At 40.1% G+C, this 72089-nt stretch overlaps 4 protein-coding genes across 4 annotated transcripts; all 4 read left to right on the top strand.

Annotated features, from left to right (window-relative positions):
• The first annotated feature begins 9999 nt into the window (after positions 1 to 9999).
• Positions 10000 to 16108, top strand: LOC311062465 (histo-blood group ABO system transferase 2-like). Its single transcript, XM_084081521.1, has one exon. The coding sequence runs from the start codon at positions 10158 to 10160 to the stop codon at positions 11280 to 11282; it is 1125 nt and encodes a 374-aa protein (XP_083937647.1). The 5' UTR covers positions 10000 to 10157; the 3' UTR covers positions 11283 to 16108.
• Positions 16109 to 19375: 3267 nt separating this feature from the next.
• Positions 19376 to 23356, top strand: LOC311061105 (histo-blood group ABO system transferase 2-like; the record flags this gene model as incomplete). Its single annotated transcript, XM_084079632.1, has 2 exons — positions 19376 to 21175; positions 21239 to 23356. The coding sequence occupies one exon, from the start codon at positions 19376 to 19378 to the stop codon at positions 20498 to 20500; it is 1125 nt and encodes a 374-aa protein (XP_083935758.1). The 3' UTR covers positions 20501 to 21175; positions 21239 to 23356.
• Positions 23357 to 28687: 5331 nt separating this feature from the next.
• Positions 28688 to 34061, top strand: LOC311062199 (histo-blood group ABO system transferase 2-like). Its single transcript, XM_084081067.1, has one exon. It carries the CDS (start codon positions 28821 to 28823, stop codon positions 29943 to 29945), a length of 1125 nt encoding a protein of 374 aa, XP_083937193.1. The 5' UTR covers positions 28688 to 28820; the 3' UTR covers positions 29946 to 34061.
• Positions 34062 to 40158: 6097 nt separating this feature from the next.
• LOC311062467 (histo-blood group ABO system transferase 2-like) lies at positions 40159 to 43996 on the top strand. The gene has a single exon (XM_084081523.1). The coding sequence runs from the start codon at positions 40279 to 40281 to the stop codon at positions 41404 to 41406; it is 1128 nt and encodes a 375-aa protein (XP_083937649.1). The 5' UTR covers positions 40159 to 40278; the 3' UTR covers positions 41407 to 43996.
• The last annotated feature ends 28093 nt before the right edge of the window (positions 43997 to 72089 follow it).

A 72089-nucleotide genomic window follows, 5' to 3' on the forward strand; every position in this document is an offset into this window, starting at 1 on the left:
ATGTATTTCAATAGCCATGTGCTGTATGATGCAGATGTTTATAATATTCAGCAGGTTGGTTTCTGGTAAATTATTTTAACAATTTAAATAAGCAACAACAGAACAAACAAAGATTGCGGTGCCACATTGTGCATGCTTTAGTGTCTATAAAATAAATAACTGACTAAATAATGACTTGAGTGAGCATTGATTGATTGGCTGAATACTTTATTAAAGGTAGGGTAAGTGATTTTCTTTGGTTAAAATAAATGTTAAATAGCTCTATATTCTGATAGTACTCATTGCTATATAGTGTTTGTTCAGTAACAGGAGTCTCCTTGTCTCTCCACCTCTATTAAACAGAAAATGCATATCCGTTTCAGTTTAATTTCCAATTTTATCCAATCAGGATAGAGAACTCAATCAGGATATAGATTAAACAAGTGGAATTGTAAGTGATGACACTAAGAAATGAGCAGGTAAAATTGGAACTGGAACACTATAAAAATGAAGCTTAAAAATTGGTACTTTCTCCTGATTGGCTGAGATTTTGACACCTACCGGAAAATGTATTTTCTGTTTATTAAAGAGCTGGAGAGACGGGGAAACTCCTGTTACTGAACAAACACTCTATAGCAATAATTATTATCAGAATATAGTTAACAAAATACTTTTTGTTTTAACCAAAAAATATCACTTACCCACCTTTAACAAGTGACTTTTAAGACCTTTTTAGTACCTCAGAAATAAATAAAATGAAATGAAAAAATCACACCCTGTGTGAAGGAAGCGGTGCCTTTGGGGCGGGGCGTAACTCATTTCAGTTCGTCCCTATTGGTGGTCTGAGTCCACTTACCAAATTTGTACTTGGTAGCATGCTGCAAACTGGAATAATGGCTGTTTAAAGCCCAGCCAATGGGCAGACAGAGGGGGCGGGGCTTAAGTAATTACAGTTTGTCCCTATTGGTGGTTTTAGTCCATGCACAAAATTTGTACTCCGTAGCATGCTGCGAACGTGAGTTATGGCTGTTTAAAGGCCAGCCAATGGGAAGACAGAGGGGGCGGGGCTTCAGCAATTCATGCTGGTCCCTATTGGTGGTCTAAGTCCACATACCAAATTTGGACTTGGTGGCATGCTGCAAACTGGAGTTATAGCTGTTTTAAATCCCGTGCCCTAAACGGGCGGACGGACATAACATACGCGGGGGGTCCCTGGACCCCGCTTTGATAACTTCAGCAATTCATGCTCGTCCCTATTGGTGGTGTAAGTCCACATACCAAATGTGGACTTGGTGGCATGCTGCAAACTGGAGTTATAGCTGTTTTAAATCCTGTGCCCTAAACAGGCGGACGGACAGAACATACGCGGGGGGTCCCTGGACCCCGCTGTGATAACTTCAGAAATTCATGCTCGTCCCTATTGGTGGTGTAAGTCCACATACCAAATTAGGACTTGGTGGCAGGCTTCAACCTGGAGTTATAGCTGTTTTAAATCCCGTGCCCTAAACGGGCGGACGGACAGAACATACGCGGGGGGTCCCTGGACCCCGCTGTGATAACTTCAGCAATTCATGCTCGTCCCTATTGGTGGTCTAAGTCCACATACCATATTTGGACTTGGTGGCATTCTGCAAACTGGAGTTATAGCTGTGTAAAATCCCGTGCTCATCATCCCGTGCTGATACGGACGGACGGACATACGGACAAAGTCAAGTGTAGAGCGGTTGGCACTGCTCTACAATGATTGATTGCGTGACAAATGCAGCATTTCAGAAGGATGGATTGTTACTGCAGGGCTTTTCCCCCCACACTACTGTACTGTACTCCCCAAGTATAGGCTGTCTGTCTACCTTTTGTTTCTGTTGCAGTCCACAGCTAGGCCTCCCTCCACATCCAGCTCCAAGAGGGCATTTGAAGAATACTATGAACCCCTTTCACCAAATTTAATTATTGGGGACGGAAATGTTCAAAAAATAACTACCCCGAGAGATTTTGGAAACGTACAAATCCAAGAGTTTATTGGAATTACCAGTGGCGTCAGTTCAGCAAAAGCTACCCCCGCGCGCGCGCAAAATTTTTGTGCGGTTCTGGGCGGGTTGGGTTCGTTTTTTTTTAGTTTTTGGTTACTTTATTTCGGTTTTAGGGTTAGGATTCGGGTTAGGTTAGGGTTATGTTATTTCATTCTTATTTTTGCCTGATTTTCCCGATTTATTATCAAAAAAGTATTTTTTCTCCCCTGGAGCCAGGGTATGGCAGCTGCAATAGCCTGCCATACCCAATTGACGCCCCTGGGAATTACGTTCCTAAAACTCGTAAAACTGTTAAAAAACACTAGAATAGATCCTCACGCAGAAACGGTCGAGCTATCAGTAGGAATTCATGATTGTAACGAATCAGCTACACTCATTTGGGCACATATAGACGCTGCTCACCGCCAGGCGAGAAACGTCTATATTAATGCTGTAATATATATCCCAGTAATTCATTACAGTAACACATTGTCACCAAAGGTTAAACACACACTGGATCAGATCAATTTCCATATATAAAGCCATTACCGACATCTTACTCCACTGGCAACAAGGGAAGTGTTAACAAAACCAGATCACATTACGTGGACCCATTTGACTGCAATACAAAATAGTAAAGTATTTCCGGGAACCTTGCCACATAACAACTGAACAGGTCCAGGGACATTAACACTTAAGTGGTATTCTACGGGAACACAGCCAAAAGAAATACGAGACTAGAGATATATATATATACATACGCATGAATAGACGTAGAATTGTTAGATGCATTGATGTATTTGACTGAAAACTGTTAATATTAACTGAAAATGTTATAAAATAATGCTAGTAACACTCTCTCTCTGTCCTCTAGAAAATCTGGGTCAGAGGGACGGTACAAAGAGACAAAGTGAAATTATTAATGTCCAAGACAACATTTTGAGATATATGTAAAAAAAGAATAAAGAGTAACGTAAAATGTTTCTGATTTGTTTAGGAAATCATCATATGGGAGAGAAGTTGTAAAACCACCAGGCAGACAGGAAAGACAAGATTGACAAGGAATAAGTAATACCCAATTAAACAAACCAAATACAGAAGGTGTATTAAAAAATAGAATAATGGATCTCTCTTTCTCTCTCTCTCCCTCTCGTTTTTTGTTTCTCTCTCCTAGACTGTGTCGAATAGAACAAATGTGCCAAGTATCGTCAGACAGCCCCAGAATGCAAAGACTTCCACAAAAGTAGGATACGTTTGAAATAAATATGTACACCCAATATTGGAAGCTTTCGGTGCACACAGAATAGCGTAATATTTCAGAAATATATATATACATTTAATAAACAAAATGGTTATAAAATAACATCTAAATTAATGAATTTGGAAAGGTTGTAAGTCAAACGCAACAGATCATCTGACGGGCAATAGTCATAATATCATATGATGTTTATTAAGGTAGAGGACAAACGTCTCAGCTGTCAATGATGTAACAAATACTTTAACCTGTATAAATAAGACCACGGTACAAAAGACAGATTCAGCTCATCTCGCAAGCGACTGGATGCATCCTCTCCACTGCTGTTAACCTAGCCTGCTATGCGCGGTGTGACTGCAACCAATAAAAGAGTTCATCTATACTACTTGGTCTGAGGGTGTGTCTATACTTCGACGCAAATATCATTACACTTACTACAATGTGACACATCGAGACACGTTGTGAGCTTGAATACCTGGACTTTTTGCGTTGCGAGGTGTTGTGAGCTTGTAAATCTGCTATTTTCAACAATATTAATCTGTGGAACCGAGTGTTTGTTAGGATGGGGGGTCCCCAGTTCAAATGATCATTTTGGAGGGTCGCTACTACTCCTATTTGTTTTTACTTAAAGCTGCACTATGTAACTTTCCTCTTCTACCCCCGATTTGTAGGCCGTTTCTCGCGCAAGTGCTGACATTTTTTACCATTGAGCTAATAGAGCCTGCCTGCCTTGCTCAGGGGATACATTTTATCTTACCATCAGGTCAAAAAAGTCTTCAAATATATCGTCTCTGTCCGGTGGAAACCTCATATGTCCAAAACTGTTACTTTTCAGGATTCAAATTCAAAAACAGCAAAGGTAGCAGATCTACAAGCTCGAAACACGTCGCATCATGCAACGTTTTGAGCTTGTAGATCTTCTACTTTTGATACTTTTGTGTGACAGCACACAAACACAAAAAGTTAGAATATGGAGACAGGAGGTTTCTGCCCGACAGCAACGTTATGCTGTTAGTATACCGGAGCGTGTCACACACTTTATTTTAGAAGCAACACCGTCTGTCCAGGGAGCTTATCGTTATTTTGGTTCTGACCAATCAGGAGCCAAATTGCCAGTGGTTGTCGGTACCCATCCTTATTCCTTTGTGGGGTGTATTCATCTCTATCATACACTGGCCACCATTTGGCAGCTACCAACTGTATAGGTACACACATGCACACGCACACTTTCCCCTGGCACTCTGGTCCTTGTTTATCGACTTTCAGCCCTGGAACCCCTGCCAGGAGAGAAGCCAATTTGTCACTCACTACAAGAGAACATACACATGCATGGACACGCGTGTGCACGCACGCACGCACGCACGCACGCACGCACGCACGCACGCACGCACGCACGCACGCACACACACACACACACACACACACACACACACACACACACACACACACACACACACACACACACACACACACACACAATTCAGCAAGCCTCCTGTTGAGATGCTCCCTGTTGTGAAAGGAGACAGAAAGTAGAAATGAGAGAGAGAGAGAATGTACTGTGTGTGTGTGTGTGTGTGTGTGTGTGTGTGTGTGTGTGTGTGTGTGTGTGTGTGTGTGTGTGTGTGTGTGTGTGTGTGTGTGTGTGTGTGTGTGTGTGTGTGTGTGTGTGTGTGTGTGTGTGTGTGTGTGTGTGTGTGTGTGTGTGTGTGTGCGTGCGTGTGTGTGCATAAAAGCAAGCACAAGTGAGGTCTAGAGCTAGTCTAGAACATTCTTTTTCACTGGTCACACTCACCATTTTACATGCTGCTAATGCACTTTGAGGTATACACACACACACACACACACAGACACGCACGCACGCACGCACGCACGTGAGGAATATTTTGTGTAACACACCGTGGATAAAATAACGTGGAATAAACGCAAGCCTTTAGTGGGTTTGCAGAACAAAGAGAGACTGATCCGTGGTGATAAGGTTTCTCCTAAGTCTTTATTTGTCGACCAGGAGCAGCAAAGGTAACTGCAGAGAGTCCAGAAGTAGCAGCACCCCGCCGCACACACAGTCACAGGTTTTTATACCAAAGATTTGAAAGACGCTCTCTACCTTCAGAGCTCCTCCTCAGCCCTAATTTCAACCAATCACAGGCTGATCCGTCGTGGCCGAGCGGACAGCCAACTGCGCATATAGAATAGAGTCACACAGTACATGGGAATCAATTCAACAATAATCTGCTTTCAGTACAGAACCACATTTCACAATTAAGTTTCATTATGAGATTAATACTTTGCACATTATACACTTTAAAATGATACCAAGAATCATGTCCCCATTCATCTGTAAACAATAGTTACTCAATGAGGCTTCAATAACAGGAATCAATTCAGAGTGGATACTTTTTACTTCTCCTGGCTTTTACTTTAGTTAAAATCACACAGGCCATAGTTAAAGACTTTGTTCATTTTACTTCAGTATATGTTTTCACCTAGAATAAATAACCTTTAGGAGTAACTTTGTGCTTTGAACCAGTTGCTAAAAACCTGTACGATTATTCACACAGGTATGCAAAATGAATCCGAGCAAGAGGTGATTTCCCAGCAGTTTCCCAGTTGCCTTGTGGCCAGCCGCCTTATCACAGGGGAACAATGGTTATTGAAATTCATTCAAATTAAGACAAAAGAATGGCTTGGTCCCTTGTTTTGGGTTTACACTTACGACTGGTAACTTCTGTTCCAGAACAAAAAGGCAGGAACTTCAAGGTGTGACTGATTAAATCAGACTGTCTTCAAATCTCCTCCTGCTAGCTCTCTGACTTAAATAAACATGTGAAGGCTAGACAGACTGGCACCCATTTTGTTACTGGGGCCGTCTCTCCCAGCAGATGGTCAGCCTTTTGCTCATTTTACCCTTTTAAATAAGTCAAGTTCTGGCCTATTTTATCTATGATTTATGGCTGGAATATACAGCACACGCACGCACGCACGCACGCACGCACGCACGCACGCACGCGCGCGCGCACACACACACACACACACACACACACACACACACACACACACACACACACACACACACACACACACACACACACACACACACACACACACACACACACACACAATGATACACATTTACTGTACTATCTACACATTACAGTATGTGCACTTATCAGATAGACAGACACCTGTGCACAATGATACAAGCTGCATCTGTTGTGTTCCTACTCATTCTGGCCAGGGAGGGCCAACCCGAACCAGTTTAGATTGTTTCCAAGGAAAATGAATCAGTTCGACACACAGCCAGGAGGAACCTAATGATCCCAAGACGGTCACTATACATCCTGAGCCCCCCCTTCTTTTTAAACAAAAATCAACCACTTCTCTTGTGAGCAGCGGGAAATTGTCTATTTCTCAAATTCTGCTATACTGTACTTGACATCTGGCCCTCACATGTAGGGCCAAATGCACAATGAATGTAATTTTAATCGATTTTCACTTACCACAATTAAATCAACATGATCGTCCGATTATTGATATTCAATGCAGTGACAGTGACGCATTGGGAGCTTGTAGATCGGCTATTTTCAGCACGCAAAACTGTCGTACGACAAAGTATCAGTTAAAATGTGTGTCAGCTAGTGAGGTTCAGCAGTTTTATTCACATCCATCATGCAGGTACAATGAATGGAAAAGTGAAAGACTCACTGGAGTGAATACAAACAGTATTTCATTCTGCGAAGACGTGTTTATTAGCAGGAATATGTAAAAGTGAAAGCATTGCTCTGTTGATTTAATTTAGTGTTAGGTTTTCGTATTTATTATGACCCGTTTTATTTTGATTCAAACCTACATTAGTAGGGATGTACAGCACAACATGAATGTGAAAGCAGGGATATATGCTTGAATAGTGAATAATTCAGTGAGTTTGGGCATAATCGTGCAGCCCTAAGTAAAAACACACACGTGGAACCGTGTCTGATGAAACATCCCCCCCTCCCCCATCGCTGCTGCACCCACTGAACCCTCATAGCACCAATAGGATGAGGGGGCAACACATAGCTATATAGGGAGAGAGAAAGACAGTGGTTCTGAAACCGTTTTGTGTCAAGGACCCCCAAAGTCATACGCATTTGACCCGCGGAGTCCCCCATCTGAAAATGTTTTGTGCCAGGGAAGAGAAGATTTATGTAAAAAGATAAAATCTTTCAAGGCTTGAATGGAGTGTGTTTTATAGACATTTTCAAAACATTGAGTGAACTACTCTTTTAAGTGGTTAATTCATAATGTGTTTTTTGTAAGTTTGGGTCCCAAGAGTCCTTTCCAAGAAATGTAGTCAAGAGTGTATTTGAAATGTATACTATAGGGAGTGAAAGTCATGAGCAAAAAAAAAAGTAAATGTAGGCTACCTAGTTATTGTCCACCACTGAGAGAGAGAGAGACAAATGCAGGCAGAGGCAGAGAGAGAGTCAATGGGGAAGAGAAGAATGGGGAGAGGATGGGACACTTATAGTAGTTAAAGTCAGTCTGAGCACTGATGGCCTAGTAGTGGTCAAGGCACATGTCACATTGGCTTTAAAACAGCCTGACAGCGAGTCGCAGGTCCGATTCCTGAGCCTGATGGCATTTGTTGCGTTTCACTCCCTGTCTCTGCTTCCTGTCACTCTTCACTGTACTATCCAAATTAAGGCAGAAAATCCCAAAACATATCAAAACAAAGAGTTTAAAGTCAGTCTGTGCTGTGCTGAAAGGAATAAAAGCCTGTTATAATTTCTTCCTCTCACAGCTATATCCTATGAAAAGTGGGGGTGAGCTTTACCCTGCTTTGTGCCACCTCTCGTCTTAATTGACTGAAATCCCGTCAGCTCCTCAGTCATCAACACTGCAAGCTTAAACAACTGTTCCTGTGATCATATATAATAGGTGGGAAGTGCCACGCGGGAAAGAAATACAAAACAAGGGAGAACAAGAGCTCAGATTTTTGGCAGAAAATAACAACTGAGAAGAAGAATATAACCATCCACACTCATTATGTGCATGCACACTCCAATACAATTTATTCTGACACTGTTTCGAGCCGGGGTTCTTCGTCGGGTCAAACTTAAGAAGTATGTACCCCAGCCACATCGTTGCTGTTGTGCAGAAAGCTCTTATATCCATATTTTAACTTTTTGTGTTTTTTCATAAATTAACGCCCATGCTGGATCATAATACAATGTCACACAAAAGTAGCAAAAGTAAAGGATCCACAAGCTCAAAACGTGGAGCGAAGCGACGCAATTTGAGCTTGTAGATCTGCTACTTTTGTTACTTTTGAATTTGAATCCTGAAAAGTATACAGTTTTGGACATATGAGGTTTCCACCCAAAAGAGACGACATGCCCCAATCCAATTTATTCCGACGACGTCGCGGCTCTTCGTCAGGTCAAACTCAAGAAGTACCTCAGCCACATGTAGACATCCACAGGCCACATAATTGATTAGTGTAGTAGTATTAAATTTAAATATATTATATTTAAATTTAATTTCATGTTTTTCTTTTCACTTTTGCACTATATGTATATGCAAATTTATAGCATTGTTTTTTTTGATTATCTGACTACTGACTATGATTACATATCGTGTACCACACTACATCTCTTGCTGCCCATGATAGAAGCTACCTGATTATGTAAATATTATTTACATAATCAGGTAGCTTCAATCATGGGCAGCAAGAGATACACAGTTACAAAAAGTGATTGGGAAGTCCTCATGCATGCCTATCTATAGCACTGTATTATTTTACTATAATTACTCTATAATTATGTGACCTGTGGGTGTCTATATACCGTATGTTGGTGTAGTTTACACTTCTTGAGTTTGACCTGACGAAGAGTGAAAACAAAGGCATGTTTTATCTGGACACAGAGAGTATATACTCCTTTTTAAACAGAGAAGAACAAGAGCTATTTCATTGTTTAAGGTTTATTCTTAGATATAATAATATCTCAAATTTATATAGCATTTTTCTAAGTACCCAAAGACGCTTTACATGGGGGGCATGAGAAAACAACAAAGAAAAACTACTTTATTGGGGGGGGGGGCACACACTAAAAAAAGGCTAATGTGATACACACAATGTAATGGCCTCCTCCCATGCCCACCAGGGGAAGCTCCGCCCCGGGTAGTGGAGCCGCGGGAACCACTTTGTGCATGTCAAAAGTTATATTCCGAATGAATGCTTTGGGTCATGTAAACGAGGAATACTTTTATTCAGGTTGGAGCAGATTATGAATCTCTATTCGGAATGAGTTCATTCTGAATGAATACATGATGTCCATGTAACCGCAGCCATTGTAGATCAGCGCAAGTGAGTTCCTCACACGATTAAACATTTATAAAGTATAGCCAACTCTCACGTGTAATGAAGAGAATAAGAAGTTTGTTTACAGTTTATAACCTCACAACCAAAGGCTAATAAAACTTGGAATGGATATTATATTGTTACGTACTGTCTAGGGCCTCCATAAGATGAATCTGAGGGTGGAACACACACGCGTTGCATGATGAACTATGTAAAAACGTCAGAGGTGTGGCGCGTGTGCATGTGATGACACTAAAGTCTCACTCCTAGATTTTCCAGAAACTTGGCAGCCCAAGTGGGCATGGGCGTGAACTTGGCAAGCCCATGCCGTATTGTTAGAAGAGGAAGAGCCCTAGGCATGTGCAGAAACTGGTTTATTCATTTGCATGGTAGGGCACAGTGAGCTGTCACAAGCATCCAGCCAAGCACTATATAAATGGTGAACACAATATGAGCCGTGTCGGAGAAGCAGAATTATTCAACTATAAAAATTGAGTAAGTAATTCACTCTTCAACTATCTCTAATAGGACTTCTCAAGACCATTCGCCCTCAAGCTTTGACTAGAGATCCAGGATGGTCATGGCTCAAACTAGCTGGTTCCGGCCACCTAACAAAATAAGGGTCTTTTGTCTAATAGTCACCGGAATGTTGGCCGCCACGGTTATCCTAATCCACCTGTCTTTGAATTGGAGGAGTGAGGACCTAATCCACCTAATCCAACTGTCTTCGAATTGGAAGAATGAGGACCCGTCTCCGGCTCCGACAGTCCCGTTGGCCCGGCCGTGTCCGAGAGGAGTGATTGTACCGGAATTCGCTACGACAAATCTTCGCTACGACAAACCCAGCGCCCTGACTGGACGCACCGACATTGTTGCAATGACGCCCTGGTTAGCTCCCATAGTATGGCAATCCACATTCGAACCCGCGCTGTTGGACGCCATCTACAAACCCTGCAACATCACCGTAGCAGTCACCGTTTTTGCCATTGGTAAATACATCCAATTCCTCAAGGATTTCCTGGAAACCGCAGAGAGCCACTTCTTCGTGGGATTTAAAGTCCATTATTACGTCTTTACGGATGGGCCAGAGCAAGTCCCCTCCGTTAAGATGGCTGCAGGACGGGAGTTGTTTGTCAGGCCGGCGCCAAACGGAAAACGCTGGCAGGAAATCGGAGCCGGAAGGTTCAAAATCATTGCAAATTTTATCGAAACGGATCTGCGCGATGGTGCCGACTACATCTTCTGTTTTGACGTCGATTCGAAGTTCCATGACCGCTGGGGAACTGAAACTCTAGGTACGCTGGTCGTCGTGTTGCACTTTAATTTCTTCGACCAAGAGCGCAGTGGGTTCATCTACGAACGCAGGCCGGAGTCTAAAGCGTTCATGTCCGCCGACGAGGGCGACTTCTACTACCCCGCGGGCGCGTACGGAGGGGAGCCGGAGTCCGTCCGTCACATGCTGTCGACATGCAGCGACAACTTTGAGCTGGACGCCCAGCGGGGCATCGAGGCAGCGTGGCAGGAAGAGAGTCATATGAACCTCTACCTTTGGCTCCACAAACCCACCAAGATTCTGTCTCCAGAGTATCAGTGGCATGACATCTACCCCAAAAGGGGATCGGTCAAAATAATCAGATTCTCTGCAATCATTAAGGACTACCGTAAGGTACGGCCAGGATGGAGCGGCGGCGCGATATAAGCTCTATCAAATTATTCACAAGAAACATATTAATGCATTTAAATGCCTCAATTTTAATGCAGGTCCAAGTTCTCTACAAAAACTATTAAATGGACCAAATTTAACCGGTTATGCTTACCTTGATAAAATGTGTTAATGTAGTCCCATGATTTTATTTACATGATGTTGGTTATCTTTCTGGATATTTTAAATAGGTTGCAGTGTAACACTAATGTCTATTCTTTATTGTACCACTGGAAAAAAAAACGTTTTTCTTAATCATTGATCTAATATGAACATAACTATCCTTCAACTGTAATTTCAATCACAATACATATTTAAACAAAAAACATACCAAACCTTGTACAATCGTTTTTAATTACTGCACCTCTTAATTGCTTTAAGCCATTACAACCCGTCATGTTAGATTTTAACACATCTTATACTTTTGCTATTCAAAAATAGCAGATCTACAAGCTCATAGTAGGCAAATGTAATGTGCCACGCTACCAGCTTGTCGATCTGCTATATTTTTGTTTAAAAAATCTTGAATCTTAATTAACATTTTTAACTCAAATCTTTGCTTTTGGGGTATTCTACTAATGTCTAAATCCTAACAGTAAAAAAAAGTATATAATATAATAATATTAATATATAATATATATAATATCAGTGGTTCTCAAACTTTGTTCATGTCAAGGACCACCCAAAATGATATGCATTTGTCCCCCCCCCATATCTCAAAATATTTTGTTACAGGGACCCCCAGACACATTAACATTTTTTTCCTTCCAAAAATAGCAGATCTACAAGCTCTTAGCACAGCACCGAGTTCCGCGCTATGAGCTTGTATATCTGCTATTTGTTGAATAGCCAAAGAAATCTTAAGTGACACAGATGCGTTCCCTGTCTTAATGGTTTAACAAAAAAAGACAAGTCTTAACAAAATGTTTTGACCAAATAATAACTTTGGATTTGCTTCAAGGCGTTGCCCTCTTCTTCTTGTAACCCCCTCCGCCACTTCTACCAGGCGCCTGCTTGAAGTGGTCAGAGATGGCAGCGCTGACCAGGTCCTCCATTGTTTCTAAAATTTCTGAACGGCTTCTGCAGTCAAAACAATGACAAATAACTCTCAGAGACATTGTAGACAGAGTAGACATTACAGAGATTATCTAGTATATGTCAGTCACACGTGTACAATGTGAATAAGCAATCAACAAATAACTAGCACTGACAAAGTTATTTTTAACATTGAAAGGACTCATCTGGCCATTGGTGAAAAGTCTGAAACAAAAAGAAAACGTGAAGCTAAATTGCAACAAAAAAAAAACGGCCAGAGGTGGACAGTAACGGAGTAAATTTACTTGAGTACTGTACTTAAGTACATATTCTGAGGACCTGTACTTTACTTGAGTAAAATATTTTACTCTGTTCAGTTCAGTTTTCAGTTTATTTTCAGCTTTTTGGACAATACATAAAGAAATGCTTTAGTGCAATATGCGCACAGTACAGGCAGTTTACAAGTGTCCTTGATGCTGGAAAAGGGGAAGGGAGAAGCATAGTGCTTATCGAGCCCTACCCCTGGCTCAGTTTACATATAGAAAAATAGACAATCATAGTGATGATAGTAGTAGATAATATAATAGATAATATAATAATACAAAATAAAAAAGTCAATGTTTTGACACTCCTAGATAGGAAATGTAAACATTTCAGTGTTTAACACTCATCAGAATCATCATCAATAAATCACGATAGATAACAGAATAGATCAAGTAGAAAGGTCTGTTTATTCTTTTTTTGTTGTTGTTTTTTTTTACATCCGTAACAGTAAATAGTGGAGAAAATAAATAAATAAATAATAATAATATATGTTTTGACACAAGATACATGGTTACTCCCACACATGACCTTTCTCTCATGTGGGAGTCAGGACGGCAAAGAGCTCTGTGTCACTGTGGAGCGGGTGGCAAAGGTAAGTTATAATAATAATAGTGTCATAAGTCATGTATAATAATATTATATCGTATACCATCATCATAACAATATTATTACAGTAATAGACAATAAATATATATACAATAATAATATATATATGTGTTATATACATATCCATGTATATATAAATACATATTCACACATACATATATACACACACATGTAATACATGTAATACATGTATTACTATGTGTAGTTAAATGATTTGTCGTTATAACAAATAGGTAATAATAGAACATGGTGTTGATAAGAAATAACATTACAGATAACGGTATAATAGTACAGAGTATGGTAAATGAAATATGGTCTAATTGTTATCAGTAGATTGGGTTTCTTCCTGTAAGTTGCTGTCAAAGTAGCTATTTTTCAGTTTCCTTTTGAATTGAATGATGTTTAGGCTTTTTTTAATGTCATCAGCTAGCCCACTCCACAGTGACATTCCACAGGATGAAACAGACATGGACTTGAGGGTAGTACGTGCAAGTGGTTGTTCAAAGTCTGATGGGTTTCTGAGGTCATGGTGACTACTATCTTTATCTGGAAATCTGTTTTGTATGTTGATTGGAAGTGATTTATTTTTGCTCTGTACATGACTTGTTTGATTGATTGAAAATTTTATTAGGCAAAAGAATGTAAAACAACACAGTTACATTTATAATGCTTTTGTCTAAAAGGTCCGGCCAAAAAAGTCCTTGTCTCCGTTGGGGTCCTTGAATTAATTTCATAGACATATATAGTAGCAACCAAACAGTTCAAAAATCAACATAAGAATACAGAGGGGAAAAAAATATACCATTATGTACAAAAAAGGCATGAGAAAATAATAAAATATATACAAAAAAAAAAACATTAGAGAATAAAATAAAAAGTATGTACAAAAAAAAAAAGGGGGAGGGTCGTCTGTCTACAGGGAAACTGGTACTAGCTCCTCTTTAGGCCTCCAGAAAGATGAGTTTTTAGGGCTGTTTTGAATGAGCCCAGCGAACTGCCTTTTTTGAGGGATGGGGTTAGACTATTCCATTCCTTGGTGGCAGTGCTATAGAAGGAGAATTTGCCCATGTTTGTTTTATGGGTGGGTTTTACCAGATTGTTGTTTACACTCCCTCTAGTTTTGTGACTGTGGGTGTCACTAACTTGTGCTGTTTTGAATTTGACTAGATCGGGAAACTTTAGAATGTGTGAATTGTGAAAAAGAATATTTGTGTGGTCACGGTACCCAGTGTTATTTATGACTCTTACGGCTCTTTTTTGCAGTATGGAAAGTGAGTGAATTGCTGTTTTGTAGGTATTTCCCCATACTTCTACACAGTACTCTACTCGAGTAAATCTCTACAAAGTGTAAAAAGTAGACCTACTCGTTACTTTGGGCTCGCTGAAGAAAAAAAAAGAACAGTCGGGTCTTTAATCTGCCATGAGCGCGAGGCTGCGCTGGCCTGCGCTGTTGCCCTATATCTGCAGTCTGCAGCCAGCAAAATGAATAGAGGATATGCGTGTGACATCATCATCAAACCCGGAAGTTATGCAGGAATGCCTACTGAGTGTCAAAAAAATACTTTCTGGCCTTGACAGCGCATGCATCCAAACAGAAAAGTCATATCTGATTGCATTAAATATAAAATAAATAGCAGATCTACAAGCTCACAACGTGTGAGCTTGTAGACGTACGGACGCCAGGGGCGTCAATTGGGTATGGCAGGCTATTGCAGCTGCCATACCCTGGCTCCAAGGGAGAAAAAAAAAAGTACTTTTTTGATAATAAATCGGGAAAATCAGGCAAAAATAAGAATTAAATAACATTACCCTAACCTAACCCGAATCCTAACCCTAAAACCGAAATAAAGTAACCAAAAACTGGAAAAAAACGAACCCAACCCGCCCAGAACCGCGGGTTGACCTCATGCACGCGCGCTGCGCGCGCGTGCATGAGGTCGCGTGCATGCTGCCATACCCTAGCTTTTGCTGAACTGACGCCACTGACGGACGCGCAGCTTGTCAGTCACAACCCCCCCCCAGTTCGCCCTGAAATGTCACCAGTAAAGCCCGTATTTCTCCAAACATGTACAAATGCAAAATATAAGGTGCTTACCCGCTTGCCTTAAATGTTAACTAGGTATCCGGAGTATTTATGCAATATATTAGTCCATATTTTTCAATTAAGAAGTGTTTAAGTCGGAAGTTCCCAATGGGCGGTAGTGACGGTGCGCATCCGGTGAAAGCCGGAATTACACTCATGTAAACAGGAATTAAACGAGGGGGGGAAATGGCGTTCGTCCACAGACGGGATTAAAACACTTCTTTATTGAAAAATATGGACTAATACATTACACAAATACTCCGGACACCTAGTTAACATTTGAGGCAAGCGGGTAAGCACCTTATATTTTGCATTTGTACATGTTTGGAGAAAAACAAATTTAAAAAACGGCCGATTACTTCGAATCTTCGAATATTCGAGTTATTTGGGTCAGCCCTACTGTGGAGTGGTTTCAACCGTTGAGTTCTTGAAAGCAGAGATGTAGTTTGTTTAGGAATTTCTTCACTGCTCCTCTCAGTGGGAGATAGAAAATGCCCTGCCTAATGTCTGTGCGCCACTCAAAGCCTACTGTAGCAGGTGCAAATGATGGCTTTACAATGCCCATTTACTGTATGTGTGGACACTGTTATAAAAATGTTTTAAAAGTTGTTTTCATTTCAACTGTAAAGGGACCACCTGCAGATACACAGCTCATTCTACTATCGCACTCACTGTTTGTGATGAGTCCTATTTCCTCCAATATAAATGTGTTCCTCTACTCCAGCTGTTACCTGATATTCTTGAACATGTGTTCTAAAAATGAGTGTAGCCTACTGTGCGGGGGGTGTTTAATAAAACATGAAAATGACAATGACAACCTCTTCGATCCCATTAATTTCAATTCTATGTTTTATAGGCATTTCTGCAGGCTTTGTATAACGTAGTGGTTCTACAAGCAAGCACATCAGTGCAGGTGGTTTCAGAGTTACTTCTCTGAAACAAGAGTTACAAGGTCTTATACATTTATTGTGAAAAATTACAGCAATTCATTGATGTGAAAAATAAGAAATTTACTTTTACTTTTACTTAAGTATTTTACTATACTATTTTTAAAAGCATGTACTCTTGATTACTTAAGTACATTTAAAAGCAAGTACTTTTTTACTCTTACTCGAGTAACATTTTGACTGAGCTACTTTTACTTGTAGTGGAGTAAATTTAACCAGGGAGTATCTGTACTCTTACTCAAGTACTGGGGTCGAGTACTCTGTCCACCTCTGAAAACGGCACACCCTGCAATGAAGACAATTATGTTGATATGAAACAGAATAATACACTAACACATTACTTGTTTTACACGTTCAACATCATTATCTCTCCCCAATTAAATCTTTGCCATAGTAAGATGACTTCCAAACTTTATCGAAATGTACCTTTTGGAATCCTGTGACTTTCTCCTGGGAGTTCTGATAAGATTTCCTGTTGGTGAAAGACAAGGTAATTAGGCCACATGTCATACTTGCAACATCACCATTGAAGATTACTGTTATAGTCAATTGAAAGGTGGAGTAGAGTCTAGACATTTTCTTGGCCCAGATTACGGCTTCACTGTTGGGGGACAGAAAACCCCCATTGCAACCCATTTTTCTCACTGCTACAGTCAATTGAAAGTTACCTTGTGTAGTTCTGGATCCGATTTGGACCGGTGTGTGGCTTCAATATTCTGCTGGGTGCGAAAACACATTGAAATTACACCTTCTTACACCATCAAGTCATGTATGATATATGCTGTGCTTTATCCAAATTTTAATTTTGGAGTCTATTTTTTTCTGATCAGGAGTAAGGCCCCCACAGTAGATGTACTGTTGTTGAAATACATAATATATTTTAATACAATTTTATTTTAATCTTCCGGCTAAACGTTCTGTTGTACTCATTTCTTCTAGAGGACCTAAACTTTAGGTCCTAAAGCATAGTACTAGTAGTCCCAACGATAATGCAGGCAGGTAAACAAACAAACGAAAACTGTCAAAATTGAATTCCTGATATTTAAAATGTTAATCATTCATGTAGGTACCTTGTGCAGTTCTTCCTCTTTTACGGCTGACCGGAGTTTTGTCAAGATCTACCGCAGAAAACGAAATGAAGGAATTAGAAAACTCTTAATATATATATATGTGTGTGTGTGTGTGTGTGTGTGTGTGTGTGTGTGTGTGTGTGTGTGTGTGTGTGTGCGTGTGTGTGTGTGTGTGTGTGTGTGTGTGTGTGTGTGTGTGTGTGTGTGTATATATATATATATACAACCCCACACAACACGTTGCATGTCGTGTGGGCTTATAGATCAAGGCACCCTTCTTCGTCAGGTCAAACTTAAGAAGTATGTACCCCAACCACATCGTTGCTGTTGTGCAGAAAGCTCTTATATCCATAAAATAACTTTTTGTGTTTTTTCATAAATTAACGCCCATGCTGGATCATAATACAATGTCACACAAAAGTAGCAAAAGTACAGGATCCACAAGCTCAAAACGTGGAGCGAAGCGACGCAATTTGAGCTTGTAGATCTGCTACTTTTGTTACTTTTGAATTTGAATCCTGAAAAGTATACAGTTTTGGACATTGAGGTTTCCACCCGAAAGAGACGACATGCTCCAATACAATGTATTCCGACGACGTTGCGGCTCTTCGTCAGGTCAAACTCAAGAAGTACCTCAGCCACATGTAGACATCCACAGGTCACATAATTGATTAGTGTAGTGTGGTTGTGGTACACGATATGTAATCATAGTCAGTAGTCAGATAATCAAAAAAACAATGCTATAAATTTGCATATACATATAGTGCAAAAGTGAAAAGAAAAACATGAAATTAAATTTAAATATATTTACATAATCAGGTAGCTTCAATCATGGGCAGCAAGAGATACACAGTTACAAAAAGTGATTGGGAAGTCCTCATGCATGCCTATCTATAGCACTGTATTATTTTACTACAATTACTCTATAATTATGTGACCTGTGGGTGTCTATATACCGTATGTTGGTGTAGTTTACAGTTTACAGTTTGACCTGACGAAGAGTGAAAACAAAGGCATATTTTATCTGGACACAGAGAGTATATACTCCTTTTTAAATAGAGAAGAACAAGAGCTCTTTCATTGTTTAAGGTTTATTCTTAGATATAATAATATCTCAAATTTATATAGCATTTTTCTAAGTACCCAAAGACGCTTTACATGGGGGGCATGAGAAAACAACAAAGAAAAACAACTTTATTTAGGGTGGGGGGTGGGGGGGGGGGCACACACTAAAAAAAGGCTAATGTGATACACACAATGTAATGGCCTCCTCCCATGCCCACCAGGGGAAGCTCCGCCCCGGGTAGTGGAGCCGGGCGGCCCCTGGTCCATGCCCGGGCGTAGGCGGGAACCACTTTGTGTATGTCAAAAGTTATATTCCGAATGAATGCTTTGGGTCATGTAAACGAGGAATACTTTTATTCAGTTTCCATGTAAACAGGTGAGTGGAGCAGATTATGAATCTCTATTTGGAATGAGTTCATTCTGAATGAATACATGATGTCCATGTAACCGCAGCCATTGTAGATCAGCGCAAGTGAGTCCCTCACACGATTAAACATTTATAAAGTAAATAGCCAACTCTCATGTGTAATGAAGAGAATAAGAAGTTTGTTTACAGTTTAACCTCAGAACCAAAGGCTAATAAAACTTGGAATGGATATTATATTGTTACGTCCCCGTCTAGGGCCTCCATAAGATGAATCTGAGGGCGGAACACACACGCGTTGCCTGATGAACTATATGTAAAAACGTCAGAGGTGTGCCGTATTGTTAGAAGATTATCAAGCGTTGCATTCATCCCTAGGTATGTGCAGAAACCGGTTTATTAATTTGCATGATAGGGCACAGTGAGATGTCACGAGCATCCAGCCAAGCATTATATAAATGGTGAACACAATATGAGCCGTGTCGGAGAAGCAGAATTATTCAACTCTAATAATTTAGTAAGTAATTCACTCTTCGACTATCTCTAATAGGACTTCTCAAGACTATTCGCCCTCAAGCTTTGACTAGAGATCCAGGATGGTCATGGCTCAAACTAGCTGGTTCCGGCCACCTAACAAAATAAGGGCCTTTTGTCTAATAGTCACGGGAATGTTGGCCGCCACGGTTATCCTAATCCACCTGTCTTCGAATTGGAGGAATGAGGACCTAATCCACCTAATCCAACTGTCTTCGAATTGGAAGAATGAGGACCCGCCTCCGGCTCCGACAGTCCCGTTGGCCCGGCCGTGTCCGAGAGGAGTGATTGTACCGGAATTCGCTACGACAAATCTTCGCTACGACAAACCCAGCGCCCTGACTGGACGCACCGACATTGTCGCAATGACGCCCTGGTTAGCTCCCATAGTATGGCAATCCACATTCGAACCCGCGCTGTTGGACGCCATCTACAAACCCTGCAACATCACCGTAGCAGTCACCGTTTTTGCCGTTGGTGAATACATCCAATTCCTCAAGGATTTCCTGGAAACCGCAGAGAGCCACTTCTTCGTTGGATTTAAAGTCCATTATTACGTCTTTACGGATAGGCCAGAGCAAGTCCCATCCGTTAAGATGGCTGCAGGACGGGAGTTGTTTGTCAGGCCGGCGCCAAACGGAAAACGCTGGCAGGAAATCGGAGCCGGAAGGTTCAAAATCATTGCAAATTTTATCGAAACGGATCTGCGCGATGGCGCCGACTACATCTTCTGTTTTGACGTCGATTCGAAGTTCTATGACCGCTGGGGAACTGAAACTCTAGGTAAGCTGGTCGCCGTGTTGCACTTTAATCACTTCGACCAAGAGCGCAGTGGGTTCATCTACGAACGCAAGCCGGAGTCTAAAGCGTTCATGTCCGCCGACGAGGGCGACTTCTACTACCCCGCGGGCGCGTACGGAGGGGAGCCGGAGTCCGTCCATCACATGCTGTCGACGTGCAGCGACAACTTTGAGCTGGACGCCGAGCGGGGCATCGAGGCAGCGTGGCAGGAAGAGAGTCATATGAACGTCTACCTTTGGCTCCACAAACCCACCAAGATTCTGTCTCCTGAGTATCAGTGGCATGACTACCACCCCCTAAGGCCACCGGTCAAAATAATCAGATTCTCTGCAATCATTAAGGACTACCGTAAGGTACGGCCAGGATGGAGCGGCGGCGCGATATAAGCTCTATAAAATTATTCACAAGAAACATATTAATGCATTTAAATGCCTCAATTTTAATGCAGGTCCAAGTTCTCTACAAAAACTATTAAATGGACCAAATTTAACCGGTTATGCTTACCTTGATAAAATGTGTTAATGTAGTCCCATGATTTTATTTACATGATGTTGGTTATCTTTCTGGATCTTTTAAATAGGTTGTAACACTAATGTCATGCTACTCTTTATTGTACCACTGGAAAAAACAAACGTTTTTCTTAATCATTGATCTAATATGAACATAACTATCCTTCAACTGTAATTTCAATCACAATACATATTTAAACAAAAAACATACCAAACCTTGTACAATCATTTTTAATTATACTGCACCTCTTAATTGCTTTAAGCCATTACAACCCGTCATGTTAGATTTTAACACATCTTATACTTTTGCTATTCAAAAATAGCAGATCTACGAGCTCATAGTAGGCAAATATAATATGCCACGCTACGAGCTTCTCGATCTGCTATATTTTTGTTTAAAAAATCTTGAATCTTAATTAACATTTTTAATTCAAATCTTTGCTTCTGGGGTATTCTACTAATGTCTAAATCCTAACAGTAAAAAAAAGTATATAATATAATAATATTAATATATAATATATATAATATCAGTGGTTCTCAAACTTTGTTCATGTCAAGGACCACCCAAAATGATATGCCTTTGTCCCCCCCATATCTCAAAATATTTTGTTACAGGGACCCCCAGACACATTTCCATTTTTTTCCTTCCAAAAATAGCAGATCTACAAGCTCTTAGCGCGGCACAGAGTTCCGCGCTATGAGCTTGTATATCTGCTATTTGTTGAATAGCCAAAGAAAATCTTAAGTGACACAGATGCGTTCCCTGTCTTAATGGTTTAACAAAAAAAGACAAGTCTTAACAAAATGTTTTGACCAAATAATAACTTTGGATTTGCTTCAAGGCGTTGCCCTCTTCTTCTTGTAACCCCCTCCGCCACTTCTACCAGGCGCTTGCTTGAAGTGGTCAGAGATGGCAGCGCTGACCAGGTCCTCCATTGTCTCTAAATGTCTTCTGAACGGCTTCTGCAGTCAAAACAATGACAAATAACTCTTAGACTGACAGTAGACATTACAGAGATTATCTAGTATATGTCAGTCACACGTGTACAATGTGAATAAGCAATCAACAAATAACTAGCACTGACAAAGTTATTTTTAACATGGAAAGGACTCATCTGGCCATTGGTGAAAAGTCTGAAACAAAAAGAAAACGTGAAGATAAATTGCAAAAAAAAAAACGGCCAGAGGTGGACAGTAACGGAGTAAATTTACTTGAGTACTGTACTTAAGTACATATTCTGAGGATCTGTACTTTACTTGAGAAAAATATTTTACTCTGTTCAGTTCAGTTTTCAGTTTATTTTCAGCTTTTTGGACAATACATAAAGAAATGCTTTAGTGCAATATGCGCACAGTACAGGCAGTTTACAAGTGTCCTTGATGCTGGAAAAGGGGAAGGGAGAAGCATAGTGCTTATCGAGCCCTACCCCTGGCTCAGTTTACATATAGAACAATAGACAATCATAGTGATGATAGTAGTAGATAATATAATAGATAATATAATAATACAAAATAAAAAAGTCAATGTTTTGACACTCCTAGATAGGAAATGTAAACATTTCAGTGTTTAACACTCATCAGAATCATCATCAATAAATCACGATAGATAACAGAATAGATCAAGTAGAAAGGTCTGTTTATTCTTTTATTTGTTGTTGTTTTTTTTACATCCGTAACAGTAATTAGTGGAGAAAATAAATAAATAAATGATAATAATATATGTTTTGACACAAGATACATGGTTACTCCCACACATGACCTTTCTCTCATGTGGGAGTCAGGACGGCAAAGAGCTCTGTGTCACTGTGGAGCGGGTGGCAAAGGTAAGTTATAATAGTAGTGTCATAAGTCATGTATAATAATATTATATCGTATACCATCATCATAACAATATTATTACAGTAATAGACAATAAATATATATATAATAATAATATATATGTGTTATATACATATCCATGTATATATAAATACATATTCACACATACATATATACACACACATGTAATACATGTATTACTATGTGTAGTTAAATGATTTGTCGTTATAACAAATAGGTAATAATAGACCATGGTGTTGATAAGAAATAACATTACAGATAACGGTATAATAGTACAGAGTATGGTAAATGAAATATGGTCTAATTGTTATCAGTAGATTGGGTTTCTTCCTGTAAGTAGCTGTCAAAGTAGCTATTTTTCAGTTTCCTTTTGAATTGAATGATGTTTAGGCTTTTTTTAATGTCATCAGCTAGCCCACTCCACAGTGACATTCCACAGGATGAAACAGACATGGACTTGAGGGTAGTACGTGCAAGTGGTTGTTCAAAGTCTGATATGGGTTTCTGAGGTCATGGTGACTACTATCTTTATCTGGAAATCTGTTTTGTATGTTGATTGGAAGTGATTTATTTTTGCTCTGTACATGACTTGTTTGATTGATTGAATTTTTTATTAGGCAAAAGAATGTAAAACAACACAGTTACATTTATAATGCTTTTGTCTAAAAGGTCCGGCCAAAAAAGTCCTTGCGGGCTTGTTTCCGTTGGGGTCCTTGAATTAATTTCATAGACATATATAGTAGCAACCAAACAGTTCAAAAATCAACATAAGAATACAGAGGGAAAAAAAAAATACCATTATGTACAAAAAAGGCATGAGAAAATAATAAAATATATACAAAAAAAAAAAAAACATTAGAGAATAAAATAAAAAGTATGTACAAAAAAAAAAGGGAGGGGGGGGTCGTCTGTCTACAGGGAAACTGGTACTAGCTCCTCTTTAGGCCTCCAGAAAGATGAGTTTTTAGGGCTGTTTTGAATGAGCCCAGCGAACTGCATTTTTGAGGGATGGGGTTAGACTATTCCATTCCTTGGTGGCAGTGCTATAGAAGGAGAATTTGCCCATGTTTGTTTTATGGGTGGGTGTTACCAGATTGTTGTTTACGCTCCCTCTAGTTTTGTGACTGTGGGTGTCACTAACTTGAGCTGTTTTGAATTTGACTAGATCGGGAAACTTTAGAATGTGTGAATTGTGAAAAAGAATATTTGTGTGGTCACGGTACCCAGTGTTATTTATGACTCTTACGGCTCTTTTTTGCAGTATGGAAAGTGAGTGAATTGCTGTTTTGTAGGTATTTCCCCATACTTCTACACAGTACTCTACTCGAGTAAATCTCTACAAAGTGTAAAAAGTAGGCCTACTCGTTACTTTGGGCTCGCTGAAGAAAAAAAAAGAACAGTCGGGTCGCTAATCTGCCATGAGCGCGAGGTTGCGCTGGCCTGCGCTGTTGCCCTATATCTGCAGTCTGCAGCCAGCAAAATGAATAGAGGATATGCGTGTGACATCATCATCAAACCCGGAAGTTATGCAGGAATGCCTACTGAGTGTCAAAAAAATACTTTCTGGCCGTGACAGCGCATGCATCCAAACAGAAAAGTCATATCTGATTGCATTAAACAACATTAAACAATGTTAAACTCACTTTGCATGTTGCTTTGCCACTCGATGTGCCACTCGATGTGCCATTCACTTTAAGCATGCGCATATCCTCTATACATTTTACATGCATTGCTAGGTTGGATTGGATATGCTACTTGTCTTATTTGGATTAAACCCAAACAAGTGGCTCAATATTAGCCACATATTCTTGCTTGTCAAAATGATCTCCAAACTACAAAGCATCCATCCATAGTGATCTATAAAGATCAGCTGTAGAATGCGGCTCCACGACCCGCTGAATGTAACCCGACACCCGAGTGTTGGCCTCATCTATACTAGTTGTGTGTCGGTGTCGTGCGCAATAAATAGCAGATCTACAAGCTCACAACGCGTGAGCTTGTAGATCTGCTATTTATGGCATGCAACAGTATGTATGTGCTCCGTTCCCCCTCTGATTAATGTATGACTTAAAGTAGCACGGATTTACCACTGTGAAGTTATGGAAGGTGGAGGGTGTTATGCAAGCATGTAGGAGCTCGGCTAATTAGAGGCAGTAACGTACGGACGCGCAGCTTGTCTGTCACAACCCCCCCCAGTTCTGAAATGTCACCAGTAAAGCCTGTATTTCTCCAAACATGTACAAATGCAAAATATAAGGTGCTTACCCGCTTGCCTTAAATGTTAACTAGGTGTCCGGAGTATTTATGCAATATATTAGTCCATATTTTTCAATTAAGAAGTGTTTAAGTCGGAAGTTCCCAATGGGCGGTAGTGACGGTGCGCATCCGGTGAAAGCCGGAATTACACTCAATGTAAACAGGAATTAAACGAGGGGGGGAAATGGCGTTCGTCCACAGACGGGATTAAAACACTTCTTTATTGAAAAATATGGACTAATACATTACACAAATACTCCGGACACCTAGTTAACATTTGAGGCAAGCGGGTAAGCACCTTATATTTTGCATTTGTACATGTTTGGAGAAAAACAAATTAAAAAAACGGCCGATTACTTGATTTAAAAAAAAAAGTTCGAATCTTGTGCCATCGAACGAAGCTTCGAATATTCAAGTTATTTGGGTCAGCCCTACTGTGGAGTGGTTTCAACCGTTGAGTTCTTGAAAGCAGAGATGTAGTTTGTTTAGGAATTTCTTCACTGCTCCTCTCAGTGGGAGATAGAAAATGCCCTGCCTAATGTCTGTGCGCCACTCAAAGCCTACTGTAGCAGGTGCAAATGATGGCTTTACAATGCCCATTTACTGTATGTGTGGACACTGTTATAAAAATGTTTTTAAAGTTGTTTTCATTTCAACTGTAAAGGGACCACCTGCAGATACACAGCTCATTCTACTATCGCACTCACTGTTTGTGATGAGTCCTATTTCCTCCAATATAAATGTGTTCCTCTACTCCAGCTGTTACCTGATATTCTTGAACATGTGTTCTAAAAGTGAGTGTAGCCTACTGTGCGGGGGGTGTTTAATAAAACATGAAAATGACAATGACAACCTCTTCGATCCCATTAATTTCAATTCTATGTTTTATAGGCATTTCTGCAGGCTTTGTATAACGTAGTGGTTCTACAAGCAAGCACATCAGTGCAGGTGGTTTCAGAGTTACTTCTCTGAAACAAGAGTTACAAGGTCTTATACATTTATTGTGAAAAATGACAGCAATTCATTGATGTGAAAAATAAGAAATTTACTTTTACTTTTACTTAAGTATTTTACTATACTATTTTTAAAAGCATGTACTCTTGATTACTTAAGTACATTTAAAAGCAAGTATTTTTTTACTCTTACTCGAGTAACATTTTGACTGAGCTACTTTTACTTGTAGTGGAGTAAATTTAACCAGGGAGTATCTGTACTCTTACTCAAGTACTGGGGTTGAGTACTCTGTCCACCTCTGAAAACGGCACACCCTGCAATGAAGACAATTATGTTTATATGAAACAGAATAATACACTAACACATTACTTGTTTTACACGTTCAACATCATTATCTCTCCCCAATTAAATCTTTGCCAGACTAAGATGACTTCCAAACTTTATCAAAATGCACCTTTTGGAATCCTGTGACTTTCTCCTGGGAGTTCTGATAAGATTTCCTGTTGGTGAAAGACAAGGTAATTAGGCTACATGTCATACTTGCAACATCACCATTGAAGATTACTGTTATAGTCAATTGAAAGGTGGAGTAGAGTCTAGACATTTTCTTGGCCCAGATTACGGCTTCACTGTTGGGGGAGAGAAAACCCCCATTGCAACCCATTTTGCTCACTGCTACAGTCAATTGAAAGTTACCTTGTGTAGTTCTGGATCCGATTTGGACCGGTGTGTGGCTTCAATATTCTGCTGGGTGCGAAAACACATTGAAATTACACCTTCTTACACCATCAAGTCATGTATGATATATGCTGTGCTTTATCCAAATTTTCATTCTGGAGTCTATTTTTTTCTGATCAGGAGTAAGGCCCCCACAGTAGATGTACTGTTGTTGAAATACATAATATATTTTAATACAATTTTATTTTAATCTTCCGGCTAAACGTTCTGTTGTACTCATTTCTTCTAGAGGACCTAAACTTTAGGTCCTAAAGCATAGTACTAGTAGTCCCAACGATAATGCAGGCAGGTAAACAAACAAACGAAAACTGTCAAAATTGAATTCCTGATATTTAAAATGTTAATCATTCATGTAGGTACCTTGTGCAGTTTTTCCTCTTTTACGGCTGACCGGAGTTTTGTCAAGATCTACCGCAGAAAACGAAATGAAGGAATTAGAAAACTCTTAATATATATATATGTGTGTGTGTGTGTGTGTGTGTGTGTGTGTGTGTGTGTGTGTGTGTGTGTGTGTGTGTGTGTGTGTGTGTGTGTGTGTGTGTGTGTGTGTGTGTGTGTGTGTGTGTGTGTGTGTGTGTGTGTGTGTGTGTGTGTGTATATATATATATACAACCCCACACAACACGTTGCATGTCGTGTGGGCTTATAGATCAAGGCACCCTTCTTCGTCAGGTCAAACTTAAGAAGTATGTACCCCAACCACATCGTTGCTGTTGTGCAGAAAGCTCTTATATCCATAAAATAACTTTTTGTGTTTTTTCATAAATTAACGCCCATGCTGGATCATAATACAATGTCACACAAAAGTAGCAAAAGTACAGGATCCACAAGCTCAAAACGTGGAGCGAAGCGACGCAATTTGAGCTTGTAGATCTGCTACTTTTGTTACTTTTGAATTTGAATCCTGAAAAGTATACAGTTTTGGACATTGAGGTTTCCACCCGAAAGAGACGACATGCTCCAATACAATGTATTCCGACGACGTTGCGGCTCTTCGTCAGGTCAAACTCAAGAAGTACCTCAGCCACATGTAGACATCCACAGGTCACATAATTGATTAGTGTAGTGTGGTTGTGGTACACGATATGTAATCATAGTCAGTAGTCAGATAATCAAAAAAACAATGCTATAAATTTGCATATACATATAGTGCAAAAGTGAAAAGAAAAACATGAACTTAAATTTAAATATATTTACATAATCAGGTAGCTTCAATCATGGGCAGCAAGAGATACACAGTTACAAAAAGTGATTGGGAAGTCCTCATGCATGCCTATCTATAGCACTGTATTATTTTAGTATAATTACTCTATAATTATGTGACCTGTGGGTGTCTATATACCGTATGTTGGTGCAGTTTACAGTTTACAGTTTGACCTGACGAAGAGTGAAAACAAAGGCATGTTTTATCTGGACACAGAGAGTATATACTCCTTTTTAAATAGAGAAGAACAAGAGCTCTTTCATTGTTTAAGGTTTATTCTTAGATATAATAATATCTCAAATTTATATAGCATTTTTCTAAGTACCCAAAGACGCTTTACATGGGGGGCATGAGAAAACAACAAAGAAAAACAACTTTATTTAGGGTGGGGGGTGGGGGGGGGGCACACACTAAAAAAAGGCTAATGTGATACACACAATGTAATGGCCTCCTCCCATGCCCACCAGGGGAAGCTCCGCCCCGGGTAGTGGAGCCGGGCGGCCCCTGGTCCATGCCCGGGCGTAGGCGGGAACCACTTTGTGTATGTCAAAAGTTATATTCCGAATGAATGCTTTGGGTCATGTAAACGAGGAATACTTTTATTCAGGTTCCATGTAAACAGGTGAGTGGAGCAGATTATGAATCTCTATTTGGAATGAGTTCATTCTGAATGAATACATGATGTCCATGTAACCGCAGCCATTGTAGATCAGCGCAAGTGAGTCCCTCACACGATTAAACATTTATAAAGTAAATAGCCAACTCTCATGTGTAATGAAGAGAATAAGAAGTTTGTTTACAGTTTAACCTCAGAACCAAAGGCTAATAAAACTTGGAATGGATATTATATTGTTACGTCCCCGTCTAGGGCCTCCATAAGATGAATCTGAGGGCGGAACACACACGCGTTGCCTGATGAACTATATGTAAAAACGTCAGAGGTGTGCCGTATTGTTAGAAGATTATCAAGCGTTGCATTCATCCCTAGGTATGTGCAGAAACCGGTTTATTAATTTGCATGATAGGGCACAGTGAGATGTCACGAGCATCCAGCCAAGCATTATATAAATGGTGAACACAATATGAGCCGTGTCGGAGAAGCAGAATTATTCAACTCTAATAATTTAGTAAGTAATTCACTCTTCGACTATCTCTAATAGGACTTCTCAAGACTATTCGCCCTCAAGCTTTGACTAGAGATCCAGGATGGTCATGGCTCAAACTAGCTGGTTCCGGCCACCTAACAAAATAAGGGCCTTTTGTCTAATAGTCACGGGAATGTTGGCTGCCACGGTTATCCTAATCCACCTGTCTTCGAATTGGAGGAATGAGGACCTAATCCACCTAATCCAACTGTCTTCGAATTGGAAGAATGAGGACCCGCCTCCGGCTCCGACAGTCCCGTTGGCCCGGCCGTGTCCGAGAGGAGTGATTGTACCGGAATTCGCTACGACAAATCTTCGCTACGACAAACCCAGCGCCCTGACTGGACGCACCGACATTGTCGCAATGACGCCCTGGTTAGCTCCCATAGTATGGCAATCCACATTCGAACCCGCGCTGTTGGACGCCATCTACAAACCCTGCAACATCACCGTAGCAGTCACCGTTTTTGCCGTTGGTGAATACATCCAATTCCTCAAGGATTTCCTGGAAACCGCAGAGAGCCACTTCTTCGTGGGATTTAAAGTCCATTATTACGTCTTTACTGATAGGCCAGAGCAAGTCCCATCCGTTAAGATGGCTGCAGGACGGGAGTTGTTTGTCAGGCCGGCGCCAAACGGAAAACGCTGGCAGGAAATTGGAGCCGGAAGGTTCAAAATCATTGCAAATTTTATCGAAACGGATCTGCGCGATGGCGCCGACTACATCTTCTGTTTTGACGTCGATTCGAAGTTCTATGACCGCTGGGGAACTGAAACTCTAGGTAAGCTGGTCGCCGTGTTGCACTTTAATCACTTCGACCAAGAGCGCAGTGGGTTCATCTACGAACGCAGGCCGGAGTCTAAAGCGTTCATGTCCGCCGACGAGGGCGACTTCTACTACCCCGCGGGCGCGTACGGAGGGGAGCCGGAGTCCGTCCATCACATGCTGTCGACGTGCAGCGACAACTTTGAGCTGGACGCCGAGCGGGGCATCGAGTTAGCGTGGCAGGAAGAGAGTCATATGAACTTCTACCTTTGGCTCCACAAACCCACCAAGATTCTGTCTCCTGAGTATCAGTGGCATGACTTCCACCCCCTAAGGCCACCGGTCAAAATAATCAGATTCTCTGCAATCATTAAGGACTACCGTAAGGTACGGCCAGGATGGAGCGGCGGCGCGATATAAGCTCTATAAAATTATTCACAAGAAACATATTAATGCATTTAAATGCCTCAATTTTAATGCAGGTCCAAGTTCTCTACAAAAACTATTAAATGGACTTTTTTTTTGGATTTTTTTTTTTTTTTTTTTTTTTTAGATTTTTTTTTTTTTTTTTGACCCAAAGACCAAGGAGATATGATTTTTCGAAGATATAGACTCCCATCCACTTCCTTGTTAACTTAAAACTTAAAAATTCTGTATCTCGGCTCCTGAGTACTTTTTTTTTTCAATGAAAAATCTTGGCGGTGTTCAAACAGGCCAGAAATAATTCTGGCAGTGAATGAGTTAATGTAGTCCCATGATTTTATTTACATGATGTTGGTTATCTTTCTGGATCTTTTAAATAGGTTGTAACACTAATGTCATGCTACTCTTTATTGTACCACTGGAAAAAACAAACGTTTTTCTTAATCATTGATCTAATATGAACATAACTATCCTTCAACTGTAATTTCAATCACAATACATATTTAAACAAAAAACATACCAAACCTTGTACAATCATTTTAATTATACTGCACCTCTTAATTGCTTTAAGCCATTACAACCCGTCATGTTAGATTTTAACACATCTTATACTTTTGCTATTCAAAAATAGCAGATCTACGAGCTCATAGTAGACAAATATAATATGCCACGCTACGAGCTTCTCGATCTGCTATATTTTTGTTTAAAAAATCTTGAATCTTAATAAACATTTTTAATTCAAATCTTTGCTTCTGGGGTATTCTACTAATGTCTAAATCCTAACAGTAAAAAAAAGTATATAATATAATAATATTAATATATAATATATATAATATCAGTGGTTCTCAAACTTTGTTCATGTCAAGGACCACCCAAAATGATATGCCTTTGTCCCCCCCATATCTCAAAATATTTTGTTACAGGGACCCCCAGACACATTTCCATTTTTTTCCTTCCAAAAATAGCAGATCTACAAGCTCTTAGCGCGGCACAGAGTTCCGCGCTATGAGCTTGTATATCTGCTATTTGTTGAATAGCCAAAGAAAATCTTAAGTGACACAGATGCGTTCCCTGTCTTAATGGTTTAACAAAAAAAGACAAGTCTTAACAAAATGTTTTGACCAAATAATAACTTTGGATTTGCTTCAAGGCGTTGCCCTCTTCTTCTTGTAACCCCCTCCGCCACTTCTACCAGGCGCTTGCTTGAAGTGGTCAGAGATGGCAGCGCTGACCAGGTCCTCCATTGTCTCTAAATGTCTTCTGAACGGCTTCTGCAGTCAAAACAATGACAAATAACTCTTAGACTGACAGTAGACATTACAGAGATTATCTAGTATATGTCAGTCACACGTGTACAATGTGAATAAGCAATCAACAAATAACTAGCACTGACAAAGTTATTTTTAACATGGAAAGGACTCATCTGGCCATTGGTGAAAAGTCTGAAACAAAAAGAAAACGTGAAGATAAATTGCAAAAAAAAAAACGGCCAGAGGTGGACAGTAACGGAGTAAATTTACTTGAGTACTGTACTTAAGTACATATTCTGAGGATCTGTACTTTTCTTGAGAAAAATATTTTACTCTGTTCAGTTCAGTTTTCAGTTTATTTTCAGCTTTTTGGACAATACATAAAGAAATGCTTTAGTGCAATATGCGCACAGTACAGGCAGTTTACAAGTGTCCTTGATGCTGGAAAAGGGGAAGGGAGAAGCATAGTGCTTATCGAGCCCTACCCCTGGCTCAGTTTACATATAGAACAATAGACAATCATAGTGATGATAGTAGTAGATAATATAATAGATAATATAATAATACAAAATAAAAAAAGTCAATGTTTTGACACTCCTAGATAGGAAATGTAAACATTTCAGTGTTTAACACTCATCAGAATCATCATCAATAAATCACGATAGATAACAGAATAGATCAAGTAGAAAGGTCTGTTTATTCTTTTTTTTGTTGTTGTTTTTTTTACATCCGTAACAGTAATTAGTGGAGAAAATAAATAAATAAATAATAATAATATATGTTTTGACACAAGATACATGGTTACTCCCACACATGACCTTTCTCTCATGTGGGAGTCAGGACGGCAAAGAGCTCTGTGTCACTGTGGAGCGGGTGGCAAAGGTAAGTTATAATAGTAGTGTCATAAGTCATGTATAATAATATTATATCGTATACCATCATCATAACAATATTATTACAGTAATAGACAATAAATATATATATAATAATAATATATATGTGTTATATACATATCCATGTATATATAAATACATATTCACACATACATATATACACACACATGTAATACATGTATTACTATGTGTAGTTAAATGATTTGTCGTTATAACAAATAGGTAATAATAGACCATGGTGTTGATAAGAAATAACATTACAGATAACGGTATAATAGTACAGAGTATGGTAAATGAAATATGGTCTAATTGTTATCAGTAGATTGGGTTTCTTCCTGTAAGTAGCTGTCAAAGTAGCTATTTTTCAGTTTCCTTTTGAATTGAATGATGTTTAGGCTTTTTTTAATGTCATCAGCTAGCCCACTCCACAGTGACATTCCACAGGATGAAACAGACATGGACTTGAGGGTAGTACGTGCAAGTGGTTGTTCAAAGTCTGATATGGGTTTCTGAGGTCATGGTGACTACTATCTTTATCTGGAAATCTGTTTTGTATGTTGATTGGAAGTGATTTATTTTTGCTCTGTACATGACTTGTTTGATTGATTGAATTTTTTATTAGGCAAAAGAATGTAAAACAACACAGTTACATTTATAATGCTTTTGTCTAAAAGGTCCGGCCAAAAAAGTCCTTGCGGGCTTGTTTCCGTTGGGGTCCTTGAATTAATTTCATAGACATATATAGTAGCAACCAAACAGTTCAAAAATCAACATAAGAATACAGAGGGAAAAAAAATATACCATTATGTACAAAAAGGCATGAGAAAATAATAAAATATATACAAAAAAAACAAAACATTAGAGAATAAAATAAAAAGTATGTACAAAAAAAAAAGGGAGGGGGGGGTCGTCTGTCTACAGGGAAACTGGTACTAGCTCCTCTTTAGGCCTCCAGAAAGATGAGTTTTTAGGGCTGTTTTGAATGAGCCCAGCGAACTGCATTTTTTGAGGGATGGGGTTAGACTATTCCATTCCTTGGTGGCAGTGCTATAGAAGGAGAATTTGCCCATGTTTGTTTTATGGGTGGGTGTTACCAGATTGTTGTTTACGCTCCCTCTAGTTTTGTGACTGTGGGTGTCACTAACTTGAGCTGTTTTGAATTTGACTAGATCGGGAAACTTTAGAATGTGTGAATTGTGAAAAAGAATATTTGTGTGGTCACAGTACCCAGTGTTATTTATGACTCTTACGGCTCTTTTTTGCAGTATGGAAAGTGAGTGAATTGCTGTTTTGTAGGTATTTCCCCATACTTCTACACAGTACTCTACTCGAGTAAATCTCTACAAAGTGTAAAAAGTAGGCCTACTCGTTACTTTGGGCTCGCTGAAGAAAAAAAAAGAACAGTCGGGTCGCTAATCTGCCATGAGCGCGAGGTTGCGCTGGCCTGCGCTGTTGCCCTATATCTGCAGTCTGCAGCCAGCAAAATGAATAGAGGATATGCGTGTGACATCATCATCAAACCCGGAAGTTATGCAGGAATGCCTACTGAGTGTCAAAAAAATACTTTCTGGCCGTGACAGCGCATGCATCCAAACAGAAAAGTCATATCTGATTGCATTAAACAACATTAAACAATGTTAAACTCACTTTGCATGTTGCTTTGCCACTCGATGTGCCACTCGATGTGCCATTCACTTTAAGCATGCGCATATCCTCTATACATTTTACATGCATTGCTAGGTTGGATTGGATATGCTACTTGTCTTATTTGGATTAAACCCAAACAAGTGGCTCAATATTAGCCACATATTCTTGCTTGTCAAAATGATCTCCAAACTACAAAGCATCCATCCATAGTGATCTATAAAGATCAGCTGTAGAATGCGGCTCCACGACCCGCTGAATGTAACCCGACACCCGAGTGTTGGCCTCATCTATACTAGTTGTGTGTCGGTGTCGTGCGCAATAAATAGCAGATCTACAAGCTCACAACGCGTGAGCTTGTAGATCTGCTATTTATGGCATGCAACAGTATGTATGTGCTCCGTTCCCCCTCTGATTAATGTATGACTTAAAGTAGCACGGATTTACCACTGTGAAGTTATGGAAGGTGGAGGGTGTTATGCAAGCATGTAGGAGCTCGGCTAATTAGAGGCAGTAACGTACGGACGCGCAGCTTGTCTGTCACAACCCCCCCCAGTTCGCCCTGAAATGTCACCAGTAAAGCCTGTATTTCTCCAAACATGTACAAATGCAAAATATAAGGTGCTTACCCGCTTGCCTTAAATGTTAACTAGGTGTCCGGAGTATTTATGCAATATATTAGTCCATATTTTTCAATTAAGAAGTGTTTAAGTCGGAAGTTCCCAATGGGCGGTAGTGACGGTGCGCATCCGGTGAAAGCCGGAATTACACTCAATGTAAACAGGAATTAAACGAGGGGGGGAAATGGCGTTCGTCCACAGACGGGATTAAAACACTTCTTTATTGAAAAATATGGACTAATACATTACACAAATACTCCGGACACCTAGTTAACATTTGAGGCAAGCGGGTAAGCACCTTATATTTTGCATTTGTACATGTTTGGAGAAAAACAAATTAAAAAAACGGCCGATTACTTGATTTAAAAAAAAAAGTTTGAATCTTGTGCCATCGAACGAAGCTTTGAATATTTGAGTTGTTTGGGTCAGCCCTACTGTGGAGTAGTTTCAACCGTTGAGTTCTTGAAAGCAGAGATGTAGTTTGTTTAGGAATTTCTTCACTGCTCCTCTCAGTGGGAGATAGAAAATGCCCTGCCTAATGTCTGTGCGCCACTCAAAGTACTACTGTAGCAGGTGCAAATGATGGCTTTACAATGCCCATTTACTGTATGTGTGGACACTGTTATAAAAATGTTTTAAAAGTTGTTTTCATTTCAACTGTAAAGGGACCACATGCAGATACACAGCTCATTCTACTATCGCACTCACTGTTTGTGATGAGTCCTATTTCCTCCAATATAAATGTGTTCCTCTACTCCAGCTGTTACCTGATATTCTTGAACATGTGTTCTAAAAATGAGTGTAGCCTACTGTGCGGGGGGTGTTTAATAAAACATGAAAATGACAATGACAACCTCTTCGATCCCATTAATTTCAATTCTATGTTTTATAGGCATTTCTGCAGGCTTTGTATAACGTAGTGGTTCTACAAGCAAGCACATCAGTGCAGGTGGTTTCAGAGTTACTTCTCTGAAACAAGAGTTACAAGGTCTTATACATTTATTGTGAAAAATTACAGCAATTCATTGATGTGAAAAATAAGAATTTTACTTTTACTTAAGTATTTTACTATACTATTTTTAAAAGCATGTACTCTTGATTACTTAAGTACATTTAAAAGCAAGTACTTTTTTACTCTTACTCGAGTAACATTTTGACTGAGCTACTTTTACTTGTAGTGGAGTAAATTTAACCAGGGAGTATCTGTACTCTTACTCAAGTACTGGGGTCGAGTACTCTGTCCACCTCTGAAAACGGCACACCCTGCAATGAAGACAATTATGTTGATATGAAACAGAATAATACACTAACACATTACTTGTTTTACACGTTCAACATCATTATCTCTCCCCAATTAAATCTTTGCCAGAGTAAGATGACTTCCAAACTTTATCAAAATGTACCTTTTGGAATCCTGTGACTTTCTCCTGGGAGTTCTGATAAGATTTCCTGTTGGTGAAAGACAAGGTAATTAGGCTACATGTCATACTTGCAACATCACCATTGAAGATTACTGTTATAGTCAATTGAAAGGTGGAGTAGAGTCTAGACATTTTCTTGGCCCAGATTACGGCTTCACTGTTGGGGGAGAGAAAACCCCCATTGCAACCCATTTTGCTCACTGCTACAGTCAATTGAAAGTTACCTTGTGTAGTTCTGGATCCGATTTGGACCGGTGTGTGGCTTCAATATTCTGCTGGGTGCGAAAACACATTGAAATTACACCTTCTTACACCATCAAGTCATGTATGATATATGCTGTGCTTTATCCAAATTTTCATTCTGGAGTCTATTTTTTTCTGATCAGGAGTAAGGCCCCCACAGTAGATGTACTGTTGTTGAAAAACATAATATATTTTAATACATTTTTATTTTAATCTTCCTGCTAAACGTTCTGTTGTACTCATTTCTTCTAGAGGACCTAAACTTTAGGTCCTAAAGCATAGTACTAGTAGTCCCAACGATAATGCAGGCGGGTAAACAAACAAACGAAAACTGTCAAAATTGAATTCCTGATATTTAAAATGTTAATCAGTCATGTAGGTACCTTGTGCAGTTCTTCCTCTTTTACGGCTGACCGGAGTTTTGTCAAGATCTACCGCAGAACACGAAATGAAGGAATTAGAAAACTCTTAATATATATATGTGTGTGTGTGTGTGTGTGTGTGTGTGTGTGTGTGTGTGTGTGTGTGTGTGTGTGTGTGTGTGTGTGTGTGTGTATATGTGTGTGTATATATATATATATATATATATATATGTGTGTGTATATATATATATATATATATATATATATGTGTGTGTGTATATATATATATATATATATATATATATCTAACTATATAAATGGCGACCGACTTCCGCACCCTCGGTGGCGACACCCCACAGCTCTGTTATCGAATAAACAACGCACCGCCAGACCACATGTCGCCAACTGACTCGCCACGGCGGCCGCGCTGAATTTACGCCTCGCGTAGGGGACATCTCACTGCTCACTACACCTTTTCCACCGCGCAACATAATTAATTCTACTCACCAAATGTCGGACAAAACGGAAGGGGAGGCAGCTTCGTACCGTTTACCGTGCGCACGACCTCATCACCACAACAGCAGGCAGCCGCTGCGGGGGTTTTTTCCTTTTTTTCCAAACTTTTTTTTTGGTCACCATTTTCTCCAGGCACCATTTCTGGTGTAACGTGCGGCAGCATGCGCTGGGTTGCCAGGTTTGCACAGCCAGCGCCAGAAACAAGCAACCACCTTCATGAAAAAAAAAAAAAAAAACGAAATGGTCCGCAATGTTCCAGGGGTGTCCCCGCGCGTCCCAACACTCCACAGGGGGTCAGTGGACCATCAGGGGGTCCGCGGACCCCCTGTGGACCCCCTGAAACATAACAAATATTATTTCTTCAAATTTTTTCCTTTTTCAAAAAAACTTTTCCACAGTTTTACTCCGGCGATTTGGGTCCCCCAATAAACACACGGCCACGCTGGGCCCCGTGCGCGGCTGGGGTTGAGGGGGGCGTAGCCCCCCGAAACGCTAGTATATATATATATATACAACCCCACACAACACGTTGCATGTCGTGTGGGCTTATAGATCAAGGCACCCTTCTTCGTCAGGTCAAACTTAAGAAGTATGTACTGTACCCCAGCCACATCGTTGCTGTTGTGCAGAAAGCTCTTATATCCATATTTTAACTTTTTGTGTTTAACGCCCATGCTGGATCATAATACAATGTCACACAAAAGTAGCAAAAGTACAGGATCCACAAGCTCAAAACGTGGAGCGAAGCGACGCAATTTGAGCTTGTAGATCTGCTACTTTTGTTACTTTTGAATTTGAATCCTGAAAAGTATACAGTTTTGGACATATGAGGTTTCCACCCGAAAGAGACGACATGCTCCAATACAATGTATTCCGACGACGTTGCGGCTCTTCGTCAGGTCAAACTCAAGAAGTACCTCAGCCACATGTAGACATCCACAGGTCACATAATTGATTAGTGTAGTGTGGTTGTGGTACACGATATGTAATCATAGTCAGTAGTCAGATAATCAAAAAAACAATGCTATAAATTTGCATATGCATATAGTGCAAAAGTGAAAAGAAAAACATGAACTTAAATTTAAATATATTTACATAATCAGGTAGCTTCAATCACGGGCAGCAAGAGATACACAGTTACAAAAAAGTGATTGGGAAGTCCTCATGCATGCCTATCTATAGCACTGTATTATTTTAGTATAATTACTCTATAATTATGTGACCTGTGGGTGTCTATATACCGTATGTTGGTGTAGTTTACAGTTTACATTTTGACCTGACGAAGAGTGAAAACAAAGGCATATTTTATCTGGACACAGAGAGTATATACTCCTTTTTAAATAGAGAAGAACAAGAGCTCTTTCATTGTTTAAGGTTTATTCTCAGATATAATAATATCTCAAATTTATATAGCATTTTTCTAAGTACCCAAAGACGCTTTACATGGGGGGCATGAGAAAACAACAAAGAAAAACAACTTTATTTAGGGTGGGGGGTGGGGGGGGGGGCACACACTAAAAAAAGGCTAATGTGATACACACAATGTAATGGCCTCCTCCCATGCCCACCAGGGGAAGCTCCGCCCCGGGTAGTGGAGCCGGGCGGCCCCTGGTCCATGCCCGGGCGTAGGCGGGAACCACTTTGTGTGTGTCAAAAGTTATATTCCGAATGAATGCTTTGGGTCATGTAAACGAGGAATACTTTTATTCAGGTTCCATGTAAACAGGTGAGTGGAGCAGATTATGAATCTCTATTTGGAATGAGTTCATTCTGAATGAATAAATGATGTCCATGTAACCGCAGCCATTGTAGATCAGCGCAAGTGAGTCCCTCACACGATTAAACATTTATAAAGTAAATAACTCTCATGTGTAATGAAGAGAATAAGAAGTTTGTTTACAGTTTAACCTCAGAACCAAAGGCTAATAAAACTTGGAATGGATATTATATTGTTACGGCCCCGTCTAGGGCCTCCATAAGACGAATCTGAGGGCGGAACACACACGCGTTGCCTGATGAACTATATGTAAAAACGTCAGAGGTGTGCCGTATTGTTAGAAGATTATCAAGCGTTGCATTCATCCCTAGGTATGTGCAGAAACCGGTTTATTAATTTGCATGGTAGGGCACAGTGAGATGTCACGAGCAACGGCACACCCTGCAATGAAGACAATTATGTTGATATGAAACAGAATAATACACTAACACATTACTTGTTTTACAAGTTCAACAGCATTATCTCTCCCCAATTAAATCTTTGCCAGAGTAAGATGACTTCCAAACTTTATCAAAATGTACCTTTTGGAATCCTGTGACTTTCTCCTGGGAGTTCTGATAAGATTTCCTGTTGGTGAAAGACAAGGTAATTACATGTCATACTTGCAACATCACCATTGAAGATTACTGTTATTATAGTCATTTGAAAGGTGGAATAGAGTCCAGACATTTTCTTGGCCCAGATTACGTCTTCACTGTTGGGGGAGAGAAAACCCCCATTGCAACCCATTTTGCTCACTGCTACAGTCAATTGAAAGTTACCTTGTGTAGTTCTGGATCCGATTTGGACCGGTGTGTGGCTTCAATATTCTGCTGGGTGCGAAAACACATTGAAATGACACCTTCTTACACCATCAAGTCATGTATGATATATCCGCCCCGGGTAGTGGAGCCGGGCGGCCCCTGGTCCATGCCCGGGCGTAGGCGGGAACCACTTTGTGCATGTCAAAAGTTATATTCCGAATGAATGCTTTGGGTCATGTAAACAAGGAATATTTTTATTCAGGTTCCATGTAAACAGTTGAGTGGAGCAGATTATGAATCTCTATTCGGAATGAGTTCATTCTGAATGAATACATGATGTCCATGTAACCGCAGCCATTGTAGATCAGCACAAGTGAGTCCCTCACACGATTAAACATTTATAAAGTAAATAGCCAACTCTAACGTGTAATGAAGAGAATAAGAAGTTTGCTTACAGTTTAACCTCACAACCAAAGGCTAATAAAACTTGGAATGGATATTATATTGTTACGTCCCCGTCTAGGGCCTCCATAAGATGAATCTGAGGGCGGAACACACACGCGTTGCCTGATGAACTATATGTAAAAATGTCAGAGGTGTGCCGTATTGTTAGAAGATTATTTTAGTGTTGCATTCATCCCTAGGTATGTGCAGAAACCGGTTTATTAATTTCATGGTAGGCATCAGTGAGATGTCACGAGCATCCAGCCAAGCATTATATAAATGGTGAACACAATATGAGCCGTGTCGGAGAAGCAGAATTATTCAACTCTAATAATTTAGTAAGTAATTCACTCTTCGACTATCTCTAATAGGACTTCTCAAGACTATTCGCCCTCAAGCTTTGACTAGATATTCAGGATGGTCATGGCTCAAACTAGCTGGTTCCGGCCAGCTAACAACATAAGGGCCTTTTGTCTAATAGTCACAGGAATGTTGGCCGCCACGTTTATCCTAATCCACCTGTCTTCGAATTGGAGGAATGAGGACCTAATCCACCTAATCCAACTGTCTTCGAATTGGAAGAATGAGGATCCGTCTCCGGCTCCGACAGTCCCGTTGGCCCGGCCGTGTCCGAGAGGAGCGATTGTACCGGAATTCGCTAGGACAAATCTTCGCTACGACAAACCCAGCGCCCTGACTGGACGCACCGACATTGTTGCAATGACGCCCTGGTTAGCTCCCATAGTATGGCAAACCACATTCGAACCCGCGCTGTTGGACGCCATCTACAAACCCTGCAACATCACCGTAGCAGTCACCGTTTTTGCCGTTGGTGAATACATCCAATTTCTCAAGGATTTCCTGGAAACCGCAGAGAGCCACTTCTTCGTGGGATTTAAAGTCCATTATTACGTCTTTACGGATAGGCCAGAGCAAGTCCCCTCCGTTAAGATGGCTGCAGGACGGGAGTTGTTTGTCAGGCCGGCGCCAAACGGAAAACGCTGGCAGGAAATCGGAGCCGGCAGGTTCAAAAGCATTGCAAATTTTATCGAAACGGATCTGCGCGATGGCGCTGACTACATCTACTGTTTTGATGTCGATTCGAAGTTCTATGACCGCTGGGGAACTGAAACTCTTGGTAAGCTGGTCGCCGTGTTGCACTTTAATGTCTTCGACAAAGAGCGCAGTGGGTTCATCTACGAACGCAGGCCGGAGTCTAAAGCGTTCATGTCCGCCGACGAGGGCGACTTCTACTACCCCGCGGGCGCGTACGGAGGGGAGCCGGAGTCCGTCCGTCACATGCTGTCGACGTGCAGCGACAACTTTGAGCTGGACGCCCAGCGGGGCATCGAGGCAGCGTGGCAGGAAGAGAGTCATATGAACGTCTACCTTTGGCTCCACAAACCCACCAAGATTCTGTCTCCAGAGTATCAGTGGCATGACGTCTACGCCAAAAGGCCACCGGTCAAAATAATCAGATTCTCTGCAATCATTAAGGACTACCGTAAGGTACGGCCCGGATGGAGCGGCGGCGCGCTAGGGTAAATGGTGCATTTATATAGCGCTTCTATCCGAAGCGCTTTACATTGATTGTGCCATTAACCCATTCACACACACATTCATACACCGATGGCGGAGGAAACCATGCAAGGCACCAACCTGCTCATCTGGAGCAATTAAGATCTATCAAATTATTCTCAAGAAACTAATGCATTTAAATGCCTCAATTTTAATGCAGGTCCAAGTTCTCTACAAAAACTACTAAATGGACCAAATCTAACCGGTTATCCTTACCTTGATAAAATGTGTTAATGTAGTCCCATGATGTTCTGATATTTTATTTACATTATGTTGGTTATCTTGCTGGATCTTTTAAATAGGTTGCAGTGTAACACTAATGTCATGCTACTCTTTAATGTACCACTGGATAAAAACATTTTTCTTAATCATTGATATAATATGAACATAACTATCCTTCAACTGTAATTTCAATCACAATACATATCTAAACAAAAAACATACCAAACCGTGTACAATCGTTTTTAATTACTGCACCTCTTAATTGCTTTAAGCCATTACAACCCGTCATGTTAGATTTTAACACATCTTATACTTGTGCTATTCAAAAATAGCAGATCTACAAGCTCATAGTAGACAAATGTAATATGCCACGCTACGAGCATGTCGATATGCTAATTTTTGTTTGAATAATATTGAAAATGTGTGCAAATCTTTGAAAGCATGTTTTTTTTTAAATAACATTTTTAACTCAAATCTTTGCTTCTGGGGTATTCTACTAATGTCTAAATCCTAACAGTAAAAATATATATATAATATAATAATATTAATATATAATATATATAATATGGTTCTCAAACTGTTCATGTCAAGGACCACCCAAAATGATATGCATTTGTCCCCCCCCATATCTCAAAATATTTTGTACCAGGGAGATTTGCACACATTTCCATTTTTTTCCTTCCAAAAATAGCAGATCTACAAGCTCTTAGCGCGGCACCGAGTTCCGCACTATGAGCTTGTATATCTGCTATTTGTTGAATAGCCAAAGAAATCTTAAGTGACACAGATGCGTTCCCTGTCTTAATGGGTTAACAAAAAAAGACAAGTCTTACCAAAATAAAAATGAAAAACAATGACAAATAACTCTCAGACTGACAGTAAACATTACAGAGGTTATCTAGTACTGTATATGTCAGTCACACGAGTACAATGTGAATAAGCAATCAACAAATAACTAGCACTGACAAAGTTATTTTTAACATTAATGACAGATAGAAGGCAGTGCTTTTGATACCTGCTGTCCATGCAAGTAGAAAGGACTCATCTGGCCATTGGTGAAAAGTCTGAAACAAAAAGAAAACGTGAAGCTAAATTGCAACAACAACAAAAACGGCACACCCTGCAATGAAGACAATTATGTTTATATGAAACAGAATAATACACTAACACATTACTTGTTTTACAAGTTCAACGTCATTATCTCTCCCCAATTAAATCTTTGCCAGAGTAAGATGGCTTCCAAACTTTATCAAAATGTACCTTTTGGAATCCTGTGACTTTCTCCTGGGAGTTCTGATAAGATTTCCTGTTGCTGAAAGACAAGGTAATTACATGTCATACTTGCAACATCACCATTGAAGATTACTGTTATTATAGTCAATTGAAAAGTGGAGTAGAGTCCAGACATTTTCTTGGCCCAGATTACGGCTTCACTGTTGGGGGAGAGAAAACCCCCATTGCAACCCATTTTGCTCACTGCTACAGTCAATTGAAAGTCACCTTGTGTAGTTCTGGATCCGATTTGTGCCGGTGTGTGGCTTCAATATTCTGCTGGGTGAGAAAACACATTGAAATTATACCTTCTTACACCATGAAGTCATGTAGGATATATGCTGTGCTTTATCCAAATTCTCATTGTGGAGTCTAGTTTTTTCTGTTCAGGAGTAAGGCCCCAACAACAGTAGATGTACTGTTGTTGAAATACATAATATATTTTAATACATTTTTATTTTAATCTTCCGTCTAAACGTTTGAAGTAAACTTTCAAACATAAACATGCTATTTCATATGTAGGACATCTGATTTAACATTGTGTTATTGTACTAAGTGATTCTGAGTTCTGAAGTTAGCAGCCCAGGTGAGGTGACAAATGGAAAGCGGAAGGGCGGGTCTTAACTTTTGGGGCCTCCCATGGGAACATGATTTGAAATTGGTATACATGCTTTGTTCTTACTTGTGACTGGGCGCTGCTAATCAGACCCACCTGGCAGTTGCCAGTCAGGCTGAAATAAAAAATGCTTGACTTGAATCCTTGGACTCTGGACTTTTCCCTACTTTAAGCTTGCTTTTCCAGGAAATCGGTATTATAGCCCGCCCTTTGGATAGAAAATACACAACACGTTCTTTTATACTAATTTCTTCTAGAGGACCTAAACTTTACGTCCTAAAGCATAGTAGTCCCAACGATAATGCAGGGTCCCTTTGTTTTTTGCTTAAGTTTGAGTGTATTCTTTTCATGTTACCCTTCTATTTTGTGTATATGTCTGTTTGTTTTTGTTTAAAAAAAAGGAAGCAATCCATGTATATGAACAGAAATGTATAATCCTACCCTGTGCCTCACAATAAAATAGATTTGAAACGAAAATTGAATTCCTGATATTTAAAATGTTAATCATTCATGTAGGTACCTTGTGCAGTTCTTCCTCTTTTACGGCTAACCGGAGTTTTGTCAAGATCTACCGCAGAAAATGAAATGAAGGAATTAGAAAACTCTTAAGGTTTTGTTTGGACATTAATACTGATACAGGTTGTAATTTCCATCTACAATATATATATTTAACATTGGGCTTAAATCAATTGAAATAGCATTTAAATTTACCTCGTGTTGAGGTGTGTAGAGGGCTGTCAAAGCTGTCTTAGCTATGGGCACTGGGCATTGATTCACCTGGGGAGGATAATTAGGCCAGATGTATATTATTGTAAAGAACGAATATGACAATACTACCAAAATAAAAAGGACAAAATAACAAACAGATCTAACGGCACAGCTCCCACCAGCATAGAGTTATCTATAGCTTTAAGCCAGTCATCAGTCACCTGTATCAAAGCAGTAGAAGTAGAGTGACCAGCTCTATAGGCAGGTTGAGAATATGTTGCAAGCTTGTTTGAAACAAAATAAGCTTGAATTTGTGAATGCACCAACTTTTCCATGATTTTGCTCACAGGTAAAATACCTAGGTATAGCCTAGACCTATAGGAATAACCTTAGCCTCCTTCCACATCTTTGGACATAGGCCCACATCCAAACATCTCCAAAGATCTATTAATAATATGACAGATAGGAGATGCTATATTCTCAGCACTTTACCATCCAGAGACCTGCTAACTTACTATCATAAGGAAGAGAGCAGAGTAACTGCTCCACAAATAGTTGCAAGGAGTTGCAGTCATTGGTGTGGAATAGCCTTATATCCGTGTGTGTGTGTGTGTGTGTGTGTGTGTGTGTGTGTGTGTGTGTGTGTGTGTGTGTGTGTGTGTGTGTGTGTGTGTGTGTGTGTGTGTGTGTGTGTGTGTGTGTGTGTGTGTGTGTGTGTGTGTGTGTGTGTGTGCGTGCGTGCGTGCGTGCGTGCGTGTGTGTGTATATCATTGATTTATATATATCATTATATATATATATATATATATATATATATATATATATATATATATATATATATATACACAACCCCACACAACATGTTGCATGTCGTGTGGGCTTATAGATCAAGGCACCCTTGACGTTTCCGTGAGAAGCATTTAACAATGCATCATAACAGTAATTATCATGTCTAAGAAATCAAAACAAATCAAGTGTAGCTTGTAGGGTGTGTCTTTTTCCAGCATGCCTTGGACTTTCTCATCAACAGAGAATACCTCACCTTAATGGAATCCGCTAGCTAATGTACCGTGACAAACCAAATGGTTTAGCTGGTAGAACTTGATCTCCTTCTATCCTCAAGTAACCCTGTCTTTTGAAAAGCCAGCAATCTCTATATTAGTCATATGATGTATAATACGCACCCACTCACCTTTGCAACTAAGTGGCCCTTTTGAGGTTGAAGCACTGTCTGTACTGATGAGACTCAACTATTATCATCCAAAATAATTAGGATTTAATTTGTTGGTGGTGAAGAAGCTCAGTATTTAATGCAGACATACTATTGTTTTAAAATGCTCAGCACATTAGAATAGACCCTATGACACTGACACATTAGGTCCATTAGTATACATTTAGGGCTAGGCCAATGTGTTTTTGGTAAGATGATTATTTTTGCATGTCCATGGCAGAAATTAAATATGAATGAAAATGTCCATCACAAGCTGCCATGGTGATGACCCCTGCTCCCACCTCATTATCCTTGCAGCTGCAAACAACTTGAGGCCTTAACTGAGATGTGTTCATTTCACGAGCTTTTGTTAGCTTGTTGTACAGAGTCAGGTTAATTGTTTACCCCTATTTCCAATCTACAGTATGTGATAATTAAGTAAACTGGCTCCCCATGGCTGTACCTCAAATGTTTTCAGGTACATATTTTAGTATATATCGATCTTCACCTGCCTTATCTGTTTTATTTGATCATTAGTATTGAAGAATGAAAATGGGAATGATGGCCGATAGGCTACATAGAGAAATGTTAATTATTAAAATGTGTACATGGTAATGAGATTGAGAATGTATTGCTTATTTTATTGCAATTTGCACTGATGAAAGTTCCACATGGACTGAAGCTGTCAAATGAAATTAGTTACTTTGCCCTCATTTGTGGCTGTTTGTGGTATGATGCAGGGATAACAGGATAGCTGTGCACTAGGGACATCTTGGCACCTTGATGTAAAATTGGCTATTTTGTCCAACATGTTAAAAAATAAAATATTTGGAAAATATTTTAAAGTAAAGTGTACATGACTAGAGTATTCTTAAACATTCGGCAAATAAGGGCTAATATTTCTACAATTGCTACAAATTGCTACAAAACCTGAATATCCAGTCATTTTGGGGCACAAACAAGAAGTTGAAGGATAAAATGAAGTCTGATAATGATGTACCATGCATGTTCACATCATGCATACTTTACATTACTTAAGACCATTTTTCAAATATATATATTTTTAAAATTTGGGACAAAATAGCCAATTTTACACCGAGGTGCCCATATGTCCCTAGTGCCCACCTATCCTGCATCCAATGCGGAGGAGAGGGTAATGGCAGTAATGACATGGGCCATGTTATTGTGGAACATTTTACCCTATTAGCATAAGAGATCCAACATACTACATTTCTGGTGTGATATGGCACGAGGGACACCCACAAAAAGACCACCCCGAAAATCGGTGTGCGCATATGTGCCCTTTCGTGGACATTTTGAGCACCTGCCCCTTCAGCACTCTCTGCACGGCCCTGCCGCTTACATATGCAATAGTAGTGTATCTGTAATATAGTAATGCACCGTGAGTGAGCAATTCATACTGGGAGATTGCCTGTGGCAGCCATATTTACATTCATATACATCAAAATATCCCAAAAATGTGAAAAATCTGAAATGTTTTCATTTGAAAACGTGTGAAACGGGACATTCTGCATAATGAGTACTTTTACTTTTGGTACTCAGTATCCATTTTGATACCAATACTTTTGTTCTTTAATTCCGGACTTTTACTTGCAACAGAATATTTCTACATTGCAGTATTGATACTTCCATCCAGGCGCTTTCCTGCACTCTGCTGAGTTGGAACTCGTCCGAGGAATGACTGGCATTACACGTCATCCATGACCATGAATACTTAGGCCTATTATCCAATATCCAGTGATGGAAAGTACATTTACTCAAGTAGTACTGTACTGAAGTAAAATGTGGCGAAATAAATAAGCAAACAATAACCATTAGTTAGTTGAATATTGACTAATAAATCAAATTAATATAGGCTTGAGTGTCTTCTTGACACATTTCTTGCACAATAAAAACTTTATTATTGCACTGTCAGCTTTAGATTGGAGCATAATAAATAAACACAGGCACAAACATAATCACTATAGGCTAGGGTAGCCTATAGTGATAAACTTATAAAGTTTCATTATTTAATATTAAACAAGGAAGGTGGTCCCTGGGTTATTGAGGTAGGATATCGTTGCTGTTGGGTAGAAACTACATTTTTCAGCTTTTTGTTTTTTCATAAATGAATGCCCTACTTGAACATACAGTACTACATACAGCATCACACAAAAGGATCCCAAAGTAGCAGATCCACAAGCCCAAAACGCGTCTTCCAAGCCCGGGAACAGATATAAGACATTAGTGATAAGACAACTTAAGAATAGTTCTGTTCAGACATACCAGAACTTTGAATAGTAGCCTAAATAAGTTTGTCAATAAAAAATTATGGTATATATTAAATGTGAAATAAATCACTATCAGTGAATAGACCAGATCAGAATGCTTGAACGTTTCTAAACAAACGGGTATTATGTAAGTGTCCTGTTCTTCCAGAAACAAGACCAGGAGACCTGGTTCTGCCAGACCCAGAATAAGTACTTTATAAGATCAGAGCACTACGTCACGGATAAGCCGGACTTCACATGACGTGTCAGCCTGTGTCTATGCCCATGTATGGACGAAAGGGGGGCAGACTTTTATAAGCCGGACTTCACATGACGTGTCAGCCTGTGTATGCCCATGTATGGACGAAAGGGGGACAGACTTTTATGGCTGGGGCCTAAGGGCAAAGGGGGCATGCCCATGTATGGAGAAAACAGGTACAAAGCCTCATGTCTATGTAAGTGTCCTATCCGTCCTGTCTATGTAAGTGTCCTATCCGTCCTGTCTGTGTAAGTGTCCTATCTGTCCTGTCTGTGTAAGTGTCCTATCCAATTGTTACAGTATCCGCCATTTCTCAGCCATTTCGTGATTATTCCTGTCTTACCTCACTTTGAAAGAGGCTAAGACTCTTTCAAAGTGACACATGTATTTATAGGCCGCTATACGTCACTAGCCAATCAGATCACACTATTTCACCGTATTGTCACGTGTCACGTGAGGCTTGACCAATGTTAGCTTGACATGTGGAAAGTGAAAACAATGTCTCCTGGCGGAGACAATGAACAGTACTGCTGCCCCAATGCGATGCTGTCTTGTGTTATCTACCCGGAAAACACATTTTTGATTGTGCTGACATCATATGATTCGGCCCTTTCGTCCTGCTACCTCTAAAAATCACCCCCAGTGTGAGAGAGTGGTGCCTTTCATGAGTTCATTTCATTACGCTATTTTTTAGCTTAGACTGCTTTAAAATAAGACTTAAGGAATAAAATCAACAAGAACTGTGGAATGATGAGAAGGGGGGGGGGGGGGGGGTTGGAGTTAGCTGGGGGAAGCCATATTGAAGAGGTGGGTTTTGAAGGTTTGGAGGGTGGGGGCTTCTCTTAGAGTATCGGGGAGTGCATTCCACAGGGTTGGAGCAGAAAAAGAAAAGGCAATCTATATCGCTGTACAGTACTTGGTCCCGGGGACCTCGTTTGCATCCATGAGGAACTATAGTGTTGGCGTGGCTTGGTTTGTGGCCTCAGGGCTCCATCCAGACCAGATGGAACCGGTCCTGACAACAATTACCTCTGATCTCAGTGTCACTTAATCGTTCATCCCCTGCACCTGTATTATTAACAATAAACCCGTATTATTAACACAATAAACCTGTATTATAACAGCTTTTCAATGTGTCTCTGTCAGGTGGAAATGTACTGACACACTACACTGTCTCTCTACATTCTATGTATGTGTTTACCTTGTTTACTATAAGTCACTCTGGATAAAGAGAGTCTGATAAATGCCTACATTGTAAATTGTAACCACTTTCACATAAAACTAAATCAAAAGTAGCTAAAATAGCCAATCTACAAGAGCTTGTAGATTTGCTATTTTTGCTACTTTTGTGTGACACTGTAGTATGATGAAGTGTAGGACATATAAAATATGGAGATAAAAGGTTTCTGACTGACAGCAGCGATTGTATCCTCTTTAGATGTGTACAATAAAAGCTTTTCATTGGACACTGAGGCTTTGTCTCATTTCAGTCCTCGGGTCATGTTCTGCTTCTGTTTCTATCATGCGAACGTTAAATGCTGTCATCGCTTTGTTGTGTGCGAGTTCTTTATCATATAGTAGCGGCTGGCGGTGATTTTGGGTGGGGCGGCTAAAAGACATCCATTATACTATATGATACCCATAGTTCACCCTGCAGCAACAGCATCACATTCCAGATACCAAGTTACAGCAATGACACTACTGTAGGGTGTAGGCTATCTATACTTTGTTATATAATAAAGAAATACATCACATGGATGCAACTGGGACGCATCATCAGTGTTGTAGCCTGGGGTCATAGGGTGTTTACAACATACACCCTCGCCCAGGTGACCCAGCCAGGGTTGATCAAGCCCCGACTTACGTCCCAGTACCACTGGATTGTTGCTCCACAACAATACAAGTACCCACAACAAAACAGGGGTTCCAAAAAATGCAGGGCAAAGGTTTTTCCTTGGCCTCTATAGGGAGTGTGCGTGCAAAGTTTCACACAGATCGGTGCAGTTATAGGTAAAAACGCGACACGGACATGTTATAGCACCACCATGAAGCTGATTTGAAAATGTTCAAGTGGCATTTCTTCCCCGGCCTAGTGGGAATGTATGCGCAATATTTCACGGATATTGCATGCTAAGTTCATGATTTGAGGCATTTTGTTCAAAACGAACCAAGCCTGCAAACTTTGGAAGCCAATCTTAGGCAATCAGGATGGAATATGGGAAATTGGGTAGATCCTTGTTGCTCACATGACTATAGAGATACTGTGTACCGATTTGTGTGATGTTTGGACAAAATCTGTTGGGGTAATATCAAAACATGTTTTGCACAAATCGGCCTCCTGGTGGCGATATAACAGACCAATCTGAAAAAAAGGGGTTCTGAATTGGCATCCAGGGAGTGGATGTGCACAGTTTCGCAGTGACCGGGCCAACGGTGCCGGAGATTAGCTGCTGACAGACAGACGGACGGACACAGGGAAAAAAATACAAATTCAATAGACGAGAGCTGGACGGGGGGCTCTCTATGTGGGGGCCTATTTAGTTTTAATTTAATTAAGGGTCGGACTCGGGCCCTGGAACAGTGGATATCAGTCAGCCCATTATTCTAGAGGGCCGCCCCTGGCCCTGGGGCCACTAAGCCCGCTCGGGATCCACCACTGCCTCTGTATGATGTCACAGTTATTAACTTTGCATTTGTTGTCACTAACAGGCTGAGACGCGACCTGTAGTGCTACTACAGCTTTGTCCAGGCTGAAGTTGTCTGTTGAAGATCATAAACTTTTGCCTTCTGTCATGAACCAAGCCCCTGTTTCACTAACACTAAGATCACTCGTTCACAAACCATTTACCAATGGATAAATTGTACGTCTCCTCGGAACCAAAACTAGTGAAAGTATCTACAAGCCCAGAAACATATTGCTATCTGAAAAGTTGTGAGATTGTAGATCGACTATTTTCAGAATGAAGTATGTCATACATTGAAAAAACATACTCTCAAATAAGCATTTCAGGTTATCTTTAACAATTGCACATGCAATTGTTAAGGATCCGCTGCATCGTTTTGTCGGCTATAGGTCCAAAGTTCATGTGTAAAAAGTTTTGTGCAGATTACTCAAAAATCCCAGGAGGAGATAGGTTTTAACTGTTTTTCATATAATTCAAAATGGTGGGAGATCTAAAGGTCAGAGGTCAAAAGTCAGCGTGTGAAAGTTGTTCATCATGAGTAGACGCATGTGTGTATCGAAGTTTTATTGCTGTAGGTCAAACAGGGCATGAGTTGTACCTGTTCAAAGTTGGCATTTTCAGGGAGGGAGCGAAAAACAATTCGTAATATAGCTGCAAGCAGCGATAATACGGGGCCAGTGAGAGAGAGAGAGAGAGAGAGAGAGAGAGAGAGAGAGACAGACATGGATACTAGAGTGAGAGAGAGAGAGAGAGAGATAGAGAGAGAGAGAGAGACATGGATACTAGAGCGAGAGAGAGAGAGAGAGAGAGAGAGAGAGAGACATGGAAACTGGAGAGAGAGAGAGACATGGAAACTGGAGAGAGAGAGAGAGAGAGAGAGAGAGAGAGAGAGAGAGAGAGAGAGAGAGAGAGAGAGAGAGAGAGAGAGAGAGAGAGAGAGGAATTGTATGTCTCCTCGCAACCGAAAACAGTGAAAGCAGCCGATCTACAAGCTCAGAAACACGTTGCTATCTAAAAGGTTTTGAGATTGTAGATGGGCTATTTTCAGAATGAAGTATGTCATACATTGAAAACACGTACTCTCAAGTAAGCATTTCAGGTTATCTTTACCATTTGCACATGTATTCATTGATACAGTCATGTTGTTTGCAATTCAACTTAAATGAAGTCTGCACCAAGTGAGGCTTGAACTGGCGACCTTGAGATTGTGAGGCACTCATTTACGGGAGACGCCATTGGACTAACAGACAAGTAACTGTGAAAAAGGAGATCAGACAGATGATACAGTTTCACGCAAATAGCTGAAAAATCCTGGGTTTAAGTGTTTTTCAAACTGCTCAAAATTGCGGACAATCTAAGGGCGGAGCTTACTGGTCAAAGCGATAGATGTGTTCCTCATGAGTCAAGGCACAAGTGTAAGCAAGTTTCACGACTTTCGGCCAAACGAGGCATGACTTTTGCCTGTTTAAAGTTTGCATTTTCAAAAAATTGCTATAGCGCCCCCCTTTGGCCAATTGGAGTGAGATTGGTTTCAGTGATATTTGGAATGACTCTCTACATTACTGCAACGTTTCAAAGAAATGTGAGTCTTGCATGTATGTGTTAGGGGCAGATGAATAATTTTCATAAAACTGCAATAGTTAAAATCTATTTCCTCCTGGGATTTTTGAGTAATCTGCATGAAACATTTTACACATGAACTTAGGACCTTTGCCGACAAAACAAAAGCAGCGGATTTTCCATAAGTGAAAAAATGCAGAAGTTATGAGCCAATGGCTGTTTTTCATATAATTCAAAATGGTGGGCGATCTAAAGGTCAGAGGTCAAAAGTCAGACCACGAAAGTTGTCGGGCATGAAGAGACGCATGTGTGTATCGAAGTTTCATGGTTGTAGGTCAAACAGGGCATGAGTTGTACCTGTTCAAAGTTGGCACTTTCAATTGAGTGCTATAGCGCCACCCTTTGACGAATTAGTGTGAGAATTATTTCTTGGTAGTTTTTCATGAGCATCTACCATATAGCCGTGTTTCGAAAAAAGCGTATGCACGGTTAAGCCAGAACTGGCAAAAACAAGTATTTTTCAAACTGCTCAAAATTGCGGAAAATCTAAGGGCGGAGCTTAATGGTCAAATCGATACGTGTGTTCCTCATGAGTCAAGGCACACGTGTAAGCAAGTTTCACGACTTTCGTCCAAACGAGGCATGACTTATGCCTGTTTAAAGTCTGCATTTTCAAAAAATTGCTATAGCGCCCCCCTTTGGCCAATTGGAGTAAGATTGGTTTCAGTGATATTTGGAATGACCCTGTACATTTCTGCAAAGTTTCAAAGAAATGTGAGTCTGCATGTATGTTTTAGGCGCAGATGAATAATTTTCATAATAGTTAAAATCTATGGAATCCTGGGATTTTGGAGCAATCTGCACGAAACGTTTAACACTTGAACTTTGGACCTCTGCCGACATAATGATGGGAGAGGATTTTCCATAAGTGAAAAAATGCAGAAGTTAGGAGCCAATGACTGTTTCATATAATTCAAAATGGTGGGAGATCTAAAGGTCAGAGGTCAAAAGTCAGAGGCTGTAGGTCAAACAGGGCATGAGTTGTACCTGTTAAAAGTTGGCATTTTTCAATTGAGTGCTATAGCGCCACCTTTTGACGAATGAGTGTGAGAATTATTTCTTGATCGTTTTTCATGACCATCTACCATATGACCGAGTTTCGTAAAAAGCGACAGCACGGTTCAGCCAGAACTGCGAAAAGTGGCAGAAACAGAATAATGCCAATAACAAAACAGGTCCAGAGCTGAGCTCTGGCCCCGTAACAAACATGAAAAACAAAAAAAAACAAAAAAACATTCTCACCACCTTGGACAGAGCAAAAGGGACAGGCGTTCTTCAACACCCACAGAACTCCTTTAACAGTTAGATAATGATATGAGCTATCGTTTAAAGTCTGACATATACAGTACTTACCCCCAGTGGTGGAAAAAGTACACACATGCTTTACTTAAGTAAAAGTCCTGTATTCAAAAAGTATTGGCATCAAAATATACTTGAAGAACCAAAAGTAAAAGTGTTCATTATGCAGAATATCCCATTTCACAAGTTTACAAATGTCTAAAATGTAAACAAATCTTTTGAAAAACTGCTCTACAAAGTATCACTTCTTCATCTGTGCTTGCTGCACGCATATGAGAGATGAATAAGTTATGTAAATGACTGTGTGCCTACATGCACACATATGTCTGTCTGTATTATACTGTATATAAGGAAACCTTGTATCTCCTTTTTTCATGATTTTACGTAAATTAGCGCCCTACCTCAACTTAGCAGTGTTGTGCAAAACTGCTGAAAATAGCAGATCTACAGTATGAGCTCACAACATTAGAGAGCTTATATCTGCTGTTTTTGAAGTCTGACCGTGGGTTTATATAAATATTGGACCAATGAAAAGTATTAACAAGAGCTTGTGATTAAATCATAACTACACTGGATCCATACATGGTTTCCACCTGTCAGCGACGATATGAATATGTGGCATGCATTATGTATTATGCACACATCATCTGCATGCATGCCTGCTTCACTGGTTAGGGAAATATGTGTGTATTGAGTGAATCTGCAGATAGCAACAAGGTTGCATACAAGGATAACTTGGCCAAGAGAGAGAGAAAGGGTGTGAGTGAGTGAGTGAGTGAGTGAGTGAGTGAGTGAGTGAGTGAGTGAGTGAGTGAGTACAGAACATTTCTCTCTCTCTCTCTCTCTCTCTCTCTCTCTCTCTCTCTCTCTCTCTCTCTCTCTCTCTCTCTCTCTCTCTCAAACTGGGAGAGGTGAGAGCTGTTGAAGTGCCTTCTTTGTGAGTCTGCTACAGAGTGCTGCCACCCCCTGGTCTATTTGCACTACTACAGCTTCATTATAATTACTATAAATGTTCAGTGGTGGAAGAAGTAAAATGATCAATACCACCAATGTAGAGATACTCTGTTATTAAGTACAAATACTGTATTCAAATGTTTTACTTCAGCAAAGTACAAAGGTTTGGCATCAAAATGTACTTGAATTACCAAAAGTTAAAGTACTCATAATGCAGAATGGCCATTTCAGAATGCCCATTTAATATTTAGGCTATTAGTAATCTACAAGCTCACAACAGCTTGTAGCCCTGGAATTAAAACAAGAAAAAATATATTTATTAATAATACAAATCTACAAAGTCATTTGTAACTAAAGCTGTCAAATAAATGTAGTGGAGTAAAAAGAAAAAAAATCCTCTGAGATTTAGTGAAGTATAAGTATTAAGTGTCAAGAAATGAGTAAAATAACCTCAAAATTGTACCTAGAACTAAAAAAAAGTAATATAAAAGTAAAAGTATACTTTCCACCAAGGTAAATCAGTAAATGCTGCTGCTAAAAGCATTCAGATATATTGGATGAAGCCTGGGTACAAATCCAGCAGCACAGTATAGTCATTTACTGAGCTCCCTTGATGTTTCCATGTCTAACCTCTTTTCTTGTCAAATAATTGCTTTTCGTTAGTGCTATTTAGTCATAATGACTTCAACTGTGTAGATAAACTCCAGGCTATAAATTGGCAAGGCACCAAGCTCTTGTGTCTGCAGGATATCCTTTTAAGAAATAAAACCTGTTTGCTTGCCAAGTGCTTTGTATTTCTGTCTCAAATTTACAATATGGGCATTTAGCAGACTCCCTTAATCCAGAGTGATTTACGTTAAGCAAGGTAAACACGAGGCAATACATCAAATGCATAGGAATAGTAATCTAGGATTATACCTTCTTCTCTCGTGTGTCATCATCAGATGTCCAGCTCAGTAGCGTACAGCCACGCCCTCGTCTCAGGTCCCACATCGAAGAGGCCGGCCTCCGAGGGTGGTTTGTACAGGGGACAGAGCGGTGTGCTCCGGCTCCCCACACTCACATGCTGCTCCGTCCGCCAGGCCCCACTTCCTCATTGATGTTTTGAAGCATCCGACCCCAGTTCGCAGGAGGTTCAGCAGGGTCCATTGCCCGCGTGGTAGTTCCTCTCCTTTAATGCCGCCTCCCGGGTCCTGTGTGTAACAATGGATGCGACAGGTGGCAAAGGTCATCGGGATCGGGAGTCGAACCCACGACACGCTGTCACGGGTTCGTCACCAGCCTAGGTGACCAGATGGTTACTCCAACCGTCCGGGCCGAGTCAGTAGTTCTAACTGCATTGTACTGTAGGTAGCCTATAGTGGAACCTCATGTAAGCCCACTGACCTCTAACCCACTAACCCTAACCTTGGATCAAATATTATAAAGACAAGTGGGAATGCCTCCAGCTAAAAATACATACAAAAGTTGCTCAAAATGCTAACCACCAATATGTTTGTGTTTAATAAAATAATTTCCCTCAGTCTCCAAAAGGTGACTTTTGGAAGATTCTTATTGCCTAATCTCAATACAACACATATATTATTCTGTTCATTTTGGTAGACTGTCAGCTGGAATATTAGCTCTATGTGTGGTCTCAAGACAGAATGCGCTCTCTGTAGTGCAACACTGCTAAAAAAACAATACACCTGCTGGGAATTATAACATCATACGGCATGGAAATATGCTGTAAAACAGCATGCAGTCTCTGCAGTTAGCCTGTTATCTTGTCCCATGCTCCATAACGGAACACTGAAGCCTGATTTATAGTTAGTTGCGCGTGGGTGTACCGAAAATAGCAGATCGATAACTCTCTCGACGGGTCGCAACGTGATGCGTTGAGAGCTTGTAGATCTGCTATCAGCCGATACCATGCAGACAGTGAAATTACGTGCCGTTTTTGTGGAAGAAAACCTAATTTAGAGTTCAGGTTTGTTGGGAAACAAAGGAGGTTGTGGGAAGCCATTAGATGTGAGATTGCTTTGTCTTTTGAGTAGATTTGATGCTGGGAGAATTAAATGTACATAAATTCATCTACTGTAATGTGGACATACTCATATATTCATATAACTCAAGTATCAAGACTTCAAGCAATTTAAAATGTACATTATATACCTCTGAATAAAATATGATGCTGTGACACCCTTTGCAATCACGTTGTGTACAATATTTACCAGAATGTAATAATAGGACCAAATAGGAATTTTACCTTGCTGTGAGTCATTTAATGTAGTCCACTGGTTCTCAAAGTGGGGTCCCCAGGAAAATGTGTCAATATTTTTAGCATCACAATCATTTTAGTCATTGACTTGAAAAAGCTTGAGAACCACTTGTAGTCCACTGGTTCTCAATGTCGGGTCCTGGGACCGCAGGGGTTCCAATCAGTAAGTCTGAGAGTGTACAATTGGAACCAAATGGACCAGTATGGATCCATTTGGTTCTATTTGTACCCTCTCGAGAGTTAAATAAGCGCTGAGGATTTGACAGTGCAGTGTAGATTGGAGTACCAGAGATAAAACAAATGGTTTCTAATGGGGCACATTGGCCTAATGCATATCAAGGAGGGTGTACATGCAATTCAAAAGGTGGAGAATCACGGATGTGGTCCATAAATCCCCCCCAATTTGGCCCATACCTAAATCCGCCCCAGTTGGTAACCAAAGCAGCACAAACTGACTCCTTGGCAGAGAACTGTGCTCTACTGAGCACGTCATTATTGCTTTTTCATTTGCAGGGAAAAAACAAACAAAGATGGGCCTTTCCCTTAAGGCCAATTACCTAATTTTCCAAACCAAATTTAAGCTCACCAGTAAGTGATGAATGAGAAAATGTGGTACTAATTGGTGTTAAGGATAGAGATTCATTTGTTACAAAGCTTGCTCTCTGATTTCTAGAGATGAGAAATGAACAGGCCAATTAAGGACCTATTGGCAGGGGTGCATGAGTGTAGACTCCAGTCACTTGACTTGGACTCGACTTGAACTTGAGTCACAAATTTAGACTTTAAGACAAAAAAGACTTGCTACTAGACTTGAACTTTAATTACTCATGACTTCACATGGACTTGAGCCCTTTGACTTAAAATATATGATCTTCCCACAAGCCCAAATATCAAAACATGTTTTGTGCCACAAATCAATTCATCACTTTTTCCCATTATGTTGTGTTGCTGGTTAATAGTGCCATGTAAAGATAGTTTAAAAGTGCAATGTCAGCACATTAAGTTCAATCACACACAAATAAATATATATATATGTAATTAATCCATTATTTTTCTGATAAAACGAATACCAAATATCTAAATATTGAATCAAGGAACTTAAAAACTGTCTGGGGTGCACACAATAGCCCGAGTGGACATTCAAATGACCCCAGAAGTGCATGTTTGAAAGTGAAATGATCCCTTTAACCAGAATGCGTGTTGTAAGATATTTATATCTTACAACATATTTATAAGTATTTTAGAGCAGACAGCCAAGTAATTGAAATGCACTACACACAGTTAGTAGGCTACTAGAAATAGGCAAACAGACCAAAAGATCCGAGCACACAAAAATGAACAGAGGAGAGGACGTAAAATCAATGTATTCATACTCATGGAATGACAACATTGCATTGGACATCCAAAGAGGCTTTTCTTTGTAAATATCCAAATGAAAAAAAGGGAGAAAATACTTGATGAATTGAAGTTAATAAGCTTAACCTTGTGCAAGAATAGCAACGCTAAATAATTATCGATCTGTTATGAACTCACAGTATTATCAAGTGCCATGCCAGTCTCAGTAGCCTGCTTCCATAACACCACATTTTCTCAGAAACTTGAGGGTAACGTTTCTATTTTTTTCAAGCTCCAAATACTCTCTGCTTGCCCCCCCCCCCTCAAACGGATGTCATGGTGTTGGTGCACATTTGAAATCATAATTATATTCACTTGTGATCTCTATTCCATTGTATAGGTAGGCAATAGGCATTATTGTTTGCTGTATGATTTAATTTCTCATGTGACGTCTGTTCAGTTCACCATAGAGTTAGCCTAACTCTATGGTTCTCAAACTTTTTCATGTCAAGGACCCCCAAAATGATATGTATTTGGCCGCGGACCCCCATCTCAAAATATTTTGTTCCAGGGACCCCCAGAAGCAAAGATTTGAGTTTGTTTGCTATTTTATATATATATATATATATATATATATATATATATATATATATATATATATATATATATATATATATATTTGCACAAGTTTTCACGATTTCAAAATAAGCAGATCTACAAGCTCATAGCATGGCACTCATTGCTGCACTATGAGCTTGTAGATCTGCTAATTTTTGAATAGCCAAACTATAAAATATGGTTAAAGACAAGTGGTTAAAATGATTGTGACACTATATTTACAAATTTTGCTGGGGACCCCCTGGTATCCCTCCAAGGGACTCCACTTTGAGAACCAAGAGCCTATATGCTGTTCACCTGTTTTCCATTCAACTCTGTAGAGCAGGGGTCTTCAACGTTTTCAGGCCAGGGACCCCCTAGCTGAGAGAGAGATGAAGCAGGGACCCCCTCTATATTGTATACAATTTTGTTTCAGATAAAACTTTTTTTTTGTTTACTTGGTCTGCTCTTTTTTCCCTCTACACCTGCCTCTTTGCCAAAAATAGCCGATCTACAAGCTCAGCTATTTTTGGCTAAAGTTCTCCTCAGATAAGGGATGCTAGGGTTCAAGTGGTTACGGTAAAAAAAAAATCCTAGCACACAAAGATTTGGCGGACCCCCTGTAGTAACTCTGAGGACCCCCTAGGGGTCCCGGACCCCCTGTTGAAGACCCCTGCTGTAGAGTTCATGGATGCCGTAAATCCCACGGTCTTAACTCATTGTTGTTGATTGGTTGATTGGTCACACCCACCTGATTTGTAATTTGTGTCATCTGTGTTCTTAAATGTGTCACACAAGTTGATCTCTAGGCTATATATGAACTGTACCCTGAAGAATGCAGCCTAGGCTGTCCGGTTTTTAAGTCTCTTTGTCCTATATAGCCTAAATTACTGGCATCGGCTGTGAGGGAGGGAGTGAGGGATCCTCTCTCTTATCTTTCTGTTTATTTATCAATAATAATAATACCAAAAGATTGATTTTAGCAGCACTGAATGTTATGCTGCAAAAACTTTATGGATTACATAAAAATAAATGTAGGCAATATTATACAGGAATAAAAATAACAATAAGAAGCACAGAATATATGAAATACTTAATAATGTTTTAATGTTTTAAGAATTTGTCTATTCCACTATAATCTGTTTGGACGTCACGTTACGTAGCCAATGAGATTATAGAGCATCGCAGTTGCACAGAATCCGGGTGCCGGAAGTAAATACTCAATGCATTTTTCCCATTGACTTTTCCAAAAATATTTATATCAATGAATTTAAGCCTAGAATCAAGCCATCCAGGATGCTGGTGAATCATGACCATAAAACCTTTTTTTCTGTGATTTTTTAAAATGTTATATTTAATGATATGATATAATATGTTTAATAAATACCCTTTGTTTTGCCGTTTTCAAAAAAGTTTTTTCACAGAATCAAACGTTTTATGGTCATGATTCACCAGCATCCTGGATAGCTTGATTCTTGGCTTAAATTAATTTATATAAATATTTTCGGAAAAGTCAATGGGAAAAATGCATTGAGTATTTACTTCCGGCAACTGGAAGTGGGCGGGAACTGCGACGCTCTATAGCTGGCTGCCTGGCTGACGCAAGGCTGACGTAACTGTTTGAGGCGCGAATGTTCAAACGTCAGCTCGAGCGAGATGTGACGCTCGAGCTGTCAGTGTTTGTTGTCAGTTTGGTGAGAAGAAGTTTGTCATTGAGATCCTTCCTCGGACCCAGCGGTCCGACATGCTTCTAAAACCAAAGGAAAAACATAAAGGAAAGAAGACGAGGAAGCGAATTTTATGAAAAAGCTGCATTTTTAGTTTAATTTACCCATTTTTCTTCAAAAACCACTGGATGGAATGGAGCCAATTAGTCTGAACACGACGCCAAGTGACGCTGTTGTTGGCTTGTGTTTTGTCGAGGACACTGACAGTGCAGTCAGAGCAGTGGTGGAAAAGGTACTCAAAGGTACTTCTTAATAAGTAAAAGTATCAATACTGCAATGTAGAAATACTCTGTTAGGCTACTAGTAAAAGTCTGACATTCTAAATTTACATACAAATATTGGTATAAAAATGTACTTAAAGTACCAAAAGTAGAAAGTACTCATGATGCAGAATGTCCCACTTCACAAGTTTTAAAATGTATAAAAATCTTTGGAAAATAGCAGATCTACAAGCTCGATGCAACGCATTGTGAGCTTGTGGATCTGCTATTTTCAAATGGCCAACATAATATAGGGCTGATTAGTTACTGTATATCTTGTAATAATAATCAAAATATAAAGTAACCAGTAACAAATAATTGTAGTGGAGTAAAAAGTACAACATTTGCCTCTGAGATGTAGTGGAGTAGAAGTAAAAGTATTGAAAATTTTAAATACTCCAGTAAGGAAAAAATACCTCAGAATTGTACAAGTACAGTACTTGAGTAAATGTACTTAGTTACTTTGCACCACTGCTAGAGTTATGACTTATGGTATGTGTAGGCCTAGGCTATGTAATATGAGTTATGGATTAATTACATTAATAGGCCTAGGAGTCATGAATTAATATTGAGTTATGCATTTAATTTGTCTTCAGACCTCGTCAAACAGCTGAATGTGGATGAAGTAGACCTAGTGGAGGACATTACAAGAGGAAGACAGAGACATTAAGAGACTGCTATAAGGTAAGAAAAAGGTTTACTTTTCTATGCTGGTTTTGCTTATTATTTGATCATTTAGACATTGTTCACAGCAGCCATATTGATGACGCTATAAACACAGGTGTTAGTGTTGGAAAAAGTACTCAAATTTTTTACTTATTGTAAGAAAGTATCAATACTGCAAAATTGTAGAAATACTCTGAGTGAAAAGTCTGGAATAAAAAGTATACTATACAAAAGTATTGGCATCAAAATATACTTAAAGTACCAAAAGTAAAAGTACTTATTATGCAGAATATCCCATATTCATACAAGGCATCATACAAAATGTATTCAAATCTTTTGGAAATAGCCAAAGTTTAAATTGGGCTTAAGTGGTTAATGTATGTTTTGTAATAACAATCAAAATCTACAAAGTAACTAGTAACGTTTTCAAATAATTGTAGTGGAGTCAAAAGTACAATATTTGCCTCCGAGATGTAGTGGAGTAGAAGTAAAAGTACTGAAAAGTGGAAATACTATACATTAGTTACTTTCAACCACACAACAACCTACAACACTATTGTCAAAATGGCTGGTGTGAAAAGGTCCTGGGTTTGACATATCGTGTTGTTTGGCACCGTCTGATTGTGCTTTTTGGTTATTATGGTGACTCTTTTAATAATATCATAGAGCATATATATTTGCTTTGTTTTGGTGGAACACTGTTCCGCTGCCTTAGCCTTGGATCAAGACGGTCATCGGTCATATAATATAATATGACAGTCTTGTATCAAGGCTAGCACTGACTGTGCTGTATTGGATTTGTGCTGGTCAGGAGTGCTGGTTGTGCCTTTTTAATATCACATAGACAGCATATTGCTTTGTTTGGGTGAACGTGGCACTGTGTTATATTGCAAGGGTTCCCAAACTTTTCAGGCTATGCGATCCCCCAAAATAATCATATTTGAACTAGGGGACCCCCCACCCTGACAAGCACTTGGAATGGTAGGAGTTGAGGGGTTCATTTTGTTTTACTCGGATCCACAGATAAATATTGTAAAAAATAGCCGATCTACAAGCTCACAACGCCTCGGTTCCACAGATAAATGGATAAGATAAAAAAACACTGGCCAAATTGTCAGAAATATCCGATCTACAAGCTCACAACGCCTCGCATTGCGAGGCGTTGTGAGCTTGTAGATCGGATATTTTTGACAATTTGGCCAATGATTGACCTTTTTTTTTGTTTTTATAGTATAGTTAGTTTGTTGGTTACTTTTGACATACTGTAGTGTTGTGGAATTCTGGATCAATCAGCAATCGACGAGGCACAAAGGAGTCGAGACAATATTCTAGGTGGTGATGATTTATGCTTTATGTACATGATCATCATGGTCAGAAGTACATTAAGACTCATGTCAGTGGTACGGTAGTTCTGCCTCGAGCACAGGGCAGAGATCATAGTTATACTGTTAGCTGCTTGGAGGACAAACTGAACCATAACAAGAGCTATTAGGCCTAGTGGAGACATTTAGACTCTTACAAGCTGCCAAATATCATAATGTATTGTAGAAGTATTATAAGTGATGGTAAAATATAAAGGTTAGATATAAGCAGCCATATACTTTTACCTCACATAGTAATGGTCTTATTATTAGTGTATCTATTTTAGAGGTATTAAAAAGTCCTTAAATTGTCGCTTTAGAAATGTGCAGATACCCTGTATACACTTATAGTGAGAAAACAATGCTGCACATTAAGCTAATCATCTGGGGACCCCCCAAGTTTGGGGGCCACTGTTGTATTGTATTTGTGTCTGTTGGTGACTGACTAGCAGTGATGTAGTGCTCATTGATTCAGTTGATATGACATTTATTGAAGTTCCACTTGTCAGTGGTAGGAGAGAATTTGTTCTTGTTATCGCCATTATTAGCCTCTGTCAACGGCCTATGTTTATTCAATACTCTTTTTTTTTGACACTCAGTAAAATCCTCAGCATAAATGCAACTCTGAAAGTGTACAAAATGTAACCAAATGGACCCATTTGGTTCCCTTTCTCAGAAGTGCAATATTCAGTGAGGCTACAGTGGAGTTACAAAATGCAACCATAGAAGCATTACAGTCTAGAATCCACGTCTTTGCTTGTGTCTTGGAATTGTTCACATAGAATATTATGAATCCTTTCCTTCTCTTTTTTACATGCAAATAAGCCTGTTAAGCTCTTTTCGTGCCAAGGACCCCCAAATAATTATGTATTTGGCCACGGACCCCCCATCTGATTTTGTTTTTGTGCCAGGGACCCTCGGAAGAGAATTAAGATTTGTGTTAAAGAAAATATAAAAATGATTCAACATTTTCCTAACATTTCCGATATTTTTCAAATATTTTCAAAAATAGCAGATCTATAAGCTCACAGCGAGTCACTTCGTGCCGCTAGATCTGCTATTTTTGAATAGCCAAAATATAAATGGATACAGTGGTTAAAATGATTGTGATGCTGTATTTACACATTTCTCTGAATGGGGACCCCCCCCAAGGACCCCTGGGGGTCCCCGGACCCCACTTTGAGAGTGCAATGTTCAGTGAACAGAAGCTGGCTAATCTCTCAAGAACAGATTCAGAGCTGCGCTACTGAATGAAACTCAAATGCAAAAGTGAAAAACGCTGGGGGCGCTGTTTTTCCTTTTTTTAAAACATGGGATCCCAGATTGGAAGCTGGCTCCCCTGAGGCTACATATAGGACATAGCAATGGTGCCACACACAGATAGAAAACCCATTAATATTTCCCATAGAGATATCCGAAAATATGTACCGGTATATGAATTATTTTAAGCCTGGAACCAAGCCATCCAGGCTCCTGGTGAATCATGACCATAAAACATTTGATTATGTGTAAAAAAAAAAAACATTTTAATATTATATTATATACTATATTTAATAAATACACTTTTTTTTTGCGGTTTTAAAATATTTCTTTGACACAGAATCAAATGTTTTATGGTCATGATTCACCAGGAGCCTGGAAGGCTTGGTTCCAGGCTTAAAATATTTTAAAAGAAAAGTCTATGGGAATTAAATTAATGGGTTTTATATCTGTGGCACCACAACATGGCTGCCACTGCTATGCCCTACACTCAGAGTTACAAATGGATATTTGACACCGAGTATTTTACCATGCCAGGTCATACAGAAATATTCTACTCCAGAATGCACATCCTACTTTTGTCTTGGAATTGTCCACATACTGTAGAATATTATTAAGACTTTTTACATGTATATAAAATATATTTATATACAATACATAAATAGCCTATTATGTAAATACTGTAACCTGTAACATGTCTACAGGTGCATTCTTGCGGCCCACACAGTACACTACAACCCAAAATAGACTGACAAAACTGCCAGAGGACAGAACTGCCAAGAAAATATTTGACTGAGATGTAACTGTAATTGTTGTGGGCATCTGTGGGTGAGTGAGATAGCATAGATATATGTGTAAATAGGCCTATTCTGCAGACACTTACTATTTAAATTTCCTCTTGTACCCTGGATTTTAACCTGGTTTTCTGCGCAAGTGCTGATTTTTTTTCTTTTTCTTTGTTTTGCCATTGAACTAACTAGAAGCTCGCCCCCGCTACGCGGGGGCTCGCGTCTAGCCCGCGGCCACGCCCACGTAGCGCCCGCGGCCACTTGGCAACTCATATAAGTGGCGTAGCATCATGAGGGTCAGTGGGGCCGTGGCTCGGTCAGTGAAGACCCTGTAGTGCGGATGATATGTGGCATAGAGGGGCAGATTGTAAATCCCCAGAGGGAACATCCGTGGGCTACCATTGGTTCAGCGATGTGTGCGGTCGCCCTGCGGCCCCTCCTCCACCAATGTGCAGTATTGAGAGCCCTGACGTCACAACAATTGGAGCGATGGGCACTGCACTGTGGTTGGTTAGGGTACACCTAGGGCCCAGGTAGAACCCAGTTAAAGCCTGCATGGGCAAACCCAGGTAGGACCCGCCTTGGTCCCACATAAACATGGGTAGTTGGGGCCCACCTAAGGGCCAGGTAGAAGCTACTTATAGCCTGCATGGGCATCGCAGTTGGGAGTGAACAGTGAAGTGGATGCCGCTGACATTGCTGACATGGGGTCCATATGGTTTAGCCCACCTTGAAACCATATGGGAACTACGCTGGCATGCTGGCTGTAATGCAAACGCTGCATCATACCTGCAGTGTGTAGTTTGATGTTGTGTGTGTAGCAGATATACCTGCAGTGTGTAGATCAATGTCCATATGAAAGTCAATGCCCAGCAGTGTTTTTTTTCCCCAGCAGAGTTTCTAGTGTCTCTGTCTCTCTCTGGAAGAGGTTGCACATGAACTCTGCAGCCGCACTGAGGCGCTCCAACACAAACACTCTGACATTAAGCTGCTTCACACAACAAACATCAGCACGACGCTGCTGTTTGTCCAAAAGACACAATATCTCCTCTCCCGCCGACGTCATGTGTTCATTTATCGACAGCCGTACAGACTCCTTTTGACACATTTTACCTCGTTTATCCAGCTCTCACTGACTCATCGGGCTGTTATTTTGCTGCGATCAAGTCAACGATGTGAGAGATTAGCTATCACAGACGGACGGACAGGGGGTGAAACATAGTCTTGCGCCATGCCTTTCGGCCTGGCGGAGACAATAAAAAAAGGAAAGTAAAGGAAATGAGCATTTCTGCAACAAAAGTAGTCAACAAACTATACTATGAAAACATGGGCCACATTGTCAAAGAATGTAAGAAAGAGGCAGTCATGTAGAAAATAGCCGATCTACAAGCTTACAAAGCCTCTCAACGTGAGGCGTTTTGAGCTTGTAGATCGGCTATTTTCACAATATGTACTTGTGGAACGGAGTCAAACAGAATGGGGGGGTCCCCAGATCAAGTACGTTTATTTGGGGGGGGCGGGGGGGGGGGGGGCGGCGTGAAAGGGTTGATAAGCACTGCTGTAATCGGAGCGAAATTATCTGAAATTACTACATGACCATAATGCAGCCTAACATGCGTTGCACGGGGCGGTCCTGCCATTACGTTAGTTACTGTAGTTGCTGTGGAGCTACATAGTTCTCCAGAAGACACACACAAACATACACCATCTACAATGGACTAACTGAGCAGCAATATTGACATTCACCACACGAACGTGCATTGTTGACAAAGTGATTGCACAGCCGCTGCAGGCATGACAACCACGTTAGCGTTAGCGACATGGCAGCTATCACAGCGCCCTGTCCGTCGTCGCTGGGACTAACTGTGATGGCTACAGCAGTAACAGCAAGCTGTCTGCGATGCCATTGTCTGGAGACTGCTCTTAGCGTGACACGACCAATGAGAGTGAGCGCTGTAGTTGTTGCTAAGATACGGTGGCGTCTCTGCCCCATAGCTTGTAGATCTCTCACGCATGATTGGCGTAGGCTGCGTTGCCAGGTCTGACTGTTTGTATAAGCGATTTTGGGCTTATTTGGGTGCACTTTTGGGCTCGTTTCCATAGACCACGGCAGCGCTTATTTCTTTCCCGTGACCGATGTGGCAAAAGAAGTGCAAAACGAACCATCCGGAAGTAAATTGCGAGATGAAATATATAGCACTTTTTGATTATTAGAGAAGGAGACACATGTGAAGGTTGAAAATGAAAGGTAGGAGATTATATAGTTTTTCATGAGGGATTTTTGTAGCAAGTTGTGAGAGAATTGGGCCACTCCTGTGGGCGGGGGGCTGATTAGAACCATTGGGGTTTGAAAGGAGACGCTCTCTGTTTGAGTGGAAAGATAGAGCCTGCCTGCTTGCTCATCAGGGGATAAATTGAATCTTGACCATAAGGTCAAAATTCGTGTTAGATCCTGTGTCTAGGTGAGACACGTAAATGTCTCAATAGAAGAGCAGGGAGACAAAATACAACCACCGCTATTGTATAAGTTATATTGTATTAACATACTCTACCATACAGATTGGACAACATGAAATGTATTCATTAATACAAAGTTACTCAGTGCCATTTTAAACAGATCATGTTTGTTGCACATCAGAAAAGAAGGTCAGGGGACAATATAAAGCAAAACTCAGAACATTTAGCAAGATAAAAAAAAGGGGAGATTCCTGTTAAACATATATATTTGTGCTCTGACCAACTGCCCAACTTGTGTATGTGATCTTGGCCCTACCCTACACCTTAAGACCAGGGTTGTAGTTTGAGGACAAGGATGGCAATTGCCACCCCTTAGCATTGACATTACAGTTATTGTATGCATTTTGTCCCCAACTGTGAACATTTTTGCAGATTAATCTGATTTTAGATCAACGCTAAGTGCTTCTCAATCCATGCGTGTGACACACATTTTCTTGTCTGAAACCATACATTTAACCACCTGCACGTTCAACCTGAGATCCTTATTTTGGGTGTCATTATAGGGGAACATTCTCTCTTTTGCCCTCCCCCAAAAAAATATAAAAAAAATTGCAAAAACAGTAGATTGACAAGCTCACGACACGTCACAAAGGCGGCATGTTGTGAGCTTGTCGATGTGATCCACTTGTGTCGTTGTGATCCACTTGTGTCGATGTGATCCACTTGTCGATCCACAAGTATTTTTTTTGTCACTTTAACTCAAAAATCAGGCTTTACCTTCCTGTGGGAAACCATATAAGTCACTATGAAAAGTGACTGAGACGTCGTGGCAACAGAAATGAATGAATGTTGCTGTGAGAGCGGCATGCAGCTGAAATATGATATCGTCTCTTTCGGGTGGAAACCTCATATGTCCAAAACTGTTACTTTTCAGGATTCAAATTCAAAAACGGCAAAAGTAGCAGATCTACAAGCTGGACATGCGTCTCTTCCGCCGCGTTTCAAGCTTGTAGATCTGCAACTTGTGATACTTTTGTGTGACCCTGTAGTTTGATCAAGAAGGGCATTCATTTACCAAAAAACACAAAAAGTTAAAATATGGACATACGTGGTTTCTACCCAACAGAGACGATTAGCATTCTCCTCTTCCCTGAATGAATCAAGGCTGTAAAAGAAAGACACAAGCCTTCTCCTGTAATCCAATTACTTTTGCAAGACGTGACCCTCCCTGTTCCACGGCCCAGAGATTCATTTGCATATCGTCTCTGTTAGGCGGAAAACTTGTATGTCCAAAAAAAAACGTTGCTTTTCTTATAGTATGAAGCCTAGTTATTATTTAGTCACAAGCTCATGTTAATTCTTTTCATTGGTTAAATATTTATTAAAACCCCAGGCAGACTTTCAACCTGGTGTCCCTATTTTGAGCATGTCTTTATTAGGCAAAACATAAAAAAAATATATACAAGCTTTCTACAAGCTCAAAACACAGTGAGCTTGTACAAGCTTTGTGAGCTTGTATGTCGGCTATTTTCGCTACACTTTTACCTGACACTGTCATACTACAAACATTGGGCATAACTTAATTAATTAATTAATGAATACATAAAAAGATGGAATATGGAGATATACAAGCCTTTCTGCCTGACAGTGGCGATATGAAGACTGCAGCAGGGGGAGAGGTGGGAGATGTGTGAGATTTTTTCCCAGCCTAATCACAGTGTAGGGCTGGGGGATACTTGAAATCAGTGGTTCTCAAACTTTTTCATGTCAAGGACTCCCAAATTGATATGTATTTGGCCGTGGACCCCATCTGAAAATGTTTTGTGCCAGGGACCCCCAGAAGAGAAGCTTTTAGTTAAAATTATTCAACATTTTCGCAGTGCACAGATCTACACGCTGTGAGCATGTAGATCTGCTCACAGCTTGTAGATCTTTTGCTCCCCTTTGGACCCCTTTGACTTTGAGAGCCAATGCTTTAAATCAATATCACGATTATTTAAAGATTTTGCTTTGGTTACGATTAATGAACGATTATTTAAAAAAAGACAATGGCAGATCTACATTTTGTTGATCATTTAAAACAAATCTATTTGAATTTGTCTGTGTCGGTCCGTTGATATGCAATAGAGAGAAAAAAAAAACGGTATTTAAAAAAAATAACTGCTTCTTGATTATTCGATTAACCAACATGAGCAAAATTAAAGGACGACTTCATCCGTTTTCAACCTGTGAGGACCAATTATATGAAGATAGGTTGAAAATGGGTTAAGTCGTCCTTTAAGTTGACTATTGGTTCTAAATATGAGTTTTGATATATTTTCGGTTATTTGCCCACTGTGTGATTAATATGAAAATAGAAAGTTAATGGGGCACACCGTCTGTGTTTTCCCCCAAGGTCAGTCCAAATAAATCCCAGGGGTGGAACATCCCACAGGGCTGTGTGTTGGGCTGGTGTGTGATGTTATCTGCCTGTGTGTTTGCTGCTGTCTCTGTTATGCCTGACTTATACCTTGTCGTACGACGGCGTCATGCCAATAATAGCCGATCTCCAAGCTCACAATGCGTTATACAGACGCGAGGCGTTTTAGTGTTTATATTGGGGTGTGCACACTGTGTGTGTCTGTAACCGCCTCAATGTGTGTGTGTGTGTGTGTGTGTGTGTGTGTGTGTGTGTGTGTGTGTGTGTGTGTGTGTGTGTGTGTGTGTGTGTGTGTGTGTGTGTGTGTGTGTGTGTGTGTGTGTGTGTGTGTGTGTGTGTGTGCATAACCCTCTGCTGTTCATGATTGCGTTTTGATTACACGTGTGAGCGTGCATTTACAGTATGTATTTGAATTTGCAAGTGTTTGTGTGACTGCATTTTAAAGTAGGTGACTGTGTGTTTGTGCATGCGTCATCGTGTAACTCTGTTGATTGAGTTTGTGTGTGTGTGTCTGTCTGTGTGTGTGGCTGTGCGTGTGTCTGTGCACATATCAGTGCATGAGTTGTGAGTCTGGTGTGTGTGAGTTATAATCTACAGTAATTGCTGAAGTCTGTGATTGAGATAATCATCGTTGCTGCTCTTTGAATATCAATTGGAGAGTAAGGTGTCGTCTGAAAGTCATGATCGACAGTGAACTTGAATTTGGAAAGAAAAAAAAGCTTGAGTCCAATTATACACTTTTTAATTCCACTTCTAATTTGTCTGTTTTTTTTCTCCTGGTATCAAGTCTGTCAGACTTCCTATTTAATATAGCTTGAAGGGCTGGTTGTTTATCAGTCAATCTGTTTCTTGTTTCAGTATGTGCAATATCTCTGTCTGTCTCTTACACCTGGGCAATGACTGCATGATTACAATCAATAACAAATTGCCTCAGCATCTTTTTTTTACGTAAATAAAACACAGCACAAATTAAACTACCAGCCGTCCTCTTTGAAATTATAATCTAATCTCTCGAAAGATTATGTTTTCACCCCTGTCTGTGTGAACTGACCTACTGAGGAATTTGTTTGGTGAGAAAGTCAAAGTTCAGACAAATGTAGAGAGATTTCTCTCAATTTGGAACAGTAGAATAGGGAATATTGGCATAATTAATTGATCCTGTAATTCTAAATGAGGGCAAAGATGGAGTAAATTTTTGGGGCGAGAAATATTACTTGACATGAACATTTGTTGATCAGAGATAGATTTTTCCGGAGATTTAAACCACATTTCGGATGTCTGAACGCAGACGAAATAAATGTATTTATACAAATACAGTATGTACATTTTGTCTGGAAAATTCTTTTTTTCTTAGAAAAGCCTAAAAACCAAACAGAAATTACATTTGTATTCAAAGCCACACACACACACACACACGCACACACGCACGCACGCACGCACGCACGCACGCACGCACACCCGCACACACACAGGCGTATGTAGTACACCTACCATGCAGACGCTTTGGAATCAGAACCAAGCACTACTCCATCTGCAGGAGTTTTACACCTTTTTAGCCCCCTAAAAGAGAATGCCTTATGATGTTGCCCCTTGTGAGCAAGAAATACTAGTTCAAAGCACTGAATCAAGTAAGAAGAACACACAGTCAATTTAACAAGCTTGTTTTAAAAGCAATGGCTGTCGAAGGTCGGCGCTCTGTGGAGCGCACCTTCGTAGTTGTATGATGAAATCGACGAGGAGCTTATTTTGAATAAACCAGCTCCCACAGGGATGGGTCGGCCTTGTCGTCCAGACCTAGCCTACCAGTCTGTCAAACGCTGATGATTAATTTTCCACAGTGTGTTGTCTGGGATACAGTCTGACGGCAGACGCCATGGCATGCCGTGTGCAAACAATACTTACAGTCCATTAGCATCTAGCTCTACACCATTGGTTCTCAAAGTGGGGTCCGGGGACCCCCAGGGGTACTTGAGGGGATACCAGGGGGTCCCCAGCTAAATGATTTATAGGAACCAAATGGACCCTTATGGGTCTGTAACTCTGAGAGTGTACAAATGGACCCTAACGGGTCCATTTGGTTCCATTTGTACACTCTCAGAGTTAAATTAACATTGATTTTACAATATGAATTGGGGTCCCAGAGATAGAAATGCCATTAAATGGGGGTAAATTACAATGATTGAGAATCACTGCTAGAGCCGTACAAATCTTCTCTTATGGGGGTCCCTGGCTTATCTTTACAAATGGGGGTCCGTGGGCTAATAAGTGTCAATTTAGGGGTCCTTGACATGAAAAAGTTTGAGAACCACTGCTCTACATAGCCTACTGTATGGACATGGGCCTAAAAAGTTGAGACTAGAGCATTAACACGCTGTATTGACACTGTATTGATGTAAATTGACAGTA

Source organism: Gymnoscopelus microlampas, assembly GCF_963454915.1.
Source record: "Gymnoscopelus microlampas genome assembly, chromosome: 15".
Classification (NCBI taxonomy): domain Eukaryota; kingdom Metazoa; phylum Chordata; class Actinopteri; order Myctophiformes; family Myctophidae; genus Gymnoscopelus; species Gymnoscopelus microlampas.

Coding starts and splice junctions, on each gene's coding strand:
- LOC311062465 (XM_084081521.1), top strand. CDS start 10,158: ATGGTCATGGCTCAAACTAGCTGGTTCCGGCCACCTAACAAAATAAGG.
- LOC311062199 (XM_084081067.1), top strand. CDS start 28,821: ATGGTCATGGCTCAAACTAGCTGGTTCCGGCCACCTAACAAAATAAGG.
- LOC311062467 (XM_084081523.1), top strand. CDS start 40,279: ATGGTCATGGCTCAAACTAGCTGGTTCCGGCCAGCTAACAACATAAGG.